Source organism: Corythoichthys intestinalis, chromosome 4 (genome assembly GCF_030265065.1).
Source record: "Corythoichthys intestinalis isolate RoL2023-P3 chromosome 4, ASM3026506v1, whole genome shotgun sequence".
Lineage (NCBI taxonomy): Eukaryota > Metazoa > Chordata > Actinopteri > Syngnathiformes > Syngnathidae > Corythoichthys > Corythoichthys intestinalis.
In genome coordinates this window covers 61,751,244-61,823,332 of record NC_080398.1, presented here as the reverse complement: position 1 = coordinate 61,823,332, position 72,089 = coordinate 61,751,244, and the positions used below count along the sequence as shown (strand labels likewise).

The following is a 72,089-nucleotide window of genomic DNA, read 5'->3' as shown; positions in this document are numbered from 1 at the left end:
AAGGCGGAAGAAGGAGAAGGGCAAGAAGCCCTGACCCTCTCCCACCCTCGGAACCAACACAACGAACAGCCCAAGCAAAGAGTGTAGCTGGGCGCTACCTTCGAGATAGGGTGAGGAGCTCAGTCACTCGAGAAGAGCTCAGAGTAGACCCGCTGCTCCTTCACAGCAAGAGGAGTCAGCTGAGGTGGGTTGGGCATCTGGTCCGGATGCCTCCGTGGTGGGGTGATCTGGGCACGTCCCACGGGGAAGAGATTCCGAGGAAGACCTAGGAAACACTGGAGGCACAGCATCTCCCAGTTGACCTGGGAACACCTTGGGATCACCCCAGAAGAGCTGGAGGAAGTGTGTGTGGACGGGTAAGTCTGAGCATCGCTTTTCAGAGTGCTGCCTACCAGACCCGGCGCAAGATGATGCGGAAGAAGACGGATGGAGATATTCCAATCACTGTATACAGAACTACAGTAAAACCAGACGAAATAAAAGAAATTGTCTTTTGTGCTGTGTGTGTGTGCTTACAAGAAACACATGTGAAGCTATATGTGAGATTAACAGCAACAGAGAGATGTTGACGAAGCCTTATTTGTAAATATGAAGTTTGGTTTGGCAGAATTTTTTCCCCATCTTGCAATGGTTATTGTTGATTTATCCAGATGGACAAGTTTAATCTGTGTAACTTGGTAAACAGCTCTTACTGTATATCTTCTACAATGTTGAAACCCCCATATACACAATATATTAATATCATAAGGAAGGAACAACAACGGATGCCTGAATGTTTTCTTTTTTCTTCATGTGTTCTGTCCGAGATAATCTGCAATATATTTTCAGTAAAGAAAAAATGATTTGTGAAAGTAGTTACATTTTAATAGTAATGATCGATGAGCATTCTGGCAGTTACTGCATCTGAACAATTCTGCGTTTAACACCAGGTCAACCTGTGACCATTGGATAACTTTTAACGAAAAAAATAATAATCAGAACTAGAATTAAGAGGGCACTGCACTCTCAGTTGAATGTAGTATTTATGTTACAACTGAAATGTAATAATGTTTGCGTCCAGTGGCGGACTGGGGGTGGGGGAGTGGCCCGGGAGTAATTGAAAGACCGGTCCACTTCAAGGACGGTGTTGGAAGCCATCCAGCCAGCATCCCAGTCCACTACTAATATTCACTAACCTTGGCCTGTACAAAAATGAGAAGTGTAACCTGATCATAGTATGCATGGAGGACTTTTAATTCAAATTTTCTAAATTTAGGTACAGTAAAAATGCATAGTTGTGGGTATGTCAGAAGCCAGAGAGGTCCACTTGTATAATTCACCAACCTTGGCCAGAACTTATTCAAAATTTTGAATTTGCAGTACTACATAAATGAGAACTGTTACCTGAATAAAGTTCAAATGCAGGACTTTTAATTATTCTTTCAAAGTATTGGTACAGTAAAAATGCATTGTTTTACATACAGGTATATTGAGTAGTATTGTATTATATATATATATTTTTTTTTTTATGATAGTATTGTATCATAGTAAAGTGAAAATAAGTATTTGAACACCCTGTGATTTTGGAAGTTCTGCCACTTAGAAATGATGGGCGGGTTTGAAATTTTCATGGTAGGTGCTTGTCCACTGTGAGAGACAATCTAAAGAAAAAAAAATCCAGAAATCACAGTGTATGATTTTTAACAATAGTCTAATTTCTTTTTAGAAAGAGACCACACACATAAACCCATTTATATAATAGCTTGGAGTCTCCTTTCAATACAAACCCAATCTGTAATTTGTCATACAAGAACTTGTGCTTTGAAGTTAGATTTTGCTTGTATTTATGAACAATTGTTTGTTAAAGAAAACTGATTCATTACAATATTCATTCATTCATTCATTTTCCATGCCGCTTATTCCTCACGAGGGTCGCGGAGGTGCTGGAGCCTATCCCAGCTAACTTCGGGCAGTAGGCAGGGGACACCCTGAATTGGTTGCCAGCCAATCGCAGGGCACAAGGAGACACACAACCATTCACGCACACACTCACACCTATGGACAATTTAGAGTGTTCAATCAGCCTACTATGCATGTTTTTGGGATGTGGGAGGAAACCGGAGTTCCCGGAGAAAACCCACGCAGGCACGGGGAGAACATGCAAACTCCACACAGGAAGGCCGAAGCCCGGGATTGAACCCTTGATCTCAGAACTGTGAGGCAGACGTGCTAACCACTCAGCCACCGTGCCGCCTACAATATGCTTCCTCCTTATTCGATTTTGTAGTATAGTATGTTTAAAGAAAAAAGTGACACAATTTATATCAGCGCTTTGCCCACAAGAAAAAAAATTTCAATCAGCAACACGTTTTTTATTTGAATGAACAGGACTTTTATCTGGTTTGTCTACTGAGAAATTCTTTTTATGTTTTATATGCAGAACCATTCTTAAAAACTTGGAACAAGTTTTATGTACTAAACTGTAGTCTGCAACTATACAATTTAAAGTCAGGAAGCTGTAATAAAATATTATATTTGGAGGAAATAGTCATCCATTTTATCTTAATGGTTACTTACAACATGCCTCCAGCAACTTCAAGTTGTATTGTGAAGGTAACTGAAAAAAGTGAGTTATCAGATTAATCGTTTAAATAATCATCCGATTAATCGATTAAAAATAATCTTTAGTTGCAGCCCTAATGTGAAGGTACCACTGTATCATAATATCAGTTCATATACTGTAGATCAAATCAAATTTATGTACTGTATATAGCACTTTACAAAACCTGAGAGGTCCTCATAGTGCTTTTAAAACAAGCAAAATATAGTAATTTTTTTTTTTTTTTTTTTTTAAAGGCAGGAAAGTACTATACTATAAAATTGAGAAAAAAAACAATGTACTGACATAGCAGTATTTGCGTTAAACATGCAAACACATTACTAAATATTGAGCTATAATATATAGTTTTATTGATTTTGATGTGTGCTGGTCGCTACGTTACATCTATTAATTGATTTACGGCGAGCGGATAATTCAGAGTTGCACAGAAACAAATGCTACTTCATGAGACAAATAGTTAAGCAACTGAGGTTTTGAGGGACACACAAATACACCTGTGATTCGACTCATGATGTGTAACCTCTGCATAGGGGCTGCAGGCGTTGGCGAGGAGAGGGCGTGGATTGTCGCTGTTGGACTGTGCTGCACCTGCCGCAATTAATGTGCCGCCTTCCTGTCCGAGCTCCACGTTCACATTGACAAATGATTGGCACGCCTCACACAGGAGGGCATGTGTTTATACATTTGGAGGACATTCTCACTGTGATTATGGCTGCGGTGCTTGGGAGGGGGCACACGCATCTCTAAGATAATAATGATCATGACTTAATAATCTTGATAAGGGCACCTGCTAGGTTTAGAGGGCAAGGGCCAGTGCTTGAGCACCACCTGGAGTCTACCTATGTAGGGCGCATTGGATTATGAGGCGCAGTAGTAGCAGTGGTTGAGATTGCGCAATGCATCCACTAGATGGAGCTGCGCTAGAGTGAATTTCATGCCATGATCAACTAATATTGATCCTAATATAAGGCTCATTGGTTTATAAGGTGCATGGTCTTCTTTTGAGAAAATCAAAGGCTTTTAAGTGCGCATTATAGAGCGGGAAATACGGTAATCTGTTTTTCAAAGTTGAGCCTGTTATCGGATATCACTTCATAATTTTTTACGTGTCTTCAAAAAGAGAGCCAGAGCACCAGAGTTGGGTTCAAGCGCATTCATCGTGGATGGCGTGCCAAAAGCTAAACAGTTTTAGCAAAGGTCGTTAAGGTGTAAAGTCAGTTCATATAGATGACGGTTGTGCTGGGGGAAAAAAAAAGATCTCCGCTACTTTCATGGTATTTCCCATTACGTATATAACAACGTAACAAATGCCATAGAGTCAGCTAAGGACTTACAGAAGTCTCTGTGTCAATGTCAACATCTCACTTGATTAATCTTTAAAATATTAGACTAGAACTGGGTTAATGGGAGAACACCAAGAATTACAGTTGCTGCCAATCACTTGGATGGATGTTCTGCCAATAAAAAATTCTGTAGCTTAATAAAACCAAAGTTGAATCTGATTGATGTTGTTCCTATTGGTCAGTGGTTGGATGAAGTACTCACTTTTTTTAGTTATGTAATCCTGATGCAAAAATGTAATATGTACAGCGGTATGAAAAAGTATCTGAACCCAAACATTTATAGTTTTTTAGGTTTTTTTAAAAAATATTTTAATGAGGACAGTATGCAAACAATGACAGGAGGGGGAAAAATAAGTAAGTGAACCATCACATTTAATATTTTGTGCCCCCCTTCCTCTTGGCAGCAATAACTTCAACAAGAAGCTTCCTGTAGCTGCAGATCAGTCTGGCACATCGATCCGGACTAATCCTGGCCCATTCTTCTCTACAAAACTGCTGTAGTTCAGTCAGATTCCTGGGATGTCTGGCATGAATCGCTGTCTTTAGGTCATGCCAGTGCATCTCAATGAGGTTCACGTCTGGACTTTGACTTGGCCACTCCAGAACGTGTTTTTTTATTCTTCTGAATACATTCTGAAGTTGTTTTGATTCTGTGTTTTGTATTATTGTCTTGTTGTGGCATCCATCCTCTTTTTAGCATCAACTGTCTGACAGACGGCCTCAGGTTTTCCTGCAAAACATCCTGATAAACATATGAATTAATTCTTCCATTAATGACTGCAAGTTGTCCATGCAGCGAAACAGCCCCAAATCATGATGCTCCCTCCACCATGCTTTACCGTTGGGATGAGGTGTTGATGTTGGTGAGCTGTTCCATTTTTCCTCCACACATGACGTTGTGTGTTACTCCCAAACAATTCAACATTGTTTTCTACAGTCCACAAAATATTTTGCCAAAACTTCTGTGGAGTGTCCGTTGCCTTTTTGATAACATTAAACAAGCAACAATGGTTTTTTTTTAAACAGCAGTGGTTTCCTTCGTGGAGTCCTCCCATGAACACCATTCTTGGCCATAGTTTTAGATATAGTTAATGTGTGCACATAGATATTGGACTGTGCCAGTGATTTATGTAAGTCTTTAGCAGGCACTCTAGGGTTCTTTTTTACCTCTCTAATTCTGCGCTGAACTCTTGGCGTCATCTTTGGTGGACGACCACTCTTTGGGAGAGAAGCAACAGTGCCAAACTCTCTCCATTTGCAGACAACTTATCTGACTGTCGATTGATGAACATTTTAGAGATGGTTTTGTATCCTTTCCCAGCTTTATACAAATCAACAATCCTTGATGGCAGTGTCTTCAGACAGCTCTTTTGACCGAGCCATGATGCACATCAGACAATGCTTCTTATCAAGTCATTTCTTACCAGGTGTGTGTTTTATAGCTGGCAGGGCAGCTTTAAACCACTCATCAGCGATTGGGCACACACCTGACTTAAAATGTTTGGTAAAAATTGGTTTCAATTGCTCTTTAAGTCTCCTTAGGCAGCGGGTTCACTTACTTATTTTCCCCCTTCTGTCATTGTTTGCATGCTATCCTTATTAAAATATTTTAAAAACCTATAAATGTTTGGGTGGTTTTAGTTAAACCAGACACTGTTTTTTCATCTGTGTGATTTTGACAAAGATCAGATCAAATTTAATGGTGATTTTATGCAGAATTGTGAGTAATTAGAAAAGGTTCAGATCTTTTTTATACCACTGTATACGGGTTACAACGTACCCAACTTACATGATTTCGACTTTACGACCGCAATTTTGTCTCCAGCCGTTTTTTTTTTTTTTTTTTTTTTTTTTAGTTTTCGTCGCGTAACAGTATCTCATCTGCCATTTCCCACTTTTTTTTTTTTTTTTTAACTTTATTTTAATAGTATAATATATAATACATGTTTTTTTTATAGTTATTTTTTAGATTTAGGAGGTATTTATGGGTTCTTAAAGGGTTAATTCCAATTTATGTGGAAATTTGGGTTACATCGCCAGCCTAGGAATGGAACTAGTTCGTAATCCGGGGACTACCCGTATATACATACAGAGATCTGAACCAATATTCAACGAAAAAAAAACAGAATGGTCATTGATTGCTCAATTTTATTTAAAACTGGCAAAAAAAACCTAGCAATAAAGTCGACTGATCAACATCACATCACATGAGCGACACGACCAATACGATAATATAATGTCACACATTGTGAATTAATGACGAAAACTATGGCACATTTTCATCTCACTCTTGTTTCGGCAGACGAAAACTGGCGTTCGTGTCATTACCTTTTGGTGTCCCAATACACAATTTAGCTTGTCATCGTTATGTTCGTCGACAAAATATTGTCGTTATCGTTGAAAAAAATAACACTGCTTGATGTCTCAGTTTAATCACTGTGACCAGCAGAAATGTTTAAGTGTCTGACTTGCTGCTGCAAATCTTTCATTCATGTATTCATTATGTGAGAGTGAGGTGTTATCGGTAGTAAAGTGATGAAAACATTTATTATCCAAGGTGGGGGAGGGGTTTGAGTCGTTTTTATTGTTAATACTTTATTATAGATAGAAGTATTTATCATATATATTAGTTTTTTTATGATTCATCGTTATTATTTTACACTCTATGTATTTTGTACACTATGAGATACTTTTATGGTGAATGGTAGTTTGGCATTTGTTTGACAGGGGCATCTCTTCCTAAGCACATTACCTTGTTAATATATTAGTGTTCAGAATTGATTACCTGGCTAATCTGATCACAGAGGCTGCAATTGATCCCTCTGCAAGCAGCGACACAATAAGCACTTTAAGCAAAGAAACGCTCAATAGCTCTTTCACAATTGGCACTCTCACAGCTTAATTGGCTGAAACAAGGCAAACATTTTGGTTTCTCTCTCTATGTGAGATCAATGGAGGAAATGAGAACTGAATTTTGATTTCTTTCTTAACAAGCTCAACTCAGTGTTTTTTTTTCATTTAGCTCTAACCAACCACCTCCACCACCATGACCTTTCCCCTTAACGGCCTAGAGTGTTAGTCTTTTTCCTTAATCATGATTGGGTTTGATCAAATGGATTTAATGGTAATGTATAGTCAAGGGGTACAAAAAGATTTCACTTGTACTTCGTTAGAAGTTTAATATTTTTTTTGCAAAGTGAAGAATACGTATTTCAGAAAAGTTCGTTTTCAATCTTATTTGCCCAAATCCTTACAACATTCATAGTTTTAACAATTAGTAGGTGTGCAATGGCAGAGTTTTACTGTTTTTATTTTTAAACACCCTGACCAGTTTGGTATTCCTGATTTGTATGGCTATAATCAGTGGTTAAAGTGGGATTTGGTAGGTGGGGAAGCCGTAAAATTCGGTTTTATGGCACAATAGGCAAAATTACGAAAATGATGGCAAAAAAACAGTATGGGCTTGTTTCTCAAAAGAAAAATGAAGGCCGCATTGACAGAAAAAAAAAAACACACACACACATAGCACTCTAACATGGTGAACTAACACAAAGAAACAGCAAACTAAGAGTGTAACACAGACTTTGCAAAAGACTGAAGCATGGGCATCTGCAGTGCCCCAGTATTAATTTCACCGGGAATTTTTTTTTTAAGTCTACATAGCGTAATTCACATAATGTGCCTATTCAATATGGTCATATTACTCTATTCCCGGGTCCTCAATTAGCAGACTGTGGTCCACGACCGGCACACCTCTTCTGCGGACCCATGATCGAACGAAAAAACGAAGAAAAAAAAATTTTTTTTCAACATATATGGTGTTATACTTATATAGCGCTTTTCCACCTTTCAAGGCAATTTACACTAGCTCGCCAGCTACCTACTGGTGACGCAGCACCAGGAGCAACGTGGGGTTCAGTATCTTGCTCAAGGACACTTAGGCGAGTTCATCAGGGCAGAGAATTGAACCCACAACCTCTGTGTTGGGGGACAACAACTCTACCACTGAGCCACGCCACCCCCATACATATATCATTTGTATGAATCGCCGATCTGTCGCTATGCGCTACTATTCTATCGCTAAATTCTGTTTCATGTTTAGTCAAAAATCTTCCATGTTTTCACTTCTGTTGTCATCTCTATGCAGTGGCGGAGCCAGAGGGGGGGGCGGGGTAGCACTGGACCCCCCTAAAATCTGATTGGACCCCCCAGGTGCCACCCCAGATGATTGACAATGACATATCGCGGCACCGACTGCTAAGTCCTTCCTGTACAGTAGTTGGCGCTATGTACCATAAAGCGTTGCAAATTCGCTTTCATGAGGAGAAGAAGAATCGCCACTGAAACGGAGGAAGATTTGAGATTTGAGTACTTGGTCATCGTTGACGGAACGGAACACGGAAGATAAAGTGACAAGAACAAACAAGGAGACGAACTTGGATACCCTGCCTTCAAGCCACTGAAATCCTCGTCGTAATGTAAGTTTTATGCTGGTGTCCTAATGAGTCAATGTTTAAATTTGTAGGAAGGAGATTTTTTGTTGTCGCTAAAACAGAGAGCCACAGCATCAAGCAAACGTTAACGTTATCTCATGTCGTCCAGCTTCCAACAGCCGCTCGATATTAACGTCTATATTTAATTCATTTGGGTCGCTATTTACATACATGTTTCTCCAATAATTGTAGAGCATTAGCCAGCTGTCTCATGCTCTCTTGCCTTAAATGAAACGTCACGTGAACACGGTAGTTGGCCTGGCCTGCTGTCAACTAGCTTAAAAGTCAGAATATTACATTTATGTCTACGGTGGTTTATTTGCCCTGAATTTTTTAAGGCTTGAAGTAGGGATTTAAACATTTACCAAAAATGTGTGATTATGAGTGATGCTAGGAGTAACGTTAACAGGACTGGCTCATTGTTTCATAGGGACAGTTCAGAATGAAAAGGCAGGGGGCGAAGATTTATAACCTCTTTTTAAAGTCTGGGACGAGTCAGGCTCAGGATGAGAAAGAATCTGGCACACACTGCCCATCACCAGGTCAGTCAGAGCAGAGAAGCAGCTTCTCTGGTGTGAGAAGCAGTCACATGCTCACTTCAGCAGTAATTTTTCAGATACAGGTTTCCTACGTGAGTATGGAAAGTATGGAACTTGATTTTTTATATTTAGTTCTATAGTAGTAGTTCTACTATATATTTCCATACAATGGCTTCCATACCATTAGTATGGAAGCCATTGTATGGAAATATATTTATCTTAATAGTTATCTTAAAATATTTGATAAGATAAGATAAGATATTGATAAGAGAGAAGTGGGGGGGGGGGTCGTGTGAGTAACTTTGAATGTGTTGGTGCATTTTCACCATTTTTGTAAAAAATAGTTATTATTAATGACTGATTGAAAAGTTGTTACCAAGTTGTGTTTTACATTTTTTACATCGTTAAGATGTTGATAAGAGAGAAGGGGGGGGGGGGAGGGTCGTATGAGTAACTGTGAATGAGTTGGTGCATTTTCACCATTTTTGTAAAAAATAGTTACTATCAAGTTAATAAACAAATTGTATACATAAATCTCATCACCTGTGTGCTTAGTATGTACATTTCAACATTTGACACTCTGATTGCAATTGATAAGTCAAGAAACAAATGTATTGTTATAGTCTGTGGACCCCCTGAAATAGCCTCAGCCACCCCCTGGCCACCCCAAGAATAAAAGTGTAGCTCCGCCACTGTCTCTATGACAACGATGCACTGATTGGCTGAGAGAGCCTGCGTGGATGTGCTGATTGGCTGCGAGAGCCTGCGTGCTACTCGCTAGCATGGACAGACCGCAGCAGTGTCAGCAACCTCAAACACGAGTCGCACCCGGCACTTTGCAATCTGTTTGTACATGCTGTCGTGTACTTTATTTTTCATTCAAGAACGTGAGTCATACTGTGAGCAAACGTGATTTATTTATTTATTACCCCGTGTTACTCCGGCACTCTTGCTGCATGCGGGCAACGTTCAAGATCACAATGTTAAGCAACGTCAACTAACACTACACATGCTTAATATGCTAATTTATGCACGTAACTTTGGCTATGAAAGACATATGAATTGAAAATTCCACTAAGCACCTTTAGGAAATATGCTGCGTTCATGTATGTCGAGATATCTGAGTTTGAGTTCCCAAGTTGTAAAATTGTATTGTGAAGTCGTAATGCAGAATAAAAACATTGTTGCTACAAAGAGGAGTTGTTAGAACCCACTGCAGGCCTGTATGCCTTTTCCTTTTTTTTTCCCCCTTCCAGTCATCAACACTAATTCCACACACCTGTCCTGCACACCTGGTCAGCCTCCTTATATAAACACCCACAGCCCTCTAAGCCATTGAGAGTTTGTTAGCCTTCACTGCAACTTACGAGCGTTCCTAGTTACCTTGTCTTGACGGTTTTTTGATACACTTTTTGACCTTGTGGTTTTTTGCCTCTAGCCCGCTCCTCGTCTGTGCCTCTGCCTTTGATACATTTTTTTGACCTTGTGGATTTTTGCCTCTAGCCTGCTCCTCGTCTGTGCCTCTGCCTTTTCTCTGTGACCTGAACCCTGCTACAGGACCGGCTCCAGACGCATCCTGCCTGGGCCTTCGCCTTGCTCGTTCCCCCCCTGCTCGAACAGCCTTCCGTGCCTCTCCAAGGGCCAAAACTTCTTCCTCTCCGAACCATTGTTAATAAATCTGCTCTGAGCACTGCATTATTGGGTCCGTTTGTTCTCTGAGCCGTGTCAGAACAAACCCGCCATAACATGGACCCAGCAGGCTCGTCCCTGTATGAACAAGCCGTCAACAACCAGGGCCAGCGTTTAGACGAGCATGAGCAGCTCCTGTTTCGTCTGACCCAGAGCGTGCCTCAGCTTTCCCACATGGCTGCCTCATTTCACAACCGACCCGCTGCCGAAGGGGAAACGCCAGGGTGGCCTGAGCCCAACATCCCACCACCCACGAAATACTCAGGTGACCCGAAAACATGCAGAATGTTTTTTAACCAGTTGAAGCTTATTTTTGTATGTCAGCCCCATCGCTTTTCCCAAGAAACAGCCAAGATTGCCTTTCTAGCCAATCTCCTGGAGGGGGCACCGCTGGGTTACTTCAACGCCCTATGGAACAAAATTCCCCCCTTCTGGCCTCATATGAACATGTGGCAGCAGAGCTGAAAAAGATCTATGACCACCCACTCCACGAACAGGAAGCTGGCACTCTCCTCCTTCAGATGAGGCAAGGCAAAGAACCCATCAGGGAGTACGTCAGCCGGTTTCGCTCCCTGGCGGTGGAATCCGGCTGGGGCAACAAGGCCCTAATTTCGTCGTTTAAGACTGGGCTTAACCCAGAGATCGGCAGAGAGATAGCGCTCAGGTGCCGGTTTTCAACGCTGGAAGAGGTCATTGGCACCGCTATAGAAGTGTCGGACCAGTATACCCAGTGGAGGCCCCATCTCGTCAGTCCATCTTTTGGACCCACAGTTACCCGAGGTATCGCGGAGGCCGCATCTCCCACCCAGGGAGAACCGATGCAGGTCGGGAGAGCTAGGTTGTCTGCAGAGGAGCGCAGTCGTCGTATGTTGGCAAGACTCTGTCTTTACTGTGGGGAACCTGGGCATTTTGCTGCCAAATGCCCCAACAAGTGGCCAGATTACGCACACAAACAGAAAGTCCATCAGTCGCACCGTCTCTCTGGGCATAACCTCTCGGGCCCAGCCCACCGTGGTCTTAAGCTCACCTGTCTTCTCTCTTCAGCAGAAAGCCCTGATAGACTCGGGGTCAGACACCAATCTGTTAAACATGGACCTGGCTAATCAACTTGGATTGCAGCTCATCAAGATGCCTTCTCCCCTGGAAGCCGTGGCTCTGGATGGAAGCCCACTATGGCGAGTAACACACTGCACACCCATTATCCAGATGGAATTCCCAAGTCGTCATATTGAGAGTATCAGTTTTCATGTTTACGCTTCACCCCACGAACCACTCGTTCTCGGCTTGCCATGGCTGAGGAGACACAACCCCCACATTGACTGGGACACCGGGACGGTGGTCTCCTGGAGCCCATCATGTGACATGACCTGCATAACACATGGCTTGGTGAAGACCCAGGTTGCATCCACCACCCTCATCGAACAGAAAAATGAACAAGCAGAGTTCCCGGCCCTCGATAAGGTTCCAGCCTGCTACCATGACCTCAAACAGGTGTTCAACAAATCTAAAGCCACTAGCCTCCCTCCTCATCGCCCGCACGATTGCGCCATAAACCTACACACGGGCTCAATACCACCCAGGGGTCGCCTGTACTCTTTATCTGGCCCGGAAACCCAGGCTATGACAAAGTATGTAAACGAGTCATTGGCATCAGGGCTCATCAGGAGATCCTCCTCACCTGCAGGCGCAGGATTCTTCTTTGTTGAGAAGAAGGACAAGTCCCTCCATCCATGCATTGATTATAGGGGGCTTAATGAAATAACTATCCGGGCTCGGTACCCGCTACCATTAATGTCCTCTGCTTTTGAGATGCTTCAGGGTGCGCGGGTCTTCACGAAGCTTGACTTGCGCAATGCATACCACCTTGTCCGCATAAGGGAGGGAGATGAGTGGAAAACCGCATTTAACACTCCCATAGGCCATTTTGAATATTTGGTCATGCCTTTCGGCCTGACAAATGCCCCAGCTGTCTTCCAAGCACTAGTCAACGATGTTTTGAGGGAGTTTCTGAATGTGTTTGTTTTCGTCTACTTGGATGACATTCTGATTTATTCCCCTGACCTGGAGACCCACATTTTTCATGTCCGCTCAGTCCTACAAAAGCTACTACAAAATAGCCTGTTCGTTAAAGCAGAAAAATGTGTTTTTCACCAGCCGTCTGTTCAGTTCCTAGGTTTTGTCATCGCTGAAGGTGAAATACGCATGGACCCAGAAAAGGTCCGAGCCGTCCATGAATGGCCCAGGCCCAGCTCACGCAAAGAGGTACAGCGTTTTTTAGGATTTGCAAATTTCTACAGAAAATTCATAAGGGGATTCAGTTCGGTGGCATCACCGCTACACTCCTTGACATCCCTCAAGTGTCGCTTTCAGTGGGATTCCAAGGCCGAAGCAGCCTTCTGCAGGCTCAAACACCTTTTCATCTCCGCTCCAATCCTCATGTTCCCTGATCCGACTCTCCAGTTTATAGTCGAGGTTGATGCTTCAGACTCAGGGGTAGGAGCGATCTTATCCCAACGCTCGCCCCTCACCGGTAAGATACACCCATGCGCATTCCTATCAAAGAAACTCACATCTGCAGAAAGAAACTACGACGTTGGAAACCGCGAACTTTTGGCCATTAAGGTGGCCCTCGAAGAGTGGAGACACTGGCTGGAGGGGGTGGATCAGCCTTTTGTGGTGTGGACCGACCACCGGAATTTGGAGCATCTCAGAACCGCAAAGAGGCTCAACGCACGACAAGCCAGGTGGTCCTTGTTTTTCACCCGCTTTAATTTTGTCTTGTCATACAGACCCGGTTCCAAGAACGCCAAACCCGATGCCCTTTCCCGGGTGTTTCCCTCAGAGGGACGCGAAGAGGACCCAGAACCCATCCTTCCAAAATCATGCCTGGCAGGGGGCTTCCAGTGGCAGATCGTCAAGAAGGTCCAAGAGGCCACCAAGGGACTGACCAACCCACCTGGTACCCCCGCGGGGTTGCTTTTTGTGCCACAGGGCCTCCGGGGGGAGGTCATTCACTGGGGTCATGCTTCCCGTTTTGCAGGACATCCAAGGTGCAGACGCACCCTTGCTCTCCTGGCCCGGAAATTTTGGTGGCCGCAGATGAGGAGCGACGTCGGGGATTTGTGGCGGCGTGTGTGGTCTTTTCCACCAACAAGACACCTAGGAGGCCACCTGCTCCCCTTGACTGTTCCGACGCGACCCTGGTCGCACATCTCATTGGACTTCGTAACCGGACTGCCACTTTCGCAGGGGAAGACCACCATTCTGACGGTGGTGGACCGGTTTTCTAAGATGGTCAGATTCATCACCTTCCCGAAACTGCCCACCGCGAAAGAGACGGCCAACGCTCTGCTCGACGAGGTGTTTAAGGTCCACGGCTTTCCGTCAGACATAGTGTCTGATAGAGGGCCACAATTCGTGGCTCGTTTCTGGAAGGCATTCTGTGGGCTCATTGGTGCCACCGTCAGCCTGTCGACAGGGTTCCATCCCCAAAGCAACGGGCAAGCGGAGAGAATGAACCAAGAATTGGAAACAACTCTGTGGTGTTTGGTTTCCAAACACCCAACCACGTGGGCCCAAAACGTCATGTGGGCCGAAGTCGCCCACAACTGCCTAATATGCTCTTCATCTGGTTTTTCCCCGTTTCATGTTGTGTTTGGGTATCCAGCCCCCCTATTCCCACAGACTGAGGCAACCACCCGAGTTCCCTCTGCCTTGTTGTGGATCCGCCGCAAGAAGAGGGTGTGGAACCAAGCCAGAGCCTGTCTGCTCAGGAGTGCGACTCGTATGAAGAAGATGGCAGATCGCCATCGATCGGGCAACCCAACATACAAGGTGGGTCAAAAGTTGTGGCTTTCTACCAAACATCTCCCTCTCAGGGTTGAGAGCCGCAAACTGGCTCCCAGGTTTGTTGGCCCCTTCCCGGTCTCCAAAATCATCAGCCCGGTGGCTGTACGGTTGCGACTCCCCAGGACCATGAGGGGCCACCCGACTTTTCATGTTGGACAACTCAAACCGGTCAGGGTGAGTCCTTTGGTTCCCCCCACGCCGCCTCCTCCACTTCCTCGATTGATAGACGGCGGTCCGGCCTACACGGTGACGAGACTCCTGAAATCCAGACCGCGGGGGCGTGGTTTCCAGTACCTCGTGGACTGGGAGGGCTATGGCCCAGAGGAACGTTCGTGGGTCCCTTCCTCTCACATCCTGGACCCGGACCTCATTCGGGACTTCCATCGGCTCCACCCCGACGCGCCTGGTCCGTCCGGAGTCCGTCCCTGGGGGGGGGGTTCTGTTAGAATCCACTGCAGGCCTGTAGGCCTTTTCTTTTTTTTTTCCCCCTTCCAGTCATCAACACTAATTCCACACACCTGTCCTGCACACCTGGTCATTACCTCAGCCTCCCTATATAAACACCCACAGCCCTCTAAGCCATTGCGAGTTTGTTAGCCTTCACTGCAACTTACGAGCGTTCCTAGTTACCTTGTCTTGACGGTTTTTTGATACACTTTTTGACCTTGTGGATTTTTGCCTCTGGCCCGCTCCTCGTCTGTGCCTCTGCCTTTGATACATTTTTTGACCTTGTGGATTTTTGCCTCTAGCCTGCTCCTCGTCTGTGCCTCTGCCTTTTCTCTGTGACCTGAACCCTGCTACAGGACCGGCTCTAAACGCATCCTGCCTGGGCCTTCGCCTTGCTCGTTCCCCCCCTGCTCGAACAGCCTTCCGTGCCTCTCCAAGGGCCAAGACTTCTTCCTCTCCGAACCATTGTTAATAAATCTGCTCTGAGCACTGCATTATTGGGTCCGTTTGTTCTCTGAGCCGTGTCAGGAGTAGCCTTTTTTTAACGCTCCAACAATACATCACAAGTTGAGTGACTGTTTGGCGCTTTATAGAGACAATGTAATAGAGATTCTTCTTTTTTTTTTTTTTTTTTGATGACTCCAAGAACACGTCAATGCAGCATCAATATTACGTTGCATGTGCTAATTATACAGTCCACTGCGCAAATGACATCTTCCCACCTGCTTTAGAGGTTGGTGCCAGATAAACTACCCATCCTTGTTGTTCGTTGCCCTGTGTTAATGTTTGTTTGGTCGCCTATTCCCATGAATTCTGAATTTAAAGTGCCTAGGACAGCAAAAAGCCTTTTATTATTTCATATTTCACGCGGTATTTTATGCTCCTGAATGAAATGGACCGCTTGGATGTGTGTGGAAGCGATCGATTTATTTCTCCTTTTTTTTTTTAATGAGTTAAAAATGAGTTAGTTCCTGGCTTGAGGAAGAATGCGAATGTGACGCATGCAGAAGGACAGCAGATTCAGCTGATTTTGCGGATTAATTCCTCTATTTTTCGCATCACACCAGCCCAATGTGCTGCAGGCTTTTGTTGCTCCAACAAATTCCCGTTCACCACAGAGAATGGCCAAAACAAGTCCGACAACTGTAAGACCATTGGGCCGACGAGGAAGTGAGTAAACTACGTGTTTTATATTATGTCAAATACTGGGATCATGGCACACATTGTAATAAGGAAGTGGCTTGCATTTTTTGGGTGGCAATGCTCCCGTCCACCGAGAAGGCCACTCGACCGACGACCGGCGGCTTGTCACGTAACAGCCCCCCGCTCCGACGTCGTCTGGTTTGTTCACCAAGAATGTCCTATTTTCGGCGTTCATTCCCCTCTCTGCCTGCCCGCCGGAGCTGCAGCAGAACGACGAGCTGTGACTTGCTCGCCGCCGGGGGCTGGCCGATCGGTGACAACAATCAACTCCGCCGCCGTGTGTGACATGAGTCGGGGTAGTTTTGTGTGATTTTTCATTTTCGAAAGGCGAGAAAAAGACCTGGAAAAGCTGCTCCGTTTGGGTTAGCATGTCAGCTCGCTGTCACACCTGTTTTGTTTACGCTCTTTCCTCCGTCTCCGAAGCCGGGGCAGAGAAATGACAAAGGCCGGACTAACTCTGGTGGCCTAAAATACCGTGTCGTACTGGATAATTGCATTTTTATTGTTTCATATTCCATTTAGCACAAGACTGTTATTTGACATGACCATGCAATTTATTTAGCAATAGGTGGCAAAAATACTTAGATAAAAAGAATATCCTGTAAAAATAGTAGGAGTAGAGAGATTAAAAAACTGATGATATTTTGCTGTTCTCTGTCGCATTTTCCTCATTCTGAATCTTCCCCCTCAATGGGCTGAATTCTAAATGAGCTGAAATCGTGACCCTGCCAACGTCATCATCTAGCTGGGGACGCTGGAGCACTATAATGACAGGTGGTGCTAAACGACAGATTAAAAGACTAATTTCTCTGCATCTGCGCGTTGGTAAATTGTTGTATATAGTCGAATTGTCTCAAAATATGATTTTAATTCACATAATAATGCTATTTAAGATTATTTTATGCTGTCACAGGCACTTTAAATGGTTCGACTTTACTTGACGTATTAGGCAGTTAACTGTGGTAAACTACTCTGTGCGCAAATTGAATGGCAGATTAGCTGCCGTCTTTTTCGCTTACTAGCTATAAATACAATTACAATTAAATGTGATTTGAGTGAGAGGCATCTCACTCAAGAGCTTTGTCTCGTAACTGTGTCAAAATGAAATGTGGTATTTAAACTGTATCAATACTGATGCTATCTATTGCTCTTTATTTATATGACCAAAATGAATAGAATCAATATGTATGGATTAATTGCCTATCTTTGGGGTGTAACCTCTAACAATTTTGTATGTGTGCTCATCATCATTTCCAGCTGTTTTGCAAGCATTTATTTGTTACTGCAGTCCCTGTAGTCTGTAACAAGCTGTATTATTTATATCTATTTGACCCAAACAGCATCACTCTTACAAATGTATATTAGAAAGTTATTTTGCTTGCAGCAAGGATAAATAGCAAGGAGGAATGAGAGAGGTAAGCTGGGTACCCCACCTAGGCAAACAAAACAAAAAACCTTTAGGTCACAAACTAGCAGTTGAGAAACACCGACTGATTACAGAACAGTTACAGTGGTATATCTCCATTTCTGTCCAGATAAAATAGAGCAGCAGAGTGTAGGAAGAGGTGAAGGGAGGAGAGATGGAAGTTGATGAGCATGAGCAGAGGTGAACTGACTATGAACAAGGATGTCCCAATTTTGATTTTGAATACTGATGGCTGAAAAACAAATAAACATCACCAAAATTGTATTTTGGTTTAAATATAAATAGTTTAAAGCACTATTTCTGACTTTTTATGATAGATACTGTAATTGATATTCAATTCAATTCAATTTTATTTGTATAGCCCTATACAGTATCACAACAAAGGAGACTAGTCAACTAGATACTAAAATTAGAAAATAAAAGTAAAGTAAGACAAAAGGCAGGTAGAGTAAGAAAAAGGGGATAGGACTCAGTGGCTGTACTTCCCCCAGCATTATAGCTTCTAGTGCAGCTTAGACTGAACTGTGAGTCTAGTCCGATTTTAACTAGCCTGACCATAAGCTTTGTCGAATAGGAATGTTTTTAGTCTAATCTTAAATGTACAGACTGTCTCGGCTTCTTTAAGACTAGCTGGAAGCTGATTCCATAAAAAAGGAGCTTGGTGGCTAAAGGCTCTAGCTCTGACTGTACTTTTAGAAACCCTGGGAACTACCCGTAGACCTGCATTCTGAGAACAGAGTGTTCTGTTGGAGCGGTATGGAACCAAAACATCAGTGAGATAAGGTGGCCCCAACCCGTTAATGGTAGTGCTAAATTTTTATTATTTTTTTTAATTGCTCACTCACCAGTGCCCTGCTGTGCCCCAGTATTGTATCAGGTCTAGTGACACCCCCGCTGGGAATGCCTGGATCACAGTAAACAACAACTGGATCATGGATTGACATCTCACATGTGATAGAGGTGCGTCTAAAATTTAATACCCCGATTCGGCCTGCTACTTAGTCATCAAATGCCGGAACAGGCACAATGTGGTAAGTGAAGAGATAATGAAAGCATTCAGCACCTGAAAGAAAAAAAAAAGCAGAAAATGCTGGAGTCAGTTTTGACCTATATTCACTGGTTTTTCCTTGTAACTTGTTATCTATAAATGGAGCAAAGTTATGTACAGTATATAGCCTACCGTATTTATTCATGTCTATGATTAAAAATAAGCAAGAAAAAAAAAAATCTGCCAACGCTAATACTCAACAAGCATTGATAAATTGTAACTTGAATAAGCATGCTTTAACAACAGTCATTCTGTATGATTGGCTGAATAACTCCAAATTCAAAACCATCAGAACATTTAGGTACAAGCACACATAAACGACATATTTATATTTGAAAGAGCCCATTGTTGTCATGAATCTGCTTCCTCCCCATTATGACACACTAAAATCAGATGTAGGATTTTTGCTTAATCCACTTTCTGCTTGTTCCTGCATTAATCTGCATGTCACAGTGTAATGTAGCTGGTTCCTGCCAGGCTGTCCAGAAGGGATTGTGTTCACCCGGGCAGTGTGTTTGCTAATGTATGTAACACATGTTGTTCATTCCTTCATGCGTCCACATTTTGGAATGAACAACTGAACAAGGCAGCGCTGACAATACAGGTCAAGGCGAGAGGAAGCAAAGGTCAGATGTCATTGAGTATCAGTTGCATTTAGTTGGTGTTTATGAGCGCCACCTAATATATGCCTTGAACAGCACTGATACTATCTCGAATTCTGAAAATAAAGAGTGCATTGTGGCGTTACAATCATAATCTGATTTGAATGACAGATCAAACGATGGTTGTATCAAGTTAAATTCAATTGAGAATATGTTTGTGTATCTCATTCACTTTTTTCCCAATTAAATTCTCTCCGAACCTTGGAGCTAGTGGATGTGCATTGAGTCTCACATATCTTTGGCCATTCTTCCTCGTTGATTTGTGCTTTCTCCCATTTTTCTGTAATATAGAGATGTGTGAATCTGACATGCATCTGACATGACAGTGCTTTATAAAGTTCAGACATAACTTTACATTTCTTCCCATCATAATCTTTCTTGAACGCCTTAATGATCTCATTTTCAGTTACACCTTTGACCTCTTTATCATCGTAGTCTTTTAATTGTATTATCTATAATGGTCCTCCTCCTCCAGTCCAAATCTCTGCCTCAATTTTCAAAACTCTGCAGCTTGCCTCCTTCCACCACTTTACCTTTTGGTGTAATGCCTCTTTCACCCACTTCCTAAACCCCTTATCAATTAACCCTGGTGTGAAACTTTCATCAAATGCAAACCAACTCAGAATTTTTGTTTCCCTTTCCAGATCGTACCTTCCCACCACAGTTTTCCATTTATCTATTGTATTTTTAGTCCTCTCCCCCAGTTGGTTATGTCGTTTTTTTAACCCTTTCCTTGTGCACTATTATTATTATTATTATATTAAATTCCGCATCTCAATATTTGTTTTTCCTAATTCTCTATCTTTTTTTTGCTTCAAATAAATTGTCCATTCCCTTCACTATAGTCACTCCCAGGTTTTTTTGGTTTATCTCCTGTGACGGCACATAGTTTATTGTCAATATTTGCGTTTTGGAGATATTTACTTTATATCCTGAGCATTTCCCGTAATCCTCCACTAGCCTCATCGACTTCAATAAGTTTTCATTTGGTTATTGCAAGTAAACCAATATGGCATCTGCAAACAATCCTATTTTATGCTCTTCCCTTACAATTGTCACTCCATTAATATTATCCTATTGTCTTATCATTTGTGCTAATGGTTCAATGACCATTGCAAAAAGAGTTGGGGAAAGGCTACATCCCTGTCTCGTCCCACGTGCCAGTTTAAATCTGCCTCTCAGGCTACCATTTATCTTAATTCTTGCATGTGGGTCCTGATATAGACCCTACCCACGTGATGTCACAACTCCTTCCTCCTGACTGGTGCCGCCCAATTGTCCGTCGACACATCATGTTTCCCTGTTACGGCTACGTACATTCCTCCTATTTACGACGTGTTTTTCTGCTCGTTAACATTAATAATCAAAATGGTGAAGGCGTGTGTGGCGGTCGGTTGCAATAACAGAGAAGATAGACGGAGAAGACGGAGAGACTTGAAGTTCTACCGGATTCCGAGAGACCCGGAGAGAAGAGAGCGAGATGGGCTGCTGCAATTCGACGAGAAAACTGGGCTCCAAACGATTACCACAGATTATGTAGTAGTCATTTTATATCTGGTAAGATGCATTCAATATATATTTAGAGGGTTTTGGGCTGACAACCACAATTAAGATCATTGCTAGGCTAATCGCCGACAACATACACGTATGTATGTAGTGAGAGTGCTATCGTTAAACCATATAAACATTAAAAGCCCTAACTCCATTGACAAACGACATGAAATACATTAGACTTGACAGTGGAAGTTAGCAATAACAAAAGATTTTGAATTGAAAATTTCGTAACTCACCTTTCCAAGCACAAGATAGATTCCTGCCGAATTTTCGTGGACAAGGACCTGTTTCACCCAACCAGCAACGAAGTATTTATAAGCCTCCAAGCTCTTAAAGTTTTTCAAACTTTCGTGAGAATAGGCTGATTTTGTGTGGACAAGATAGTTGTACAGTTCAGGGTAGCTAGCAGATGTCAGGCAAATACGGCGGAGACAGCGGGTCGAAAAACATCGATTTAGGCATCAAATATGGATCTGGCGAATGGATAAACTGAAGCTTTTCCACATAACGCCTTTTATGCAACGCATCAAGTGAGTTTACGGCATCCGAAAGCACCGGGTCTTCCATGAAATGCATTATAAATTGCTCGATCAATTGAGACCATTGATAATACAGACACAAAATGACGGACAAGTGGGCGGAACCATACAGCGAGCACGTGATTTTGTGACGTCGGTGGGTAGGGTCTATAGGGATCTCATTCAATTAATAAATCTTTCCTCAAAACCAAATTTTTGCATTACTGTAAAGAGAAAGGCCCAATTAACAGTGTCAATGGCCTTTTCTGCATCTATGCTTACCAAAATTGCGCTTTCTCCTTTATTTTGTATTTCCTCCATAATACGGAGTGTCCATTAATATTATCTTGTGTTTGCCTCTCCCTGATGATTCCTGTCTGGTCTTCATCTGTCAAATCCTGCATAAATGTCTCTATTCACTTGGCTATGATTTATGTTTATAGTGTATAATCTACATTCAAAAGTGAAATGGGCCTGTAGTTACAACATTGCTCTCTATCTTTACCTTCTATAGGAATAATTGAAATGGCCATTTAAACAACAACATTTACCTACACCACACCAAACAAAGGAGACAGTTTAAAATCACCCTACACTGTCACTGTGCTATGCTAATATACAACTTAATTTAATATAGTAAGTGAAATTTTTATATCAACCTGTTGTGAAAGAATGATAAAGAATGTTAATACCATCTTGTAGATTTATTGTTATAATAAAAAATACAGTACTTATGTACAGTATGTTGAATGTGTGTGTATATATATATATATATATATATATATATATATATATATATATATATATATATATATATATATATATACTATCTTTCCATTCCAACAATAATTTACTGAAAAATATGGCATATTTTAGAGATGGTTTGAATTGCAATTAATTATGATTATTGAATTGTCAAGCTGTGATTAACTCAATTAAAATTTTTAATTGTTTGACAGCACTAATTTGTACACATTGTTCTTTGGGCATTCTTTCAGACATTTGCAGATCTGCCTCATCTATTTCGCGTTTTTCTCACACCAAAACATTCCCTCACACATCCACGGTGAACCGCGCTGTCAATCAGAGCTCCAAGGGCGCAAGTTTTTTTTTTTTTTTTCTTTTGAGTAAAATTAACTTTTCATATTTTAACAGTGTACTCAAGCTTGGCTCAAAGCATTGAATAAATTAGCCCCTCCTTACCTCACAGACCTTTTCTGCCCCCACAACCCCTCCTGTCACCTCCGCTCATCTGATGGAAAAATCCCCTACAATTAAAACACTAGTCTTGGGGGCAGAGCTTTCTCCGTGGCTACCTATACCGTATGAAACTCACTCCCTAAATCCATCTGTATCTGTACACACCATGCTACATTCAAAAAACGGCTAAAAACCTACTTTTTTAAATTGGCTTTTAAATTATTATTATTATTATTTTTATAATTGTTTTATTCTGCTCATGTTGTTTGCTGTCTTTCTTTTTTAACTGTACAGCGTCTTTGAGCATCTGTAAAAGTGCTCTACAAATAAATTTGCTTATTATTTGGTATACACAATGTTCTGCAGATAAATCAAATGTGTGTATCAAAAAAGGATAGTAGATCCAGAGGGGGGTACAGTACCCAACCATTTTACTCAAGTACCAGTAGTTTTAGTTCAAAATATATTACTCAAGTAAAAGTAGTCATCCATAAATTGTACTCAAGTTCAAGTAAAAAAAAAGTATTTGGTGAAAAGAATATTCAAGTAAGGAGTAACATTGTGAGTTACTGCTTAAGATGTTTGATTTTTTAATTTATTTTTAAACAGTTATTTTTTTTCTCTGCATAAATACTGTACTACTATAACATATTACAAAACCACATTAAACAAAAGAAATTTAAAAATTTGAATTTCAGCCAGAGAGAAAAATCTACAGAAATGATGCATTATTTGTCCAAAGAACATGAGTGCCCTCTAGTCGAGAAAACGTCATTCCTATTTTGAAACTAAAAGGATAATATCTCGGGTTTTCCATGGTCAATCAGTGACAAGAAAACTCAAAAAAGCCTGGGAGATAGATTAAAATCCGCGCTTTTGAGTCATATTGACGGTGGCGCTCTATGTCAAATACTGTACTTAATTTTTGTACTGTGCTTTAAAGACGTGATCGAACAGGCCGACATGATCATAGAACGGCAAGCTTGAGTCTGATTGGTAATGGAGTCATGTTGCATTGTTGCGCCGTCTCATTGGCGAAACTGGTTGAGCCACTGTTGATTTCTCTGGCAAAAGAAAAAAAAAAGTAAAATCTAATATGTAGAAGCCACCCATTCATCATTTTCCGCTTGCTCAGGGGTCAGGTCACGGGGGCAGCAGCTTTGACAGGGACAGGGTCTCCCCAGTCACTTCAACGAGCTCCTCTGGCAGGATCCCAGGCCAGCCGAGAGACATAGTCTCTCCAGTGTGTCCTGGGTCGTTCCTGGTGCCTCCCACCGGTGGAACATGCCCGGAACACCTCTCCAGGAAGGAGTCCAGGAGGCATCCGTACCAGATGCCCGAGCCACCTCAGCTGGCTCATCTCAAAGTGGAGGAGTGGCGGCTCCACACAGAGTTCCTCCCGGATGACCGAGCTTCTCACCCTATCTCTTAGGGAGACACACCTGCGGAGGAAACTCATTTCGGCCGCTTGTATCCGGGAGCTTGTTCTTTCGGTCACGATCCACAGCTCGTGACTACAGGTGTGGGAAGGAACGTAGATCGACTGGTAAATCGAGAGCTTCGCCTTTCCACTCAGCTCCTTCTTCACCACTACGAACTGGTGAAGAGTCCTTATTACTGCAGACACAGCACCGATCTGCCTGTCAATCTCTCGCTCCCTCCTACCATCACTCATGAACAAGACCCCAAGATACTTGAACTCCACTTGGAGCAGGATCTCATCCCCGACCCGGAGAGGGCACTCCACCCTTTTCCGACTGAGGACCATGGTCTCGGATTTGGAGGTGCTGATCTTCATCCCAACCTCTTCACACTCGACTGCGAACTGCTCCAATGAGAGTTGGAGGTCATGGCTTGATGAAGCAACAGCTCCACATCATCTGTAAAAAGCAGAGATGCAATGCTGAGGTCACCAAACCGAACACTCTCAACGCTTTGGCTGCACCTAGAAATTCTGTCCATAAAAATTATGAACAGAATCAGTGACAATGGGCAGACTTGGTGGAGTCCAACCCTCACTGGGAACGAATTCGACTTACTGCCAGTGTGGACCAAACTCTGACACCGGTCATACAGGGACCGAACAGCCCTGACCAAGGGGCTCGGTACCCAGTACTCCCAGAGCACCCCCCCACAGGACTCCCCGAGGCACACGGTCGAACGTTTTCTCCAGATCCACAAAACACATGTAGACTGGTTGAGCGAACTCCCATGCACCCTCGAGGACCCTGCCGAGAGTGTAGAGCTGGTCCGCTGTTCCACTACCAGGACGAAAACCACACTGCACCTCCTGAATCCGAGATTCAACTTCCCGATGGACCCTCCTCTCTAGCACCCCTGAATAGACTTTACCGGGGAGGCTGAGACAGTAGGTTTTCTGCCCCAACAATCCAGTCCTTCGATCTTCACATTGTCATTCAAGAAGAGAGGTTCCGAGGGTCCAAGCATCTAGTTGTGTTGTCAGCTGCCATTTTCTCTCCGTGTTTGAGCCTTTTCTACTTGTCAGTCCAGTTTTTGGAAAAATTCAACTAATGTAACGACTACTGTAGTGTCGCCCAAGTAGCGGCGTAAGAGTAGCGTTTCTTCTTCACAAATCTACCCAAGTAAAATCAGAGCGTATGACTGAGTAAGATTACTCTTCGAAGTACATTTTTTTCTCAAAAAGTTATTCAAGTAAATGTAACTGAGTAAATGTATCTCGTTACAACCCACCTCTGAGTAGATCACAGCATTTGAATTGGGCTTGGCTTTGTGACAGGTTACATGTATGGCAAAGTGAAGAAATTACATCAGCATTAAAAGTAGTCTGTGAAAAGCTTGCAAGAATGGGGAAAGGGGGAAACTATCAGGATGGAAAGCTTTTAATGCTGAGTTAAAGGGGGTGGGGCCCTGGGGAAGGAAAGTGGAGCGGCAAAACAGACCGTGATGAAAAAAAGCAAACAGCAAACGTCCATCAGGATGATGAGGAGGCTTCATCTCTTGTCTCCACATGGGTCCAAATGATCAGGCTTAATGGAGAGTTCTGTTGTATTGATTTTCCATCAGCTTTTTATTTGGCAGTGCAGCTTCATGCAACCTGTACAGATTTTAGTGGGGCTTTCAAGCTGAAAAAGGAAAATCATCAAATTCATTTAAAAAAAAACAGAGCTTTCTTTGGTGTGTATTTTCCTTTTCAATTGCTTTGTCAAATTCTTAGTTCAGTGTGGATTACATGTTTTATCATGTGATGTAAGCTATAATCACAATATTATTTTATGTTTTTCTAGGACAGGGTCATCAAAACCTTTTTTTTCTCCAAGGGCCGCATTCAGAAAAATCAAAGGCTGCGAGGGTCAACTTAAATTCCTTCGACTTTCGTTTGTTAAACAGAGGATCGGAAGCGGTTAAATACATTTTAAAATCCTGATTTTTTTAAATCTTCATTTTTAGGAATTAACTCATTGGCTGCCATTGACGACAACAGAGGTCCAATCCAATTTGGCTAGGAGGCTTGAACTATCGCGGTAAAACATGATCACTCAATGGCAACCTTCCCAGCAATGTTTCCCCTAATTTTTCATGTGTCTGAGAAGACACACGAGCTCCCTGAGCACACCGAGGACCACTGTGAGCAACATCAGATGTGTACCCTGTGGCAGGGGCCCGGGAGTCATTGAAAGATTGGCCGCCTTGATGGACGGTGTTGGAAGCCTTCAGCCAGCAACACAGAGAGGTCCACTACTAATATTCACTAACCATCGCCGGAACCGATTCAGAATTGTGGATTTACAGTACCACAAAAACGAGAACTGTAACCTGATCAAAGTATAAATGTAGGACTTTTAATTCATTTTTCCAAATATTTGTACTGTAAAAATGCATAGTTTTGAGTATGGGAGTAGTGAGGGAGGTCTACTACTAATATTCACCAGCCTTGTCCAAAACATATTCAGAATTGTGAATTTACAGTACCAGAAAATTGAGAACTGTAACTGATCAAAGTATGCATGTAGGACTTTTAATTCCTTCTTCCAAATATTGGTAAAGTAAAAATGCATAGTTTTGAGTATGGGAGTAGTCGGAGAGGTCTACTGTAGATGGGGGACTGCATCACATTACCACTGTAAATTAAAAGCAGAATATCGAGAAAAAATAGCAGCACAAACGAAACTTTTTGCAGCACAAACGACTGACATAATTGCGTAGCTAGTTTTGCTCAAAATGGGGGGCTGGTTGACCTGAGATCGACCTGAAAAAGAATTGTAAATATCAAAATAAAAATAAATAAATAAATAACAATAGCAGCACAATCAAAACTTTTGACAGCACAAACCGGCACAAACATGGCACAAACGACTGACCTATTTTTTTTTTTTTTCATATAAATTTGCTGCTGATGGGTGGCAAACTTCACCGAGGTCACGGCTATACCAATATTTTTAAATGGTTATACAACCCCTAGCAAAAAGTATGAAATCACCAGTCTCTGACGAGCGCTCACTCAGACATTTTATTATGTGGAACAAACTCAGATAAAAAGCTTGAAAAAAAATGAATTTGTTCAAAAGTGCAACTCTTTAGTATTCAGAAACACGAAAATAAATGAATAAAAAACATTGTGGTGGTCAGTAAATGTTACTTTTATAGAGCAAGTGCAGGGAAATATATGTGGAATCACTACATTCTGGGGGTAAAATATGGAATCATGAGAAACAAACAAAGAGATAACAATTGAAACACATCTCTAGTATTTAGTAGCACCACCTCTGGCTTTTATGACAGCTTGCAGTCTCTGAGGCATGGACTTGATGAGTATTCTTCATCAATTTGGTGCCAACTCTCTTTGATTGCAGTTGCCAGATCATCCTTGCATGTCGGAGCCTTAGTGTGGACCATTTTTTTTTCAATTTCCACCACAGGTTTTCAATAGGTTTGAGATCTAGGCTATTTGCAGGCCATAGAATTGATTGGATGAATCTTTCTCCAAGGGATGCTCTAACAGTTTTAGCTCCGTGGTATGATGCATTGTCATCTTGGTAAATGACAAACATATTTTCAATTGAACGGATAAGAAAGCTGTCTAAAATTTCAATGTAAACTTGTGCATTTATTGAAGATTTAACCACAGCCATCTCCCCAGTGCCTTTGCCTGACATGCAGCCCCATATCATCAAGGACCGAGGGAATTTTGATGTTTTCTTCAGGCAGTCATCTTTGTAAATCTCACTGGAACAGCACCAAACAAACAAACAAAAGTTCCAGCATCATCACCTTGTCAAGAGTCAAGAATATCCATTGGACAAGGTTTCAAGAGTCAAGAATCTTCATTGGACAAGGTGATGATGCTGGAACTTTTGTTTGGTGGAGGTGCCAGATCTGTCAAAATAAGTCCCAGAACACAGGAAGGCCAAAATCAAGAGGTGCCGGATCTTGTTCTCGCGGGATCCGGCACAAATTAACCCCGGCCTGGTTGTCAGCGTCAGTCTTGCTCAGTCAGCTGCATGACAAGCGTGTTGGGCTTCCGTAGTCAGAAGGTGTCCTGTATCTTTCTGTTCTTATCTGCCCCTTGTCTTGGCCCGCAAGTTTTAATCATTCCAAGTCCAACTGTTTATATTATAAATATATTCTGCTTTTTCTTAAGCCATGATATAAATGCTATTTATTATATATGGGTGTGTTAAAGTACAGTAATACAAACAGTAAATACAAAAAAAGGTACTATTCCCTTCAAACCAGAAATGTTGTTCAATCCAACTGCAGATGACCGGGAGATCAGGATTTTATGACACTGCGATGGTCTCATGGGAAATGCAGTCTTCCTAAAGGCAAAACACTGCCGCTTTTGTCCACCTGTGCCGCTAAAATCGAAAAGAAAAAGTTAAGTAAACTGAAAGTTCCTCAGCATTGCTTTAACTTCTAGGGTGTCACAGTGAAACTGTCATTGATGTACCGTACCATTAGATACTGTATTTTTTTATGTGCCACTGCAAAAAGTGCACCAAATCCAAATGTTTTATTTCACCTCATGCAAAATCTTGGATTTAAAAAAATAGTGCAAGGTTTTGCATAACCAAATTAAAGAGTTATACAGACGCAAAATCAATTGGAAGTGACCCAGAAGAACTAGCAAATAAACATGAAGTTACTCAAAATTAAAAGGACTTGATCGGGACAAAACCAAAAAGCCAACCGAAAGTGATTTTGGCACAGCACACCTCTCACTGGTGTTTCAAATTTAAGATGTAGCAATATGAACTTTACAGGGATAAATCATCAAAAACGGACAAAGGTAACACCAATTTTGAACCTGACTCTCAGATTCTTACAGTATGCATATACTGTAGTAGTGATTTTGAATTCAGTGGTATTGCTGCTCTGTTTTTGTGAAAGTTATTATTTTTATTCCCATTCATTTTAATCATTCATCAATCATAAGAAAACTTTCAAAAGAAAGAAGTATTTCTTAATTGGCTTGGTTGGAAGATTATGGAAACTAAAATCGTTGACAAACTTCATTCAAACATGTGAATCTTCAAATCAAGCAGAATACAAAAGCAAAACAAAAACATGTATGACTAGTAAAGGGTCTCCTTTCCACTCCCTCTATTCAGTGGCAGCCTCCTCTCGCTCTCTGGCAATCCCGTCTTCATCCACCCTGTTCCGTTGTTTGTGGTTGGCGTGCTGCCCATGCCAGAGGAACTCTCCCCATGTATTTGTCTGGTCCCCCAATATGGGGAAAGGGGGCGTACGGGCAGTGGATGTTGATGGGCTTGGACAGGTGGTCGTTCACTCCGCTGTCTTATTTCCATGGGCTGGTTGGGGGCAGCTTGGATAGAATAGGGTGCCGCCATGAGTCCTGGGGGGCAGGACCGCATCTCATCAGATGCAGCCCCGGCGACGCCCGGATTGTCCAATGACTCCTGTGCAGCAGTTATGTTCTCCGCATAACTATCACACGGTACAGCGGGTACACATAAAGTGGGGCAAATAAATATTCAGTCAACCACCAATTGTGCAAGTTCTCCTGCTTGAAATAATTAGAGAGGCCTGTAATTGTCAACATGGGTAAACCTCAACCATGAGAGACAGAATGTGGAGAGAAAAAAACAGAAAATCACATTGTTTGATTTTTTAATAATTTATTTCCAAATTAGAGTGGAAAATAAGTATTTGGTCACCTACAAACAAGCAAGATTTCTGGGTGTCAAAGAAGTCTAACTTCTTCTGACGAGGTCTAACGATGTCTAACGAGGCTCCACTCGTTACCTGTATTAATGGCACCTGTTTTAACTCATTAACGGTATAAAAGGCACCTGTCCACAACTCAGTCAGTCACGCTCCAAACTCCACTATGGCAAAGACCAAAGAGCTGTCGAAGGACACCAAAGACAAATTGTAGACCTGCACCAGGCTGGGAAGTCTGAATCTGCAATTGGTAAAATGCTTGGTGTAAAGAAATCAGCCGTGGGAGCAATTATTAGAAAATGGAAGACATACAAGACCACTGATAATCTCCCTCGATCTGGGGCTTCGTGCAAGATCTCACCCCGCGGCGTCAAAATGATAACAAGAACAGTGAGCAAAAATCCCAGGTCCCCACCTAGTGAATGACCTACAGAGAGCTGGGACCACAGGAACAAAGGCTACTATCAGTTACACAATGCGCCGCCAGGGACTCAAATCCTTCACTGCCAGACGTGTCCCCCTGCTGAAGCCAGTACACGTCCAGGCCCGTCTGCGGTACGCTAGAGAGCAATTGGATGATCCAGAAGAGGACTGGGAGAATGTGTTATGGTCAGATGAAACCAAAATAGAACTTTTTGGTAGAAACACAGGTTCTCGTGTTTGGAGGAGAAAGACTACTGAATTGCATCCGAAGAACACCATACCCACTGTGAAGCATGGGAATGGAAATATCATGCTTTGGGGCTGGTTTTCTGCAAGGGGATCAGGACGACTGATCTGTGTAAACGAAAGAATGAATGGGGCCACGTATCGAGAGATTTTGAGTGAAAATCTCCTTCCATCAACAAGGGCATTGAAGATGAGACGTGGCTGGCTTTTTCAGCATGACAATGATCCCAAACACACAGCCAGGGAAACAAAGGAGTGGCTTCGTAAGAAGCATTTCAAGGTCCTGGAGTGGCCTAGCCAGTCTCCAGATCTCAACCCCATAGAAAATCTGTGGAAGGAGTTGAAAGTCTGTGTCGCCCAACGACAGCCCCAAAATATCACTGCTCTAAAGGAGATCTGCATGGAGGAATGGGCCAAAGTACCAGCAACAGTGTGTGAAAAGCTTGTGAAGAGTTACAGAAAACGTTTGGTCTCCGTTATAAAGTATTGAGAGGAACTTTTGGTATTGACCAAATATTTATCTTCCACCATGATTTGCAAATAAATTCTTTAAAAATCAAACAATGTGATTTTCTGTTTTTTTTTTTCATATTCTGTGTCCCATGGTTGAGGTTTACCCATGGTGACAATTACAGGCCTCTCTAATATTTTTAAGTGGGAGAACTTGCACAATTAGTGGTTGACTAAATATTTATTTGCCCCACTGTACATATGATTAAGTATCACTAGACACATACAGGTATATGACTGTTCCTGCCAGGATTAGCTATTACATACTGTAGTTAATGAAGGAGTAGTGAATGAATAAAGTAAGATGTCACCTTATTAATGTTCACATGTGATTTACCCTAGTATTGGGTTCCCCACTAAACATTACTAACAAATCTTGCATGCCCATCATGCCCTATTAACATATTTTACGCACTTTAAGGCGCATCGGAATTTAAGGCACACTGTAAGCTTTTGAGAAAATTGCAGGCATTTAGGTGCACCTTATAATGCGGAAAATATGGTACACTTCAAGCTGACCTATCTTCCCTCTGGTTACTAAGTGTATTCATTCATTCATTTATTCATTCATTTTCCCTTCCCCATATATTGAACTCACAATTAGTTATCTACATAAGCGGATTTTTAGGGCGGTCAGGGGTGCCTGCCCCCCCCCCCCCCCCCCTCGGTGGCCGAAAAGTGTCATTGTATGTAATTCACTTTCCTATATATATCAGGGGTCGCGTTAACCGGATATTTTCCGTCGTTGACCGGTTTTTTAAAACGGTGACGGAAAAAACTGAAATCCGTCCATCATTTTGACAGGTTGCAATTCACACCCCAGACCACAGGGTGGCGAGTCAGCATATTAGCTATTGTCTCTCTTAATGCATGACGTCGTTGGCTCTTCTGTCAGAATATTGTAGCGTCACCGGGGTCTGGCGGCGGCACCGTGATTGACACATCAACGCGAAGTTCTTATTGGTGCACCCGGTGTGCCAGCGCGTCATCCAATCACCCAATCACATGACGTCACAACTCCGCCCCCATGACCGGAGCCGCCATATTGTGTGTCAGCTCGTCATATTTACACATTACCGCTACGTACATGCCTCCTATTACGGCGTGTTTTTCTGCTCGTTAATATTAATAATCAAAATGGTGAAGATGAGAGCGAGATGGACTGCTGTAATTCGACAAGAAGTCTGGGCACCAAACGATCACCACAGACTATGTAGTAGTCTTTTTATATCTGGTAAGATGCATTTAATATATATTTAGAAGATTTTGGGCTGACAACCACAATTAAGATCATTGTGTGACGTTGGTGATTGGGGTCTATATCGTTGCCTCTTTTTCTTTGGGGGCGGAGTTGTTGGCGGTAAGCAGAGTAAAAAGGGAGAAAAATACCACGACTTCCGTGTCTAATTTTTCGCCGCCAAGCAAGTGTTACAATATTAATTAAAAATGAATGAAAACTAAATACTATTGAATATGTCATCATTATCATTTTAAAAAATTAAGTGACGGGTAAAAATAGACTATGACCGGATTTTTATGACCCTGTCAGTCAAAATGACAGACAACGAAAATGTCTAGCGCAACCTCTGATATATATATATAAGTTGTAAAGCAATAAAACCGCAATAAAAATGAATGAAATGAAGAAAAAAATGTATTTTTATAATAAGTCAAAAATATTTTTAGAGCAACTTAGATGGTCATTTCCTTTGCATATAATTTTTAAAAATATAAGATTTATTATTTATTTTTTTGTAATGATTTTTTTTCTTTGATTTTTTGAAGCAACTTTTTTTGGGATTGAGTAATTTAGACACAAATGTCCTAATCATAATAAGGCCCAAACACAAAAACGATTGCTTCAATCAAAGAAAACTTTTTAAATGAAAAATTAAGTGTTCAAATGCAAAATTTTTAATCTCAAATATTTTTTCGCATTCAAAAACTTTTTTTTGATTGAAATTTTTCCTTCTTTGATTGAAGTGATTTTCTTTTTGAAAATCTATATTTTTTTGAAGCAACTTATTTTTTGATTGAATAATAAAGACAAAAACGTCCTGGCCAAAATGTGGCCCAAACACAAATCAATATTAGTTCAATCAAAGAAGTTGCTTCAATCAAAAAAACTTGACTTCAATCAAAAAAACCACAAAAAAAACCTAATACAAACAAAAAAAAATCAATCAAAGAAAAATAGCTTTGACATGGATTTTTTTTAGTTTCAAATTCATTTTTGCATTCAAACACTTTTTTTTTTTTTTTGATTGAAGCGACATTTTTTCGGTTGAAAATATATATTTTGATTGAGGCGACTTTTTTTTTTTTTTTTTTTTTTAATTGAAGCAGCTTTTTTTTGATTGAATAACAACACAATAAACACAAATCTACCTCCATATGGCTCCACCCAGGGGATAGAATTTTTGACTGGGGTAACTACATTGGCACGACACGGGTGGGCGTACCATATTCAATGGATGACGATCTTGGCAAAAAGTATTGCATAAGCAGCCTGATTTAGAATTCCCCTCAAGATTGATGGGAAACAAAAAACGCTCATCGTCAACTTATTGTTATAAATATTCTTGTAAGATAATTTTATTGCTGACACTGCGTTTCGGGGTCATCAACATGTTGTGCCCCCCCTGCCCCAAAAGTCAAACTCCACCTATGGTTATCAGACTATCTATTCATGTTTCTGTGTAGTTATTCCTTCTGTTCTTTTTTTCCTGTCCTCCTAAAACCTCCTTCTGTCCAACTGCAATATTATCAACCACAAGGGGGTATACCACACTTCTATGTGGCACATTTAAACTGTTTTAACCTTGGAAAAACATTCTGATTTCGCATTCTCTGTGTATGAGCAGCTGAACAGGACTGTGATTTTTCTTTTTTTAACTTAGAATGCTTAAGCGGAGTGCTAATGCGAGGATGGCGTGGCTTAGTGGTGGAGTAGTTGTCCCCCAACCCAGAGGTTGTGGGTTCGATTCTGGGTTCGATTCTCCACCCTGATGAACTCGCCTAAGTATCCTTGAGCAAGATACTGAACCCCACATTGCTCCTGGTGCTGTGCCACCAGTAGGTAGATGGCAATGTAGTGTAAAGCGCTTTGAGTACCTTGAGAGGTAGAAAAGCGCTATACAAGTATAACACCATTTAAGCGACATGGAACATGAATGAATGACTGTATTAAACTTAGTTTGATTCTTGGCAATTCGTATCGTTTTCTGCCCAAAAGTCTATAATGACGCCTTCTTTTGCACATTAACATACTGTATAAGAGGACTATTGTGTACTTTATTACATTAACGAAAACAACATGGACCGTGTTGTTTCTACATCGATAGTATGTGTATTATTTATCGATCTATTAGCTGCAGTCAGTAACTCAAGTCCTCAGATGAAAACCAACTAATCTGTTACGGTCCACTAATGCGGAAGCAAGGTTGGACCCCAAAGCAGACAGCAATAACAGAGGGATTGCATATAAGGGTTTATTGAAGACACACACAAAAAAACACGTGATTGCAAAAAAGGAGACAAAAAAGGGTCCGTGACAGCAGGTCGGACGAGGGCGAAAACAAATAATGCACTCAAATACCTGCACAAGATTCCAGGATTCCAAAAATGAGGGCAGCAGAGGAGCGAAAAAAAACAAGGCAAGGATGCAACTACAGTGGTATGAAAAAGTATCAGAACCTTTTGGAATTTCTCACATTTCTGCATAAATCACTATCAAATGTGATCTGATGTTTGTCAAAATCACACAGATGAAAAAAACTGTCTGCTTTAATGAATTCAAATGTTAATCAGGATATTTTGCAGGAAAACCCATGGCCGTCTGTCAGACAGTTGAAGTTAAAAAGAGGATGGATGCTGCATCAAGATAATGATCCAAAACACAGAAGTAAATCAACTTCAGAATGGTTTCAGAAGAAAAAAATACAAGTTCTTGAGTGGCCGAGTCAAAGTCCAAAATTGAACCCCTTTTACATGCTGTGGCATGACCTAAAGACAGCGATCCATGCCAGACATCCCATGGATCTGACTGAACTACAGCAGTTTTGTAGAGAAGAATGGGCCAAGATTAGTCCTGATCGATGTGCCCGACTGATCTGCAGCTACAGGAAGCGTCTGGTACAAGTTATTGCTGCCAGGGGGGTGGGGGTTGGGGGGGCAAAATATTAAATAAGATGGTTCACTCAGGTTTTTTCCCCCCTGTCATTGTTTGCAAACTATTCTCATTTAAAAAATGGAAAACTTAGGTGGTTTTAGTTAAAGCAGACACTGTTTTTTTATCCGTGTGATTTTGACAAACATCAGATCACATTTGATGGTGATTTTATGTAGAAATGTAAAATGTAAAAATTGTAATTATGTAATTATGTAAAATTATGTAAAAATTCCAAAAGGTTCAGATACTTTTTCATACCACTGTAGCAACGAAGGGATTGAGAATACAAATTGTCAAATGGCAGCAAGTCAATATCTCAGCAACCTGCAAAGGATCAGTTTAAATACACTGCTGATGAGATGGAATTGGATGTGGATATGACGTCGGGAACTAATACCACAGCTCTGTAACCAGACCAGCAGCAGAATGTGACAAAATCATGCCAATCGTCATACTAGCTTTGCTTGTATTGAGCACAGCTAATCTCCCACTACATCCCAACCGAGTCATCACCCATAGCGTGCATTATGTGCATAAAACATGGCGACCTCCGTAGGTCAAAACATGTACAGTCATTTTAGCACTATAAGGCGGAGCTGACTATAAGCCTCCACCCACCAAATATGACACGAAAACGGAATTTGTTGATAGATAAGCAGCATTGGACTATAAGCCGCAGCTGTCCTCACTGTATTATGGGATATCTCCACCAACGATATTAACCGGTAACACTTGATTTGACAGCTGCATCGTACGATTGTCATAAAACCAAATGACGCACCATGAAGCTTTGAACCAATTGGATGCAAAGCTTCATTGTTTCAAGAAGCTTATTTGGCCATCACAGCTCCCTTGAGGAAGACAGTCAAACTTTGCTGCCACCTGCTGTCAACACTGTTGTTGTCCAACATGCCTCCCAGCATGCATTGCAGCGCTACAGATGTAAATAACAATCAAAATTCATGTTCTGTGCTAATTATTCATGTCTGTTCCTGCTCCAGTTGTTTCAGTAATTGCTACTTATGGTATTTGGTAACACTTTACTTGATAGTGGCGCCACAAAACTGTCATGAGCATTAATGAATGCTTATAACAGATATCATTTAGTGTTATCCGGCAAAATATTTAACTTTTGAAAGGATGTAAAAGATCTGAGCTGGACATAAATGGAGTTAGTGACATAATTTGCTGGATGACACTTAATGCTTATGACAGATGTCATTGAGCAATGCCCATGATGGTGTCATGTCATAATTATAAAGGTCTTATGACAGTCTTATGACACCGCTGTCATAAAGTGTTACCAAATACCATAACTAGCAATTAATAAAACAACTGGAACGGTAACTCAATAAATAATTAGCACAGAACATGAATTTTCATTGTCATTTACATCTTCAGCGCTGCAATGCATGCTAGGAGGCATGTGTTACCTATTAACCCAAATAAATCAACAAATAAGCCACACTGGACTATAAGCCACAGGATTCAAAATGAAGGAAAAAAGTAGCGGCTTATAGTCCGAAAATTATGGTACTAAATATTATAGATTTCTTAATCAATGGCATTATTTAATGCATTTCTAATAACATATTTTAGTACAAGAGAACAATTGTCGCTTATCAGGGCCTACAAGTCTTTATACTCGTGGATCCCTATAAAGAAGTGGCTTGCCCTGGACAGTAGCTCAAGTGTTATAATACAATAAGGAGATAAAACAACCAAGAACAAAAGAAAGCGTGTGGATTTTTGAGAAACTATTAACTGCAGTTGTGGATATCAACAACAGAGAAACTTCCCACTTTGCTCTTTATCTAGGTAAAAATGGCATTATAAATGTAGATTAGTATTGGAATATACAGGTATTGCAAACTGTATTCACTGTATACAGCTTGGCCGCCGGCAGGCAGGTGTCACTTCTTTTCCTTTCATCCTCTGTCATTATGGACACCACAGTGTTTCATCCTTTACATCTAATCTTCTGTATCCTTCTCTCTAACACCAGCTGCCCTCCTGCTTCCCCTCACTACAGCTTTCAATAGCCTCATACCTGCAACTCAATTTCGAATCCCAACAAAACTAAATGATGATAATCGGCCATACGTGAAAACCGGTTCGAGAATGCACAAGATTTCACTAGGATTCGGTTGTGTTATAAAACCTTAGATGAGATGTCTAACAGACATGGAGGAGAACTAGTGATCTACATATTTGTTATTATTAAAGGGAACCACGGATAGAAATACATGTAGTTCTTAATAGATAAATGTTTGGACGAATTATAAAGATTTGATATTAAAACCCCTCTTAATGGTTTCGTTGTAATAAAATTTGTAATATTTTAAGCCAAAAAATTAACTAGTAGCACGGCATTGTTGATGACATCACATGGGTACGCTGCCGTACTTCCACAGTGGCACTCTTTAACCATGTAAGGTAGGATTTAAATACACCATTAGGTGTCAATGGCGAGTTTTATATTAGAGATCAAGCCAATGAGTGCATTTTGTCCCATGACTGACGCCATAGTTTCCTTTTTAGTGCGGGTCCATTTTGCCTTATGTTCAATTGTATGTTGTCTTTACAACATACAAGCTTCCTGATAATGGCTCCAAGCATCATAGTGCGTATATTGTGACTAAATATTGCCATCAAGTGTATTTGTTGAGCAAAACAAGTTGCTCAAATGTTTAAATAGAGTTTGACCAAAGTCTGAGTAAGTTTTATGTGTATTTTGCATATCTATTTTGATGTGAATTTGTGAAGTGAGGAGAACTTTGAACTGGATGTGGAAGTGGACCGTGTGTGCCAGTTCTCTTTGCATTGTTGTTTAACTGTGTGAGAATAGGGCCTCATTAATACAGAAGCAGTTTTCTTTTTGTGAACATTATTTTTTTGAGAGATATGAATATTATTTTTGTTGTATTTTCCCAATATGATCCTTATATTCAATTGTATGTTGTGAAGGAGTTGCCGAAGCTTATGCTACTCGTCTCATCATCCCGTCTTTCCTGTTCATTTTGCTTTTGCTGTCCTTCTCATTAATGTTCCACTCAGGTTCAAATTGGAAGGGCAGCACCGATGACATGTTTATATAGTTAGAGAGTGACACTGTGGAAGTCCAGCAGCGTACTCATGTGACGTCACCGCCCTGCGACGGCAACAACAATGGTGACCTACTAGTTAAAATAATTTTACAAATTTTATTAAAATGAAAACATCAAGAGGGGTTTTAATATCAAATTATTATAACTCATACTAACATTAATCTTTTAAGAACTGCATGTCTTTCCATACGTGGTACCCCTTAAATTGATGAGTCCTAAGACAGGCAATACCAGCGGATATGTATTCAAAACTTGAACTCTGAAACGTACCAAGTACTAGGAATTCATTTTCAAAGAAGTTCAGCATTGTAAGTACAGAGGAGTCAACTAGTGATGTTCTATGGGGGCTAACCAGCCTAGTGGGTTTTTCCATTAGTTCCCACATGTACAATGAGTGTTAGCTGCCGTTGGTGATAATGACAGAGGTGCCCTTGTGTTCAGGTGTCTTTTCTGCTGGCATTCGGAGGTGAGGGGTCATAGGCATGCCAACAGAAGTGTAGTAGCCTCGTAGACTCTCTTGATTGTAGAGATGCTCAAGAGTATATCCTGGCAGGGTACAGGGTGTATGCTTTTCCAAGTATGGCCTAAAGTGTGTATGGAGCGGGCACAGTGCTGCGGTTGAGGTGGGAGAATCTGCATAGGATTCTGGTCTAACAAATGGGTACTGTAATTGTAAAGCATTTGGGCCCAGTTCTGCTTGGAAGTAATCTTTGGACTTGCTGAGGCTTTCAGACCGTGGCCCTGGACTTAGCTTTGACAAGTGGGCCGGGCTGTGCGCCGAGGTGATAACATGGCTCAGACCGGGACACACCACAGCCTTCATTGGCCTTTGTGTACAGTCTGAGGAACAACAGAGACCAGTGCTGTTTAACAGTCCATTGACCTGCTCCAGCGGAGTGTCTGAATGAACTTTTCTTAGCTGAAATTGACTTGCTTCCTCCTTGATCATATGTTGTGTTGCCCGTATAAGTGTCTCCATTTTGTTGGGTTCCTTTGGGCTCAACCTGAACTGGTCAGTTTGCTGGCGATCTCCAGAATCAATGGTGGATCCTCTATCTGGAGAGCTCACCACACTGTCCTCATCCCAATGATTCTGACCTTTAAAACACATGAAAGAAAAGTCTATATGAAAATGTTTTGTCACAGTTTTGGCACAATAAAGGCTTCCTTATATTTGGGCATTAAATCAAATGCAATATGAAATGTTCAAAAAGTGGTGACTGCCCTGAGTACATTACTATCAATGTTGAAAATAATATTAACCCTTAAAAGTGGGACACGTCGACAAGTCCTGCGCACATATCATCTTTGAAGCCTCGTTACGTTGTAATGAGGTAGATAATGGGATAATGAGTAGAGGTCCATGCTCATTTTTACTTGAAGTCAATCGACTATGTAAAACGGGACAATTTGAGTTTTACTTGGTTCTCCTGCTAGTGTCTGCCTGGTGTGTATTATTTCTTTTAATGTACTTAGGTTGTACGTAGGTTATAATTTGCGCTTTCGAGACATGTTGAGGGCAGCGCTCTATGTCAAATACTTAACTTTATACAGAGTTTTAGAGACGCCACATTATCAAACAGGCCGGCGTAATCACAGAACGGCAAGCTTGATTCTGACTGGTATAATGGAGTCATGTGATTATTGTTGCGACGTCTCATTGGTGAAATCGGTTGAGCCCCTGTTGGCGTCGCTGGCACAAAAAAAAAAGAAGTAAAATCCAATACTGAATGTAGAATAAAGAGGAAAAATGTCACCACTAGTGAAGCCCAAAGTAGCAGAGTAAGAGTAGCGTTTCTTCTTCCCAAATCTACTCAAGTAAAAGTAAAAATATGGTTTAGTAAAACTACTCTTAGAAGTACATTTTTCATAAAACATTACTCAAGTAATGTAGCAGAGTGAATGTAAAGTGTTACTACCCACTACTACATGCTACATATCTTGTACAACACATTAGTAGTGAGTAATCAATTACTTTTACCATCCTTGCAACACTGAATACGTTACTGAGGATTTGAAGGGGAACATTACTACAATTTGGTTGAACGAAGTGCGTGTTGTCGAGAGTTGATTTTGTCACACATTAGCTACCTCCTGCCTGGATAGAGCAGAGCGGGAGGAGGGATGAGGGTGGTGACGCCGTTGCAAACGCGGTGATGATTGGCTAGGTGGGCGGATAATGTCCTGCTTAGTCCCGGCACTACTTGTCGCTCAATGAAATTAAAGGCAAGAATGAGTCCTTTTTTGGGGGGGGTATTGGTTTTTGTACTTGAATTATTTTCAATATTTAATATTGTTACTTTACGGAATATTTAAGGATAGTGTTCTGCTCATTTTGCAGTAGGCCTAACATACAGTTTGAGATTTGCACTGGTTAATGGTCAGTTGACATTTGTGTTTTCTTACCAGACTCATATATTTGATCCAAGTAAATACCAAATGTTCTAAAATATGGTATATAGTGTTTTTATTCTTCAATTAGTTATTATAAAAATCTCTGATGGCAAAGATGTTATAAAATGTGTAATGTAATAACTTGTAGAACATGAAAAGTAACGTCAGTTACTTTGCTGAGTAACTAATTACTCTTATAATGAGGTAACTGAGTTACTAAGTCGATTACGTTTTGGGAGAAGTAATTTGCACCTGTTCCTAATTATTTTTTAAAAGTAAGATTAACAACACTGGTTGACGTTTTTTTCTTTTTTAAATTACAGTGGTGCCTTAAGAAAGTGGTGCCCAACTTTTTTTGCACCACGGTCTGGTGTAATGTGTGCCTTTTTTTCACCGGCAATGTGTGGCAGAAAATGACAGTAAATATAAAATAACACGTTGAGGCTTACAATGAATATTAAGTGCAGAGAAAATTTCACTAACCATACACTGAATAGACTTTTTTTAAACAGCAGCCCCTCCTAAAACTTGTCGGCAAATATCCGTGGTCGCGAGCATAATGAATTATTCTCCAATCGTGAAAGGTTTTCTTAGCTTTAGCAATGCGGTGTGATTCTCTCAGTGCATTCACTTTTTTGCCTCGTTTGCTAGCTTTTAGCCACATATTATGCAGAATGCACTTGTTTGTAGGCTGCTCCTCTGGCTCAGCAGCTTTTCCCCGTAAAAAAAGCTGTCCAAAGACATCGCCGCCTGCAGCCAACAGCAGTTAAAGTTACTGTTTTTGCAAACACCCTAGTAATTGCGGCTAAACACTAGATGGCGATCTATTAGTCTATAGACCCTACCCACGTGACGTCACAACTCCTTCCTCCTGACTGGTGCCGCCCATTTGTCCGTCAACACATCATGTTTACCTGTTACGGCTACGTACATTCCTCCTATTTACGACGTGTTTTTCTGCTCGTTAACATTAATAATCAAAATGGTGAAGGCGTGTGTGGCGGTCGGTTGCAATAACAGAGAAGATAGACGGAGAAGACGGAGAGACTTGAAGTTCTACCGGATTCCGAGAGACCCGGAGAGAAGAGAGCGAGATGGGCTGCTGCAATTCAACGAGAAAACTGGGCTCCAAACGATTACCACAGATTATGTAGTAGTCATTTTATATCTGGTAAGATGCATTCAATATATATTTAGAGGGTTTTGGGCTGACAACCACAATTAAGATCATTGCTAGGCTAATCGCCGACAACATACACGTATGTATGTAGTGAGAGTGCTATTGCTAAACCATATAAACATTAAAAGCCCTAACTCCATTGACAAACGACATGAAATACATTAGACTTGACAGTGGAAGTTAGCAATAACAAAAGATTTTGAATTGAAAATTTCGTAACTCACCTTTCCAAGCACAAGATAGATTCCTGCCGAATTTTCGTGGACGAGGACCTGTTTCACCCAACCAGCAACAAAGTATTTATAAGCCTCCAAGCTCTTAAAGTTTTTCAAACTTTCGTGAGAATAGGCTGATTTTGTGTGGACAAGATAGTTGTACATATAAGGGTAGCTAGCAGATGTCAGGCAAATACGGTGGAGACAGCGGGTCGAAAAACATCGTTTTAGGCATCAAATATGGATCTGGCGAATGGATAAACTGAAGCTTTTCCACATAACGCCTTTTATGCAACGCATCAAGTGAGTTTACGGCATCCGAAAGCACCGGGTCTTCCATGAAATGCATTATAAATTGCTCGATCAATTGAGACCATTGATAATACAGACACAAAATGACGGACAAGGGGGCGGAACCATACAGCGAGCACGTGATTTTGTGATGTCGGTGGATAGGGTCTATAGATTAGACAGGGATATTGATGTGTTAAGAGCCACAGGCCAGATTGCAGTCCTTAATAAATTATTTATTTCTCTGCAGCCCAGTAGGAAATGCGCCACAGACCGGTACCAGTCCATGCCCCAGTGGTTGGGGACCACTGCCTTAAGATACAAAGTTTATTTCGAGTCGCTTTCAAATCACAATTTTCTTTGAATAATGAATGGCATTTACATGTGAATTGCCTAATTTGTTCCAGGGTCTACTAAAACACCACAATAAATTTGCTGTCAGGTGCTATGATTGCCTGTCTTTATTTGTAATGCTTTGTGGCCCCTTAGTGGCGCTTAAGTGTAACTCATTTGTTAGGTTCCAGTTGATGCTACAGACGTTATCACATGACTCAAACTCATAGCAAACAAGGAGTGCTAAAAGACAAACTAACTTTGGCAGCCTTTGCTAGCTAACTTCGGCAGCCATTGCTTATTATTTTATCTTGCTGTTTGTGCCTTGATAAAGCATCACTTGTAAGTTAAATTCTTTTGTTTTATATACATGAGCAATGTGCAGCACATTGTGGTGTATATTTCGTTTGTTTACTTTTTTAGTCCAATGTAGTTACGCTGTGGCATTGCTGCGAGAGGGAATTATCTATTACAATATGTATTATTTACATATCTATCCTTCGTAAAACTTTTTTTTCCATGTACCGAACCTTTCGTGTCTCCTGTATTATTATAGTACTTGAATTGTAACAAAAAGTGAGAGTTTAGATCTTACCATTGTAACTGTGGACTGATGTGATGTGTGGCATGATGCTGTCATATCCTTCATGGTTCTCTTTGCTTGGAGGCAAATTTGACCTTGTTGTACTCCACCACTTGTCCCTGCTGGGAAGAGGAGCTCCGAGGAAATATCGACCAGCCTCACATCGACCCTGATCACAACTTTGAGCTTGGGCGTGAACATAGGCGGTTTGATGCTGCTCTTCAGGCACACTGAAGCAGAGCTGACCAGGATCAGTCAACTGCTTGTATACGCAGGAGGTTTCGGTGCCTTCATTTTTATCCAGCATCTGTGGCGAGGCCGGGTCAGTAAGGGGGCTTCCTCTCCAAGGGCTGTCATGATCTGAATCTGACCGCTCCGTTTGGAAACTTTGACTCTGTATTGAGACAAAAAAAAAAAACAAGTGGTCAAATAATTCAAATGTAAAAGTGTATGTAAATATTTAAGCAACCAACAAGCTCTCTGTGAACTTTGAAGCCATTTGGGGACCGCACATACTCTAAGTCAGGGGTTTTCAACCCAGTCCTCAAGGCACACTGTGGGTCCTGGTTTTTGTTCCAGCCGATCCAGCAGAGACAGTTGAACCAATGAGGCTTCTGCTAAAACAAGCCACACCTGACTGCAATCAACTGATTGCACTTGTAAAACACCAGATTGGGGAAAAAGTGTTGTCATCTTGTTTGGTAAGAATGAAATCCTGCACCCACAGTGTGCCTTAGTGGAATAGGTTGGGAACCCCTGCTCTAAGTATATACAAAAGCAGGATGACCCCCCAAAAATTGGAACTTTTTAATAATCAAATAAAACCAAGAGTGATGGAAGAAAATTAGATTCCTCATTGATTCATCATCTGGGCTGTGATACTGTCAATTTCATCCTGAATTCACCATGGTTACTAAAATGGCAATTTGTGAACTTGCTCAAAGTCACTGTCTCGTAGTGCTGCCACTTATGTCTGCAAAAATTCCATTTTTTTTTAACAGTGGTCAACAGCAGATGTCAAGAATGCATTCATGCAGGAGGACACACATTTCTTGGACGTCATTTTTTTAGTCCAGGTTCATGAAAATTGCTCCGCGTTTGCTGCACAGATCTCACCCACCCTCATCTAGGAGCATACTTTGTGGAAAAATCTATACGTTGCTATCCCTGCATTTTGTGGCAGACAGTTCACACTTTGATCATATCATCCCGGCTCTTGTGTTGGGGCTTGTTTTCTGTTCTATTGCGTGCTTGTGCCAGCAGATTTGCATCCTTCAAGGTAACTCTGTGTTGTTGGAGGTCGTCAGCGATGGTGTCATGCCATCAACTGCGGGGCTTTCCTCGCGGTCGTCTCCAGCCTGCAGCATTTGGGTCAAACAACAGGATAGCTCTTATCGGGGGTCAAGAGGAAGTTGAAGAACATGGCCGAACCAGCGAATGCAGCGCTGTGCAGCCAAGCAGGAGGCTCTGGGTTGATTTGTCCGGGCTTGCAGGGTTTCGTTGGAGATTTGCTGGGGCCACTTGATGTTCTCGATGGTTCTGAGAGCCCTGCTGTCAAAGCCATCTATTCTTGCGGCCAGTGTCTTGTTTAAGGGCCATGTTTCAGAGCCATAGAGGAGAATAAGAGTAAAGAGGTGTTGCAGATTCGGAGCTTCGTCTTCTGTGAGTTGGATTTGTGCCGCTAGAGTGGTTTCCAGAGAGACTGCAGGTCAGAGGCTGCCAGGGCTCTCCTGCGGAGAACCTCTGATTTAAGATCCCAGTTATCGGTCATCGCGAACCTAAGATAATCAAAACTCTTCACAGGCTCTACAGTGTCATCACCAAGCAAGATGGGGGGTGGATCAGGTCCCTTACCGACATGCATGAACTTGGTCTTGATCCAGCTCACGTGGAGACCAAACTTTTCTTCCTCTTCGCTGTATATAATCAGAGCATCTCTCAGCTGGTTGTAAGAGGTGCTGAGCAAGTACTCCAGGTCGGTAAGTTGGTACTTGGACACTCCGGGTACTCGCTCGCAGACCCTGCACATCCGGTGGTCGCTTACGCAATTAAAAAAGTCTGGAGCAGCTACGCAGCCTTGACCCTTTATGTCAAGGGAGTTCTGGCAAGAAATTGTAGCTACTTTCACCCTGGATATCATGCCAGTTCCTGTTGATTTCGGGGCATTGCTGGGTCACTTCCTGTTCATATTGGGTCACCTCCTGTTATTATAGGGCCATTTCAGGGTCACTTCCCGTTGATATTGGGTTATTATGGGCGATAGAAATTCATCTTTATATTTTTGCTGGTAGTGTGGCTTGAGAGTTTTTTGAAGGAAAAAGGTATGCCTTGACTCAAAATAGGTTGAAAAACACTGATCTACAACAATGCAAAATCCACAAGTACAATTTGGACTGAAGAAATTAAGTCTGCTGGTACAGTGGGATGGGTTTTCACTTGATAAATACTCACCTGACTGTATGGTGAAAGTCTGGCTTTGGATTTGAGGCGGGATGCCCGGCTCTTGATGGCTCTGCCTCTCTCCAAAAGGATGTTTGACGCATTATTACCAAAAGAGAAAGAGGCCTTGGACCTCACTTGATCCAGAGAGAGCTGGAAGCCTTTGTACTCAGTATCCCTAAAGACACAGTATTGTTTTTATGTGCATTTGGTTTTTTTGTTTTGTTTTGTTTTTTTTGGGGGGTGGGGGGTGATTTGTATATTCTGAATTTTCATTTCATGTATCACGGTGCCTAATTACTCACGCAGAGAAGCCTTTTGTTGTGAAGAGAAAAAAAACAACAACAAAAATCACATATATTTGGATGCTAATCGAAGGACGAGCACACACCAACATGTCCATGTGTGAAAGCATTAATACAGTACTTGGAGGTGTTGGAATGGTTGTCAGAGCTGGAACAGCTGTTGTTAGGCTTTTTCTTTACCAGAGGGATTAAAGCAAGACCTTTTACAAACAATGCAATATCTGGAGAAATTGCGATGGTCGCTTTCCTGTGACGGCCGTCAATGGCATTGAGGGTCCCAGTCGAAAATCAATGGACTTTAATGGAAGATTTTTGGTCAAAAAAGATTTTGGTCACAACCGCCAAAAGATATGTTTGTTGTCTGTATGTTTTTGGGTATGCCGATGTAGATTTTTCCATAGGAGTGAATGGAAATTTTTGTGCCATTGAAATGAATGTAGGTTAGGGCCATTAGAAATGAATGGGCAATTTGGCAAATTGATGCCAAACCATACGTTTTTGTCAAAAACTGTATGCAGCTTATGTTCCCCTTTGATGCATTTCATAGGATTGGTAACCCCTCATTTTCTCTGTGCTCAAAGTTATTGTTTTGATTCTGTGTTTATTGTGGATATCCTGTTTTCGACTAATCGAACAATTATGAGATCTTTTCTGTGAGATTGATGGCTAGTGTCACTGTGGGGAAAATTGTTAATAATATTTCTATTATTAATTGTTATTCACAGAAAGTGTCTCAAAAACATGCACACAATCCAAACCCTTTTTATAGTTGGAGAAGAGTAACAGGAGTGAATCACATTATAGGCTGGACAAGACATCTTGAAGCAGCTTTCCAAAAGAACTGTTGAGCAAATGATCATCTCTTCTATTATTCATATTTTGGTAACACTTTATAATAACTATCCGTTTTACTGGTTAATAGATTATTAGTAAACTGTTGATAAATGATTTATTGTTGATTTGTGAAGTATCTGTTAACAGTTTGTTAAGCATTTACAGGGTGGTCTTAGCTTGAAACAAGTTTGTGTAGAAACGTTTCAAGTTTTTGTGTGCAACGTTTGACATTTCTATCTTTTCAGGTTAAGAAATGCCGTTCACTTCAAAAGAAAAGGCATTTTGCAGGCAGCTCTCATGTTGCACATTTATGAAAATCTGCCTTAGAACCAACAAATATTTGTACTTCTTTTTCTATATTTAACCAATAAAACTTATGACCTTCAACATAAAGAGTATATAGTTTTATTAAGATCCATCAACGAGCATGGGCATTTAGAATGGGGTCAACCATATTGGATAACTCTGTAAATGCTTAACAAACTGTTAACAAATACTTCACAAATCAACAATAAATAATTTATCAACAGTTTACTAATGATCTATTAACTAGTAAAACTGATAGTTATTATAAAGTGTTGCCCATATTCTTATTAAATAGTTAGGCCACAGTCAGTGTCATCCACGATATGATGTGAATGCGTTACAGGGACTCCTCGAGTTACGAACAATTTCTGTTCTTAAGCTGGCGTCGCAACCCAAGTTTCCCTGTAAGTTGGATTTCACTGTTGAAGTAGCAACGTATGCCAAAATACTTTGTATAAAAAAGTAAAATACATCAAAATAAAGAATAAGATTCTGTCCTTACTAGAGATGTGACGAAAAATTTGGTGCCGAAAACCTTCAACAAAAAATAGCTAAAATTTTTAGTTTTTGGTTAAAAGGCTGAAGTTTTACTACCAAATAGTGTGAAAAACTGTTGTCTTCTTGTGATGACGGCATCAAAAGACGGCGAAGAGGAATACTATTGGCTCACGGCCAACATGTCCCCAGTTTGGAAGTATTTTGAGGTATCAAAGTAATATATAAAATATTAAATGGAGGAAAATGAAATAAATTTGCTTCATCGCTGCTACACGCTCATTATGGAGTGGCTTTCCATTGACGACCTGCGTCACATCGAGTACAGTGCATTCGGGCCCGTGTTTGAGTAGCTCGGAGTTTAATCAAGCGAACAATATACAAATAAAGTCATATTTAAAATCATACATGTGAAGTTGCTGTGGTTTAGCACAATACGTTTATAGCACAATCACTTCCTCTTTTTGTCACTTTTTTTTCCTGAAAGCGCATTTATCAAGGTTTCATCGGCCGTGACGTGTGTTGCTATGACAACGCCTGCACTGTTCAGAGTTTGCCACAAAATGTTCACTGCCGCTGGGAACGCACCCTCCCCTGGGGTTTCAGAATCAGCACTTTTCAATGTCTCAAACCTCTGGGTTTGTAGAATCAATGCCAAGGCAAAGGGCATTAATTGGAAAATAGTGAAATAACATCAATAAAAAATAAAAATTAAAAATTAATTATATGCATTTGTATTTTTCAGCCTTTCGGTTTTACGGCCAAGTGTTTCTAATATTTGGTTTCGGCTCCGCGCAGCTCTGTGCAGCTTGCCTGTGTGGTGAAACCAATATTCTTCTAGACTATAGGGGGCAGCAAAAAGTGTCTACAACATACTAGCGATTTCATATGAAACAGAAGTAGATAATCTTTTTTCCCCCCATGTAATAGCTCTCATCAAGTAGGAACAACTTGTTTGTTGTTTGATAGTATGCTTGTCCCAGTGGTCTTTATCGGCAGAATCAAACAAATGTTTTTCCTGGTTAACATTAATAGTTTAGCAGCCAAGTGTTTCCACAGCAGTTGGAGTTCTCTCCGTTCTTTCCACTCCCCTCTCCCAATAGCAGATGCCATGAGTCTCCGCGTGCAAAGTCCACGTGATTTAAAAATTTCAGCAGGTACGCGGTGTAGAAATCTGACACGTTTGTGGGCCTCGCAGGAAGGCTTGGTCGCTGAGATGACACAATTTTTCCGTGTGAACCACGCAGATGCGTCAGGTAAAAAACCAGCCCTTTCAGAGTTTTTAATAGTTTGTTTGCATCCAAAAGCACGGAACACGACTACTGTGAACAGCCTTGTCTCTCCGGCCAACCCTCCTTCTTTCACTCCGGTTAAACACACAGCGAGTTTAGGGACAGCTCAGAAAACACAAAACTCAACCCATCAACATTGTAACCTGAAGCATACATGCGACCTGATTCGTTACATTACTGTCCTTATTTTTACATTTACGTTTCATGGACTGCGACCGTTGCCAGCCGTTACCAACATAAGGTCTGTGTCAACCCAAACTGCGTTTGGTGACGAGCAAGGTGTTCTCACGCCATGGTTCAACTTTGTTCTGAATGCAGCATAACTCTTTACTGATGTTAGTCGGTGTCTCTCCTCTGTCCATTATTTTTATGATGTTAGGTTCAGTTCCATGGTAATTCTTTTGGACCGAGCTAGAAGACCCAGCTTTCTTCTTTGGGGCCATAATGTGAAAGAAGGGTGGCGAAAAGGGCAAAGATCTTCCCGGTGCACAAACGCAGACAAGCACTATGCACTACCCAAGCAGAAACTATGGCGCTGGGGACTAAATGGTAGACAAGACACGGACGTCGTTAAGTCGAAACGTTGTAGGTCGAGGACATCAAAGCCTGAGGACTCTCTTTATTCAGCATTACACCTATGGCCAATTTTAGATTTTTTTAGTAACCTAAGAAGCAGGTTGTGGGGATATGGCAAGACACCGAACCCAGAGGAAACCCATGGAAGGTCATGGGAAAAATGCAAGCCCAATGAAACAATTATATACTGTAACTATAATTTATCCCACTGTTTCCCAACAAGTGTGTCGCGACACACTGAGTAGATCAGTCAGGTGTGCCGCGGGAAATTATCTGCCAATAATGTGCTATGTTATATCGAGAGTTAAGTCATACATTTAAATATTAGAAGACAAAAATTGTAATATGAATTTAAAACCATTGTTTTGCTTACTTTAACATTACGTGAATCGGAAGTTGTTTGGTTTCACTAGCTCGACTTTTGGCTCATAAGGTCAGTGTGAACACAAAACTGCTTCTGCCGAAATATTAGGAAATTGACGTATTATTAGGAAAATAAATGTCGTCATATTACTTATTTCTATGTTACGTGACCGGAAGTTGGTCAGGTTTCTCAGACTTCAAAATTTGGTGGCTTAAATCGGTATAATCCTAAAACTGCTTTTCTACTGCTGCGAGTAAAAATAAAGAATTAGACATTGAAATACTTTTTGTGTTTATATATTGTTAGTGATAAAACTTCGATGAGAATTACTTTATATTGTTAATGTAGTTTTAAATTCTCAGCTGGTGATGTGCCTTGAGATTTTTTTCAATGCAAAAAAATGTGCCTCAACTCACAAAGGGTTGGAAAGCACTAATCTAGCCATCATTTCACTTTCTTTTATTCTTCTATGGTGGCATCATAAAACCTAATAACAGGCTCACTGAACTGAAGTTCCATGGTATTTTGAGAGGATGAGTAAGACTTGCATGGAGACGGTTTAGATATTGTTAGACTGAGATGTTTACTATTGAGGTTTCTGTATTTTAAGGAAACAAGGGGCCATAACCAAAAGGTACTCACGTTAGAACGTAGTTGACACTCACGATGCAATGAGGTCTGGAGGAGCGGCTGTTGTGGACAATGGTTGCATAACTCTGAACCCACACCCAGCCACCATGTTTGGCCAAAAACCTGTAGTACCTCGTGGTGACCTGCCCTTTTACAAGCACTACAAGATAAACAAAAAAGTGTAAGAGGGAAGTGTGGTAAGAAAGTATAGTATCTATGAATTTACATTTATGTTTTTCAAAATTATACACTGTTTATGAAGTATACGTATATATACACTGTATAATCAGTATATTACAGTGCCTTGCAAAAGTATTCGGCCCCCTTGAATCTTGCAAACTTTCGCCACATTTCAGGCTTCAAACATAAAGATATGAAATTTAATTTTTTTGTCAAGAATCAACAACAAGTGGGACACAATCGTGAAGTGGAACAACATTTATTGGATAATTTAAACTTTTTTAACAAATAAAAAACTGAAAAGTGGGGCGTGCAATATTATTCGGCCCCTTTACTTTCAGTGTGCAGCAAACTCACTCCAGAAGTTCAGTGAGGATCTCTGGATTGTTCCAATGTTGTCCAAAATGACCGATGATGATAAATAGAATCCACCTGTGTGTAATCAAGGCTCCGTATAAATGCACCTGCTCTGTGATAGTCTCAGGGTTCTGTTTAAAGTGCAGAGAGCAAGCAACACACCAGGCAGTTCTGAGATACTGTTGTGGAGAAGTTTAAAGCCGGATTTGGATACAAAAAGATTTCCCAAGCTTTAAACATCTCAAGGAGCACTGTGCAAGCCATCATATTGCAATGGAAGGAGCATCAGACCACTGCAAATCTACCAAGACCCGGCCGTCCTTCCAAACTTTCTTCTCAAACAAGGAGAAAACTGATCAGAGATGCAGCCAAGAGGCCCATGATCACTCTGGAGGAACTGCAGAGATCTACAGCTGAGGTGGGAGAGTCTGTCCATAGGACAACAATCAGTCGTACACTGCACAAATCTGGCCTTTATGGAAGAGTGGCAAGAAGAAAGCCATTTCTCAAAGATATCCATAAAAAGTCTCGTTTAAAGTTTGCCACAAGCCACCTGGGAGACACACCAAACATGTGGGAGAAGGTGCTCTGGTCAGATGAAACCAAAATTGAACTTTTTGGCCACAATGCAAAACGATATGTTTGGCGTAAAAGCAACACAGCTCATCACCCTGAACACACCATCCCCACTGTCAAACATGGTGGTGGCAGCATCATGGTTTGGGCCTGCTTTTCTTCAGCAGGGACAGGGAAGATGGTTAAAATTGACGGGAAGATGGATGCAGCCAAATACAGGAACATTCTGGAAGAAAACCTGTTGGTATCTGCACAAGACCTGAGACTGGGACGGAGATTTATCTTCCAACAGGACAATGATCCAAAACATAAAGCCAAATCTACAATGGAATGGTTCAAAAATAAACGTATCCAGGTGTTAGAATGGCCAAGTCAAAGTCCAGGCCTGAATCCAATGGAGAATCTGTGGAAAGAGCTGAAGACTGCTGTTCACAAACACTCTCCATCCAACCTCACTGAGCTCGAGCTGTTTTGCAAGGAAGAATGGGCAAGAATGTCAGTCTCTCGATGTGCAAAACTGATAGAAACATACCCCAAGCGACTTGCAGCTGTAATTGGAGCAAAAGGTGGCGCTACAAAGTATTAACGCAAGGGGGCCGAATAATATTGCACGCCACACTTTTCAGTTTTTTATTTGTTAAAAAAGTTTAAATTATCCAATAAATTTTGTTCCACTTCACGATTGTGTCCCACTTGTTGTTGATTCTTGACAAAAAATTAAAATTTTATATCTTTATGTTTGAAGCCTGAAATGTGGAGAAAGGTTGCAAGGTTCAAGGGGGCCGAATACTTTTGCAAGGCACTGTATATGCTTCCTCTCTATAAAGTATGATGTACGTATAATGGACGCATTTGTGTGTTGCATGGCTTAACTACTCACACAAATGATGCGCACAGCGCAGATGGAAGGAGTCACAGCTATGGACATGATGATAGATGGTCTTCTCTATCAGATCTTGTGGTTCATAGCCTGTAAGCTCTGCAACCCTGAAAAACAGACACACATGCACAGAATGTTTTTTTTTTTTTTTTTTTGCTATTGAGCATAAATGTTGACACACAATCCAAAGTGTTGGCTTAGAAAGAAATCAATGAACAAAGTATTGAGATGTTAAGGGGGAAATGCGGTAACAACAAATAACACAATCACATTAAATGTACATCAGTGATGTTAACACCACCCAACCATTTTCTCCCGCTTATCCGAGATCAGGTCACAAGGGGAGCAGCTTCAGCAGGGAAGCCCGGACTCTTCCCCAGCCACTTCATCCATCTCGTCCAGGGGGATCCCAAGGCATTCTCAGACCAGCTGGTAGACATAGCGTGTCCTCAGTGTGTCCTCGGCCTCCTCCCAGTTGGACGTCACCATCCTAATCAGATGCTCGCGCCACCTCATCTGGCTCATCTCGTTGTGAAGGATGAAAGGCTCTACTCCGAGGCCCTCACGGAAGATAAAGCTTCTCACCATATCTCTAAAGGTAAGCCTTTGGAAGAAACTCATTCTGGCCGCTTGTACCGACGGTCTTTTTCTTTTGGTCATGACCCAGAGCTCGTGATCATTCGTGAGAGTATGAGCGAAGCTCAACCAGTAAATAGGGCGCTTTTGCCTTTTCGGCTCAGCTCCGTCTTTACCACGACGGACCGATGCAGTGTCCACATCACTGCAGACACCGCACTGATCAGCCTATCGATCTTCTGCTCCATTCTTCCCTCACTTGTGAGATGACAGATGTAATACTGCGGCCACCAAACCCCCTCACTGCCTTGGCAGTGCCAAGGAGAGCCCTTCTGAAGCACCTCATTTCGGCCACTTGTAACTGCGATCTTTTTCTTTTGGTCATGACCCAGAGCTCATTATCATAGGTGAGAGTATGAACGAAGATTGACCGGTAAATAGAGAACTTCGCCTTTTGGCCCAGCTCCTTCTTCACCACGATGGACCGATGCAGAGTTCGCATCTCTGCAGATGCCACACCGATCCACTTATCGATCTTCCGCCTCAGTCTTGCCTCAATTTGAGATGAGAGATAATAGTGAGGTCACCCCCCCACCGCCTCGGATGTGCCTGGAATTTTGTACATAAAAGTTGTGAACAGAACCAGTGACAGACGGCTGCCTTAGCAGAATCCAACCCTCACTGGAAACTGATCTGACTTACTACTGGCTATGCAGACCAAACTTTGACACCAGTCATATAGGGACCAGAATGCCATTATCAGGGGTTCCAGTACCCCATACTCCCAGAGCACCCCCTACAGGACTCCCAAGGTGACACTACTGCTCACACACCATCTCCAAGTCCACAAAACACATGTAGACTGATTGGGTGAACCCCACTGAGGGTATAGAGCTGGTCCACTCTTACGCTTCCAAGACGAAAACCAAATGATTCCTCCTGAATCCGAGATTCGACTTCCCAACTAACACTCCAGAAAAACTAAAATATTTACCTGGAATCGAGGAAGATGAGCTTCATATCTAGACTGGCTCTGAACATGAACATGTTGCTATGCAGTTTGATCTCTGTGACTGCACTGGGCGGTAATGAGTGACCAACTGCGACCAGCCCAACGTTCTGGTAACAGCCGTCAAATGGAGACATGTCCAGGCTGTATTGACGGATTTTCAAGTAGCCACTGCAGTGAATCACCTGAGTGACAAGAAGCGTTGTAATAAGAACAATTAAGTAAATCAACAGTTTTTTTCTGACCTTGTAACCTCCACATGTAAGCCCAGCATTTCTTTTTGCAAGGACACATTTCATTCTCAAAAAGAATGAGCGCTCCATCTCATATTCTGTAGAAGGAAAAAAAAACAATAACATGAACCAACTTCTTTCAGAAACTAGATATAATCTTAGAAATGTTCTCTCAGTTTTCAAAGTGTTAATATTATGAGCTCTTGTCGAGTTTAAGATCATTGTTTACCTTGGACAAAGTGAGAGTGGTAAGGCTGGTGAGCTGTGAGGACAGCTGTCATTTCATCATGATCTGCAGGATGAATGTATTCAAAGATGCTGTTACCTGTCAACTCTACCTGAAATGCACAACCACGTCAGGACTGTGACACCTCAGGTATGACATACCAAAAGAGGTAACATTACCTTTGTTAAACCAACCTGAGACAGACCCAAATGGACCGAAGCCGTTTCCGATATGTACATTATTTTCCCATCTGGAGCAACCACAAAAATAAAGCCATCCAATGTCTGAAATAAACAAAAGAGATGTAACTAATAATAACAAGAAGTCAAAAATCTTGTAAGAATGATTGATGGGTAGTGTTTGAAGCACTCTAATGGATAGGGCATGTCATGCGGGTGCACTGTTGTGTCTCATTGCAAGTAGATATGATTAGAATGTACAGTGGTACCTCTACATACAATTTTAATTTGTTCCAAGACCTGGTTTGTAAGTCGAAATATAAATACTGCTGGTACAATTACAAATAACAATTACACATAGCAAAACAAACAAATTAAAAATACAAATCAGAATAATAATAATGTAACAAAATGGGCTCTACAGTGGTGGTTGTGTTTTGCATGCTGTTCCTGAACGCACTGTGTGACTGCCAAAAGAGAGAGAGGTGCAGTAGAGTGGGAAATTTTTACTTTTTCATGTTGTCGTTGGCATCGGCTATGGCAGACCGTAGCCGTGTTGTGTTGCACAAGTTCTGAAATAAATGTTTAAAAACCTGACGAAGCTGGCGACTTCCTTGCCGATGTTACAATAATAATAATAATAATAGAGGTAGTCCCCGGGTTACCAACGAGTAATTAAACATTCAAGTACCCTTTAATACCCTCCAGATCTCAAAATGACCATCCAAAAACATGTATTATACATCATTGTACCGTCCTCGCCAAGACGTTAGAGCCAATTCCTAGCTAGACAGCGAGCTAAGCTCCAAAATGACGATGTCAGACGTCCATGTGGTTTGCTGACTTTATTCAGCTGCTCATGGCATCAACACGTGCAAATGAAAATAAAATAAAAATGACATTAAATCCATTTCATATTCAATAACAGCAATTCAAATTTGCGCTCATAACTAGCTGCTTATACAGCCATGGCAATCCACAAAAATAATTAGCAGTAAGCGTCCACACGTTATCATAAACAATTTCATTAACTTACCCCAAGTATTTCACAACAATTGAAAACACACAATAAACAATACAAAAGGTGTTATATACAGGTGTCACCTCAGTGGATGCTTCACAAGCAGCTAATGTGCGCGCAGGCTTGAAGCTGTAATCATTCCCCTCTCTCTCTCACTTGGCTGCGCGACTTCTTCGTGGAAACCAATGCGCTCTTCCTCGTGTGTCCGCGTGCGCGCTACTTTGTGTTTGCAAATACGTTCTTCTCGTGTGTACAGTGGCATGAAAAAGTATCTGAACTTTTGGAATTTCTTACATTTTTGCATAAAATCACCATCAAATGTGATCTGATCGTTGTCAAAATCACACAGATGAAAAAACTGTCTGCTTTAACTAAACCCACCCAAACATTTATAAATTTTCATATTTTAATGAGGACCGCATGGAAACAATGACAGAAGGGGGGAAAATAAGTAAGTGAACCATCACATTTAATATTTTTTGGCCCCCCCTTTGGCAGCAATAACTTCAACCAGACGCTTCCTATAGCTGCAGAGCAGTCTGGCACATCCATCAGGATTTATCTTGGCCGATTCGTCTCTCCAAAACTACTGTAGTTCAGTCAGATTCCTGAGATGTCTGGCATGAATCGCTATGTTTAGGTCATGCCACAGCATCTCAATAGGGTTTAAGTCTGGACATGAACTTGGCTACTCCAGAACGTGTATTTTGTTCTTCTGAAACCATTTTGAAGTTTATTTACTTCTGTGTTTCGGATCAATGTTTTGTTACAGCATCCATCCTCTTTTTAGCTTCAACTGTCCGACAGACGGCCTCAGTTTTTCTTGCAAAACATCCAGATAAACTTTTGAAGTCATTCTTCCATTAATGATTGGAAGTTGTCCAGGCCCTGAGGCAGGAAACAGCCCCAAATCATAATGCTCCCTCCACCATTCTTCACAGTGGGGATGAGGTGTTGATGTTGGTGAGCTGTTCCATTTTTTCTCCACACATGACGTTGTGTGTTAATCCCAAACAATTCAACTTTGGTTTCATCAGTCCACAAAATATTTTGCCAAAACCTATATGGAGTGTCCAAGTTCCTTAAACGAGCAACAATGTTTTTTTAGACAGCAGTGGCTACCTCCACGGAGTCATCCCATGAACACCATTCTTGACCATAGTTTTACACATCGTTGATGTGGGCACAGAGATATTGGAATGTGCCAGTGATTTCTGTAAGTCTTTAGCAGACACTATAGGGTTCTTTTTTTGCCTCTCTGAGTATTCTGCGCTGAACTGTTGCCGTCATCTTTGGTGGACGGCCACTCCTTGGGAGAGAAGTAACAGTGCCGAACTCTCTCCATTTGTAGAAAACCTCTCTGATTGTTGATTGATGAACATCCAGACTTTTAGAGATGGTTTTGTATCCTTTCCCAGCTTTATACATATCAACAATCCTTGATCGGAGGTCTTCAGACAGCTCTTTTGACCGAGCCATGATCCACATCAGACAATGCTTCTTATCAAGACAATTCTTACCTGGTGTGTGTTTTATAGTGGGCAGGGCAGCTGTATCACTCATCATTGACAGGGCACACACCTGAATTAAAATGTTTAGTAAAAATTGGTTTCAATTGCTCTTTAAGTCTTGAGAGTTTACTTACTTATTTTCCCCCATTCTGTCATTGTTTGCATGCTATCCTCATTAAAATATGAAAACCTATAAATTTTTGGGATGTTTTAGTTAAAGCAGTTTTTTCATCTGTGTGATTTTGACAAGATGAGATCACATTGGATAGTGATTTTATGCGGAAATGTGAGAAATTCCAAAAGGTTCAGATACCTTTTCATACCACTATAAGTTGTTGACCATTATATTTCAAAATGCCATGTAAGGTTTTGCCACTGGCCAACCTGCAGCTCCATTGTATTTGTTGCTAACGATGTGTGCAGTTTGAAGGCTGAAAGACAGATTGCCCATGCATGAGCGTGAATTCACTCAGCTCATTTAAGTCCTCAAGTGCTTTCGGGAGAGCAAAGGGTAGCAATGAGACACCAACTACCATTAAGAGTGATGATAATAATAATAGTAATAACAAGAATAATAGTAATAAATATTTACAAAGACAAAAAATGAAATAACCTGTAAGAGATGGGAACCTAATTCCTGGCTGACTCCATCCAGAGAACTCCGGCTTACATGGCCCCATGACTCACCAAGGCCTGTGAAGCAAATCACACACAATCAAAAAAATGTTAATTAAATTAAGAGTGTGTTCAACATAGAACAAACTCTATAAATTATATACATGGTGTCCCAAAAAATATATACACCCTTTTCCAGCTGATAACTTGACATGTTCACACTTGAACTGCAGTTTTATACTTTCCTTCCCTCAAATTTTAGTCTGGCTGCCATCATTGATTCACTGGGTTTAATCTAAAAAAAATCCGTAGACAATTTGGTTACCAACTGTTATAGAGTGTATACATTTTTGGGCCGCCCAGTGTGTATATACAGTACATTTTATATATATATATATATATATATATATATATATATATATATATATATATATATATATATGTATACAGTGCCTTGCAAAAGTATTCGGCCCCCTTGAACCCTGCAACCTTTCGCCACATTTCAGGCTTCAAACATAAAAGATATAAAATTTTAATTTTTTGTCAAGAATCAACAACAAGTGGGACACAATCGTGAAGTGGAACAAAATTTATTGGATAATTTAAACTTTTTTAACAAATAAAAAATTGAAAAGTGGGGCGTGCAATATTATTCGGCCCCCTTGCGTTAATACTTTGTAGCGCCACCTTTTGCTCCAATTACAGCTGCAAGTCGCTTGGGGTATGTTTCTATCAGTTTTGCACATCGGGAGACTGACATTCTTGCCCATTCTTCCTTGCAAAACAGCTCGAGCTCAGTGAGGTTGGATGGAGAGTGTTTGTGAACAGCAGTCTTCAGCTCTTTCCACAGATTCTCGATTGGATTCAGGTCTGGACTTTGACTTGGCCATTCTAACACCTGGATACGTTTATTTTTGAACCATTCCATTGTAGATTTGGCTTTATGTTTTGGATCATTGTCCTGTTGGAAGATAAATCTCCGTCCCAGTCTCAGGTCTTGTGCAGATACCAACAGGTTTTCTTCCAGAATGTTCCTGTATTTGGCTGCATCCATCTTCCCGTCAATTTTAACCATCTTCCCTGTCCCTGCTGAAGAAAAGCAGGCCCAAACCATGATGCTGCCACCACCATGTTTGACAGTGGGGATGGTGTGTTCAGGGTGATGAGCTGTGTTGCTTTTACGCTAAACATATCGTTTTGCATTGTGGCCAAAAAGTTCAGTTTTGGTTTCATCTGACCAGAGCACCTTCTTCCACATGTTTGGTGTGTCTCCCAGGTGGCTTGTGGCAAACTTTAAACGAGACTTTTTATGGATATCTTTGAGAAATGGCTTTCTTCTTGCCACTCTTCCATAAAGGCCAGATTTGTGCAGTGTACGACTGATTGTTGTCCTATGGACAGACTCTCCCACCTCAGCTGTAGATCTCTGCAGTTCCTCCAGAGTGATCATGGGCCTCTTGGCTGCATCTTTGATCAGTTTTCTCCTTGTTTGAGAAGAAAGTTTGGAAGGACGGCCGGGTCTTGGTAGATTTGCAGTGGTCTGATGCTCCTTCCATTTCAATATGATGGCTTGCACAGTGCTCCTTGAGATGTTTAAAGCTTGGGAAATCTTTTTGTATCCAAATCCGGCTTTAAACTTCTCCACAACAGTATCTCGGACCTGCCTGGTGTGTTCCTTGGTTTTCATAATGCTCTCTGCACTTTAAACAGAACCTTGAGACTATCACATAGCAGGTGCATTGATACGGAGACTTGATTACACACAGGTGGATTCTATTTATCATCATCGGTCATTTAGGACAACATTGGATCATTCAGAGATCCTCACTGAACTTCTGGAGTGAGTTTGCTGCACTGAAAGTAAAGGGGCCGAATAATATTGCACGCCCCACTTTTCAGTTTTTTATTTGTTAAAAAAGTTTAAATTATCCAATAAATGTTGTTCCACTTCACGATTGTGTCCCACTTGTTGTTGATTCTTGACAAAAAAATTAAATTTCATATCTTTATGTCTGAAGCCTGAAATGTGGCGAAAGGTTGCAAGATTCAAGGGGGCCGAATACTTTTGCAAGGCACTGTATATATATATATATATATATACAGCGAGTTAACTCTACTGGCTCACTGTCACTTTTTTTCCACGACTTTCATAACCCCTCTGCAAGTCACCGTCTAATCCAGCCGGGAGCGACTACACTCGGCTTAGTCACCGCTAGAACTCGGCCCATTTGATCGGTTATCAATCGATTCCACTTGTTGCACACAAACGTACATCGAGACCTCATTTAGCTTAGCCCTTGGAGGCGTGAGATCCATTTTTCTAGTGTCCCAAATTTGCCGTGACGTGTGTGTCTACGTCCACGGAACAGAATGCTATGAAGACGCCAACGCTCACTGCTACCCGGAACGCACCCTCCCAGTGGCGGTTTTAAGGGGGGGGTCACAGGGGCACTGGCCCCCTCTCCAATTTGAATGTCACTTGAAGTGCCTCAGTTCCCATTTTATTACAAAGCATGACAATCGGCAAATCCTTCTGAAGTGAGAGAGAATAAGATAATGTTGTTTCTAGAGCAAGTTAAATAATGTTACTTTTGTATTTAAAATGGCTTTTGAAAAAAGTGATTAAATTTATTGTTCCATGTGATGTATCCTTACTTGCACACGTTATGATTGAATTCAAATTGTTACAAATTTGACTCGTTTTTACCAGTTGTAGTTCTTACGAGATGTCTTTACCGCCTCATGCAGGATAATCTGCGTATTGCCTTGTTGACCAAAACAAACACTGAAAAAGATGGCAGTGGCACATGGCGCCTGAGGGTTACACAGGGCCCTCTTCTTGACCCCAGTTTCAGAAAAATCCTAAAACCGCCACCCTTCCACAGGATTTCAGAATTGGCACCTATCAAACTAAATTTCTCCAGCCTCTGGGGTTGCAGAACCAATGCCAAGGCAGTAAATACATGTATTTGGGTTTTGTTTTGTTTTGTTTTGTTTTTTTATGAAATAAATGATTCATATATGTGTGTATTTTTCAGCCGAGTATTTCCAATATTCAGTTTCGGCCAAGAATTTTGCTTTCAGTACATCTGTAATATACATACTGTATATACAGTGGGGCAAATAAGTATTTAGTCAACCACTAATTGTGCAGGTTCTCCTACTAGAATATATTAGAGGACTGTAATTGTCAACATGGTTAAACCTCAACCATGAGAGACAGAATGTGGAACAAAAAAAAAACAGAAAATCACATTGTTTGATTTTTAAAGAATTTATTTGCAAATCATGGTGGAAAATCAGTATTTGGTCAATACTAAAGGTTTGTCTCAATACTTTGTTATGTACCCTTTGTTAGCAATAACGGAGGCCAAACATTTTCTGTAACTCTTCACAAGCTTTTCACACACTGTTGCTGGTATTTTGGCCCATTCCTCCATGCAGATCTCCTCCAGAGCAGTGATGTTTTGGGGCTGTCGTTGGGCAACATGGACTTTCAACTCCTTCCACAAATTTTCTATGGGGATGAGATCTGGAGACTGGCTAGGCAACTCCAGGACTTGAAATGCATCTTACGAAGCCACTGCTTTGTTGCCCTGGCTGTGTGTTTGGGATCGTTGTCATGCTGAAAGACCCAGCCACGTCTCATCTTTATTGCCCTTGTTGATGGAAGGAGATTTTGACTCAAATTCTCTCGATACATGGCCCCATTCATTATTTCCTTTACACAGATCAGTTGTCCTGTTCACTTTGCAGAAAAACAGCCCCAAAGCAAGATGTTTCCACCCCCATGCTTCACAGTGGGTATGGTGTTCTTCGGATGCAATTCAGTATTCTTTCTCCTCCAAACACGAGAACCTGTGTTTCTACCAAAAGTTCTATTTTGGTTTCATCTGACTAGAGCTGAAACGAATACTCGAGCAACTCGAGCAAAAGTTTGGACACCCCTGGTTTAGACTAACTTAAAACTTAACTAGAACTTAAAAATAGCTTGACACAAATGGAAATTCAATTGAAACACGTGGGAAAAACACGTAGCTTTTAAATGATATGTGTTCTCAAATGTAATTACATTTTTAGGTAAGAAATATGGGTTTTTTTTTTTTATAAGATCTAGAAGTTTTTTGAGTGAAAGCAGTGGGGGTTTTTTTGTAGTCACATCTGAAATGCAATTGTTGGCTGTTTTCAACAATGTACATCGAAAATAAAGATATTGATTGACTGAAAATGGTTCAATATTGGAATAAATGTCTTTTTTTTGCATGTATATTTATAATTGTTCTTTACCTACAAACATATGTATATGTTATATCCGATTACTCGATTAATCGATAGAATTTTCAGTCGATTACTCGATTACTAAAATATTCGATAGCTGCAGCCCTACATCTGACCATAACACATCTTCCAGTCCTCTTCTGGACTGGATACCAATAATGAGTTAAAACAGGTGCCAATAATACAGGTAACGAGTGGAGCCTCTTTTGACCTCGTTAGAAGAAGTTAGACCTCTTTGACAGCCAGAAATCTTGCTTGTTTGTAGGTGACCAAATACTTTTTTTCCACTCTAATTTGGAAATAAATTATTTAAAAATCAAACTATGTGATTTTCTGTTTTTTTTCCCACATTCTGTCTCTCATGGTTAAGGTTTTACCCATGTTGACAATTACAGGCCTCTCTAATCTTTTCAAGTCGGAAACTTGCACAATTGATGGTTGACTAAATACTTATTTGCCCCACTGTATACTGAGATGCACTAAAACAATGAAACATAGTATTTACGCAAGTGGTTACAAAAGTGCCTATAGGCATTTTTTGTTTAGCAACATAATTTAATAGTAAATTATAGCAGTTGTGTGTAACCACAAGAAATACAAATCTTGCATAAATACTATGTTTCATTTTTTTTGATTGCATGGTTAAATATTGCATTTTTGTGTGTGTAAAGTTTATGCCCTTTTCTTTTACATACATACACAAGGAGGCGCACACATGCACACAAACTGCAAAATACAAACAAACCAAAAAAAAAACAGAAGGGGAACGTGTTTCTTTTATTTTTTTGGAGTAAAAAGTACTTTACGCTCTTATTTAATTGCAGTGTTGGGTGCAAAATATTTCAAAATTGTCGCCAGATTAAAATCAGAACACTTTGACCAAATGCAGCTCCTCAACTCTGAAAGCATCCTGTCTAAATTTGTATAGAAAGCATTTTTGTCTTGTGAAACTATTAGCATAAAGTATTGAATATACAGGGGGGGAGCGGCTACGTCTACACTAAGCCGCATGAGGCCCAAAGTGGGACAAAACAAACATGAGTCCGCGCATGCGGCAGACTTGGAATTGAAATGCAAATGTGAAACGAAATAAACAGGCATGCGAGGAACACGCCGATCCATAATATGACTCCTCTGTTTGGACACAGAACACACTCACGGATTCTCCATATGCAGTTCGCAAAAAGTGAAATAAAATAAAAATACGTTATTTGATAGATAGATAGATAGATAGATAGATAGATAGATAGATAGATAGATAGATAGATAGATAGATAGATAGATAGATAGATAGATAGATAGATAGATAGATAGATAGATAGATAGATAGATAGATAGATAGATAGATAGATAGATAGATAGATAGATAGATAGATAGATAGATAGATAGATAGATAGATAGAGAGAGAGAGAGAGAGAGAGAGAGAGAGAGAGAGAGAGAGAGAGAGAGAGAGAGAGAGAGAGAGAGAGAGAGAGAGAGAGAGAGAGAGAGTACAGGACGCCTTTTTAAATGAAAAATAAGACCGACAAACCGACTGATTGTAAAAGTATTTTACCCCCCATTCTGCATGTGTGACACAATAACACTGGAACAATTAGGGGCTCACTTAAAGACATTTTATTACAATCGTACCTATTTGAAATTATATGAATTTTAAACGCTTTTAAAGGAACTCACAATTAATATTAAATTTACTATAAGATCCGAATATTATATTTAGCCAAATCCGCACTGGCCCATACTGGGCTACAGAGCGTGGACATTTTGGTATAATTGTAATTATTGCATGAGGTTGGGGTAGGCTATATGTCATTGATAAGGTTTTCACAATTAATTCACATCTATATACTGTAGATTGTATATATGTTAACTTGATGTTAAGTCAAATTAGATTTTTTTTTTTTTTTGTTACCCAGTGTGCTTTGGACATTCTTTCAGACAAGTGCAGATCTGCCTCGTCGTTTTCACACTTTTCCCATACCAAAACATTCCCGCACACGTCCACGGTGACACCTTCACTGACTTTACTTACTTCACATTGATTTGGTTTATAAAAGAGTCAAATATTGTAGCGACTTTATTATATGTTCCGCCACAATGGATGATGGGTATTGCAGCAACCATTACTGAGATTAGTGGTTGCTTTTGTTATGTTATGTGTGCTTTGTTTAATAAAGTGTGCTGTTTCTTGGGGTCCTGCGTATACGGGGCAAAAGAACAGCAAGTTTTAATCACCAAAACTAAGTGACCAACTCTGTCATTCTTCTCAACGTCACTTGCCACAATATGTACTTGCCACATCGATGTGAAGAAGGTAAAGGTGTTGAAGAGCGCTCTGGTTATACTACTGATTGATGATTTCACTCCAAACATCAACAAAACATTAAGCAGCATGTTGTGTTATAAATGCATTGGTGAGCATCTTGAAATTAAGTTTAATTCCGCTGAGTTAATCCATTAAGTCTTCTCACTTCATTTATTTGGGGGTAGGGTCATTCCTGTTTGAAAATGTGTTATTAAATAAATTATAGCATGTGCTGTTCACATTGTTGAATTATTTCAGGTATTAAAAAAAATGCATATGCTGAATAAGCAGCACTAAAACTAACTAAGGTATCACTTCAGTACTGAAATTAAACTCAAGTCTAATTAATTCAAGTTAACTTGAGTACTGCAAACTCAAAATAAACAATTTACTATAATCCAATTATTATGGTTAATTTGAGTTCTTAAAACTTGAAATAATTAAATACCATCTAATTAATGTACGTAACATGAATTTCTAAGGCAGCAAGCAGCAATTTTATTATTATTATTATTATTATTATTTATTATTATTATTACTACTTTTATGATTATTTTATTTATTAATTAATTTATTTATTTTACTAAAGTCAATTTATCATATTATACAGTGCAGGCGTATGGATAAATGAGATTGATCCCGTTTCATTTGGGCCCATTTATAAACATCGACGCTTTAAATCTCACTGTACTCTGTGCAATTACAATATAAAGGTTATTCTATTCTATTCTATTCTATTCTATTCTATTCTATTCTATTCCATTCCATTCCATTCCATTCCATTCCATTCTATTCGTGTTTTATATGTAATTAAGTTCTAACTTGCATGTTTTGTAACACTATAACAAGTTCAAAATACCGTAAATAATATTTTTAAAGTTATCATCATATTAATAAATTGTATGGAATTGATTTGGTGTTTTCAGTAAAGAACCGCAATAGTATTCGTCTGTTACGCTTTCATTCAACACCACCATGCATATATCCAGATCAGAAATATAAATTCTAATTTGTTGTTGTTGTTGTTGTTGTGTTGCAAGTTACATTTAGTATTACATTTTATCATTCACTTATATTTATGTATTTATTTATTTATTTATTTATGACAAATTGACAATGAGCCTTATGTGGGGGCTACAAGGAGTCCCATATGTTGAAGGATCAGATGGACATGCTACTAATGTGCGCGGCTCTGCAACAGTCACGCATGCAGCATGGATCTTCATCAGCATGCAGGGACCCAACGGAAACCATGCACCGAGACTTTCAAAAGAAACACGATTCCAGGTCAAAGGCAATTAATTAAAAAAAAAAAAACTAAATTAATTGAATATATTGTGGGAACCAAGTGCTTCTTGGTTACCTCACCGCGAAAACTTCAGGGTTCGAATTTGACCTTCCTTTTGGGAGCTTATGATGTCTCTTTCTCTGTCACTCTTTTAACATATTATATGATTTGATACATCTTATTCATTCCGTTGCAATGCAGGCAAGAGTGAAGTGCACATAAAGAGACATTGCACTCACTGCACTCTACATGGCATGTAAAACTTCTGCAGTTTCTTCTGCTGTTGTTTGTGTTTGTTTTATTTACGGTAACAAGTGCCAACAAATTTTCGTTTGTAGGAATGAATACAATGCCGATAATAAATATCTTTGTACTGAAAATGAATGTATACTGGTCGACTGTATTTTCATGCACTTATAATTTAGCATATGTTAAGGCAAGGGCGCATAGGGACATATAACTGGCAACTTTTTAGGGTGCTCAAATTGTCCCTGCCAACTTTAAGCAGTATATAATGTGTTCAGTTATCTAGGTCATTTAGATTGTCTTCTTATATGTTGTAAGGATAGAAATGATCCCACCAATATTAATTGAATTATTTTCATTATGATCAGACTTACATTTTTACCCCCACAAACGCACGCTTGATTGGCTGATCAGTTGCATTTATTTAAAAAGTATTTATTTATTTTTTCCATTATTTATTTTAAAATATTTTCATTTCTAGCCTATGCAGACATTTTTTTTTTCAGATAATCATACATTAATCATCGTCGAGGTTTAAAAAAAAAAAAAAAATATATATATATATATATATATATATATATATATATATATATATATATATATATATTTTTTTTTTTTTTTTTTTTTTTTTTTTTTTTTTGCGTTTAGCATAGTGCTTGAGGACAAAAGAAGTCGTCATTTTTATTTATATCTGTTATACCCTGACTAAGAAGTTTTTTGGTTTTTTTTTTTTTTTTTCAGTTATATAGAATGTCTTTATTTAGACCGACAATGGTGAGTGGTCTTAAGCCAAATGTTTATTTTTTGGATTCAAGGATAGTTAAGAGATGATTCACAAGTGTGTATTTATTGTGCATGTTAATTTATTTATGTTCAAATATTGCAATTTAAATGTGCTTATAAAATCCAGACATTTATTCTGAAAGTTTTCAAAATGTTTTTTTATTTTTTTTTTTTTTGGGGGGGGGGGGTAATTTTTTTTAAAAGAAGCGGTATATCACCTCAACCATTACACGTGAACGTTAGTTCAAGTACATACAGATTTATTTTTTATTCATCATTTTAGCCTATCAATTATTCATATTCGTGAGGAAACCCCCCTTCACACAATCTCTTTGGTCTTAATAATGTCCAGCAAACAATGTACATGCAGGTTATGCTGTTATATCCTCCCAACCGGTGTTGAGACCAATGTTAAAGGCGTGTCAAATGTTTTTGACACATTATTTGAATCTAAAAAATGAAACCAAAGACACATATATCTCTTTTTGGGAAAAATATACCGGCAAATTCAATTTTTTTTATTTATTTATGATTATTATTATTATTATTATTATTTTTCTTTATTTTATCAGGAGTCTCATTGAGATTAATATCTCTTTTACAAGAGAGGCCTGAGTACAAAGAAACATTCACAAATATCAGACAACACAAAATACACTAACGGAAACAGTTACAATAATCAGTAAAAACATCAGACAAAAGAGATTTAAAATCACCAAGATGAATGATTGACTGTAGTTTAAGAGTAGCTTGCAATTCATTCCATTTAAGAGGAGCATAGTAGCTAAGCCAGTTCTGCCAACATTAGTGCGAGTGAATGGAATGTTTAGGGTTAAGTAGTTGGATGTTCGTGTTATGTAGTTACTGGATTTGAATGACAGGAGAGATGTGAGGTAGTTCGGAAGTTTACACAGTAAAGCCTTATAGATGAATAACATGATATGGATATTTCTTCTTGATTGTAGTGAGGACCAACCAACGTTTTGATAAAGGGTACAATGATGAGTGTGGAAATTGTCATTGGTGATGAAACGTAGTGCACTGTGATAGACCGGGTTTAACTGTTGAAGAGTTGATGGAAAAATTGTGTTCTTTGATGTTGCACGCAAATGAAATCGATGAATTGAATTGCTTTGGTATCTTTGTGACTCACCTTCAGGGAAAACTATCCTCATTTTGAGGTAGCTAGTTGTCAAGCGGATGATGGAGGCTTTATCCAACTGGGACGTGATGGCGGACGGTAGCGGCAACAGTTTAGCGAGTTCGTAAAATTCACTATTCTCTTTTTCCCGCCGAGACCTGGCAGCGTTTTTGGATTTTTCCTTCATGGCGTCTTCTTTTCACTCTCGGTCCAGCTGCATTCCGGTACAGTTGACATGCGAGAAGGTCGTCCTCTCAGGTCCGCAGAAGGTGCGAGAATGACCGCATTACTTTTTCACCGGAGGCTCAGGAGAAAAGTGGGATCTGAAAATTGAAGCGTTTGACACACAAGTCTTGAATAAGCCTGACTTTTACTTTATGCTCATGTCTTGAAACATACCGTAATGTCCGTAAGCGTGTCCACTTAAGTGTCGTTAAATGAAATTCAAAGTGACCCAAATATGGGTCGGAACGCATCCAGAAGTGATTTCACAGAGCAAAGTGAACGAATCCTAAGCGTCTTATATCTCATCTCCTATTGGACGACGGTGCGAATGTCCCCATTTACCATTGGCTACGAGTTTAGGTCACGTGCTTCACGATAAATGACTGGCTCTGTCATTGAGGCACCTCTGGCCTCCAACACTAAGATTGGAAGTATTAAGCTTCAGACGAAGGACGAAACACCGAGTACTTACTGTACTTTATCGTGGCATTAAACAATAAAAAGACACAAAATGAAGAAAGATATAAAACAATATAAGGAGTCGTCTTTTATTTGGTTTGTAAACGAGCCAAGCACGAGCCCTGACATGTTCCTAAATTTTAAATGGTATCGCTCCCAAAGATAATAACAACCTTAACAAGGAAAAAGTGATATATATATATATATATATATATATATATATATATATATATATTTATTTATTTTTTTTTTTTAATATAAGAAAATGTAGTACAAAGAGGAAATTAAAGTATGAATGAAATCTAAATATTGTAATGTACTGGCATAATTTAATAAGCACGCAAGCAAGCATGCGCATATGGGTTGACCAGTATAGTCAATACAGTTGAAATTGAAATACAAACAAGAAAAGTGTAAAAATTGACCACCGAAAATTCCTGGTGTATCACACAAAGAAATATTATTTAAATTATCCTCTAACAATATAGCCGTGAAACAAACAAGTCATGCAATTTTCTTTCGCATACAATATTTTTTGCTGCTCAGTGGGACGCTGTCGCATAATTTAATTTTCTTGTTTGCGTGTGCCTTCGCTCGTAGTCCATATTTACTAGCAATTGCTAAAATATAATGTAAGATATAAAATTATAATTATCAAGCATCGACGCCAAAGTGAATTTAGTCCACCCACTCACATGAGAGCTGAATAAAATACTGTATTTATTCACAATACTTAGTTTTACGAGACTGCATTTTGTGACGGTTTAGAACATGCATTGAATAAAAAACTTTTTTTCTCACATTTTTTTTAAACTATTGGTTTAGTGATCGTTATTTCTTTAAAGTTTACTTACTGTTTGTTAACCAGTATTTGTCTGTGAAGTCCTTTAAGATCTTTTTGATGATTAACGACCATAACAAAATTTCATTTGATTAAAACAACAACAAATATAACACCATAATTATCAGGATCGTATATTCCGCACTAGATTATAAGGAAAATTGAAAACAAATCAGAGGGTGTATTCTAAACTCATTTAATCCATGGATTGCACACATGGTATTTTAAATTCATTGTTGGAGCCATGTTGTTTACTTGAGATCTTATATATTCGGCAAGGTTTAGTTTATAGTTATAGTTCAACTTTCTATTTCATTGTTGTTGACCTATTGTATTGGTATTGTTTGTTGTTATTTGGAAAGATGCAGCCTCAATTGATGGACTGATATTTACATATAAGGTGTGTTTAAATGGACGTGGAAGCGCCCCAACCCCCCCCCCCCCCCTTTTTTTTTATTTTTTATTTTTTTTTATTTTTTGCTCTGACACAGACGAGATAGTCATACAGTTTCACCATCATCATTTATAATAGTGAACCTGCTTGAGAATTGTTTGGATTGCAATTAACACGTTACAAATTTTGTGGTTTGTTTCTTTGTTTGTGAATTATTTAGAGACAAAATGTTCTTGCCTATTCAAAAAAGAAACGTCACACAAAACTAAAGCAAAACTGCTATAAGAAATAATGCACGTATAAGGAGTCAATGAAATGTCATACAAAGATTACCGGTAGTAAAATAAAATGACAAAACCTGACGCCTATCTTTCCCTCTAAAGTAAACAGGAGAAGGATGACTTCTTTGGAAACAACGTACGACAGTATTTATGTTGTATTATGTACAGTATGTATGTTATAGAACTTGTTGTGTAAATGCGTTGTTTCCAAAGAAGTCATCCGTCTCCCGTCCAAGTAAGTCTCCTTTGCGGTTTCCTGGTGAACGGAACAATAGCGTACCGCACGAACAACCGTGATGTCTGCATCTTAACCAGGAAGTGGGTCAAGATAGACATGCCCTCGCATACAACTCATGTTATTACTGCTTGTTTTCTGCCTGTAATCTTTCAAAAAAGAACATGCCGAGTAAACACAGCTGCAATGGAACTTGTAGAAGCGACTCCAGACATTACGACATATGAAGGATGTTTTCTTCCTGAAGCCAAAAAACAGGGAAAAATGTGAACGATGGATTAACTTTTGTGGATGTCCAAAAGACCAGTTTAACACCAGCAAGGTAAAGCCATTAACCTTCATATGCAGTAAACATTTTGTTGGGGGCCATGGTCCAACAGAGGACGAAGAGGTAAGACATTTTGGTATTTTTACTTATGTTTTAGTGTGGCGCTTTGCCGTGCTGCTTCTGTCTGACAATGAATGACCTGGGGAAAAAAATAAAATGGTATCTGACTTCCACTGTTGTTACCTTTTGTAAAAGAAGCAACTTTAGTAAGTGGGAAGTGTAAATAAATTACAGAATTAAGATTTATTATTTATGAAAAAAATAAAAGTGTTCATTGGCTGTCACTGAGTAGCATTTGCGATCGCAACACAAAAATAGCAACATTCCGAGACGTAAGACAACCAGAGAATATAATATATAAGAAAGACAGGGCATATGGTGGTAAAGGATAAATTGTTGAAACAGGAGAATGTCATTATGGGTGGTGGTGTGGCTCAGTGGGAGAGTAATTGTCCCCCAACCCAGAGGTTGTCGTTCGATTGTCTGCCCCGATGAACTCGCCTAAGTATCCTTGACCAAGATACTGAACCCCACATTGCTCCTGGTGCTTCGTCACCAGCAGTGTTGTTAATAACGGCGTTACAATATAACGGCGTTACTAACGGCGTTATTTTTTTCAGTAATGAGTAATCTAATTAATTACTTTTCTCATTTTGGCAACGCCGTTACCGTTACTGAGGCGGGAAAGGCGTGCGTTACTATGCGTTACTAAGTTGGTTAAATAAAAAAAAGTCTGAGAGAAACGGACTCACGGGGACGAGAGCAGAGCAGGAGTGGGGAAGACGCCATTGCAACCGCGATGCTAGATGGCTCCAATAATACCTGACTGCAGCCATAGCCGACAAACTACGCCCACATGACACGGTAGATATCATATTATAGAACTAGATGCAGATGACAGACACTGCTGCATTGCCAACATGTTTTAAGGACTACATGCGTTTGTAAACAGCCGCCATCTTAAAGCAGTAGACCTCTCAGGAAGGCCCTGATGTAGAGATCCTTCCTAGCGAACCTAAGTAATTTTTTTAAATCTAAAATGCTCCTAAATCGGCAAAATCTTAACTTAAATCTATCTTTAAATGATGAAACAGTTTAAAAACTTACACATGTTTAAAGTAGACAGAAGGGAACTAATGCAATAACGGGAAAAATTTTAACAACTTTAACGATTGATTCACAACTTTAAATGACTTCCACACATAGCAAAGGTTACTAGCTAGTTATCGCAATACCCTTGTGTCTAGTTAAGTGGAGGGTAAAGAATTGGGCTTGGGCCAATTGTCCCCCAAACCCTTTAAGCTTCACATTGTGTGACCTGTTTTTTTTAATTTTTTTATTTTTGGAGAAAAAAAAAATATCACTAGTTACTTTGCCAAGTAACTGATTACTCTTACATTCAGGTAACTGAGTTACTAACGCAATTACTTTTTGGGAGAAGTAATTTGTAACTGTAATTAATTACTTTTTTAAAGTAAAATTAACAACACTGC

At 40.3% G+C, this 72,089-nt stretch overlaps 1 protein-coding gene across 1 annotated transcript; it reads right to left on the bottom strand.

Annotated features, from left to right (window-relative positions):
• Positions 1–38,361: 38,361 nt before the first annotated feature.
• sim1a (SIM bHLH transcription factor 1a) lies at positions 38,362–68,020 on the bottom strand. Its single transcript, XM_057835114.1, has 12 exons — positions 67,846–68,020; positions 57,790–57,869; positions 54,660–54,749; positions 54,469–54,577; positions 54,252–54,337; positions 53,992–54,191; positions 52,422–52,528; positions 50,441–50,588; positions 45,639–45,804; positions 45,187–45,194; positions 43,200–43,573; positions 38,362–39,289 (listed from the first exon to the last, which is right to left on the bottom strand). Exons 1-12 carry the CDS (start codon positions 68,018–68,020, stop codon positions 38,589–38,591), a joined length of 2,244 nt encoding a protein of 747 aa, XP_057691097.1. The 3' UTR covers positions 38,362–38,588.
• Positions 68,021–72,089: the final 4,069 nt, after the last annotated feature.

Excerpts from the sequence above, each read along its gene's own strand:
- sim1a (XM_057835114.1), bottom strand. The coding sequence starts at position 68,020 with ATGAAGGAAAAATCCAAAAACGCTGCCAGGTCTCGGCGGGAAAAAGAG. Across the intron at positions 52,529-53,991 it reads CTCATCTTCCTCGATTCCAG|GGTTGCAGAGCTTACAGGCT; the intron begins GTAAATATTTTA and ends TCTGTTTTTCAG. Across the intron at positions 45,805-50,440 it reads AGTGTCAACTACGTTCTAAC|GGATACTGAGTACAAAGGCT; the intron begins GTGAGTACCTTT and ends CTGTGTCTTTAG.